General features: G+C 43.4%; 1 protein-coding gene across 1 annotated transcript; it reads right to left on the minus strand.

The window, feature by feature from the left end:
- Positions 1 to 4,855: 4,855 nt before the first annotated feature.
- TEK (TEK receptor tyrosine kinase) lies at positions 4,856 to 58,327 on the minus strand. The gene is made up of 23 exons (XM_054178366.1): positions 58,040 to 58,327; positions 42,067 to 42,378; positions 36,679 to 36,789; positions 32,414 to 32,566; positions 30,199 to 30,330; positions 27,027 to 27,167; positions 25,398 to 25,526; positions 24,288 to 24,442; positions 23,882 to 24,023; positions 22,979 to 23,140; positions 20,005 to 20,139; positions 18,929 to 19,222; positions 17,400 to 17,699; positions 16,621 to 16,778; positions 15,368 to 15,578; positions 14,358 to 14,468; positions 13,856 to 14,046; positions 12,457 to 12,570; positions 8,769 to 8,839; positions 8,105 to 8,145; positions 6,968 to 7,064; positions 6,406 to 6,505; positions 4,856 to 6,300 (listed from the first exon to the last, which is right to left on the minus strand). The coding sequence occupies exons 1-23, from the start codon at positions 58,089 to 58,091 to the stop codon at positions 6,226 to 6,228; spliced, it is 3,387 nt and encodes a 1,128-aa protein (XP_054034341.1). The 5' UTR covers positions 58,092 to 58,327; the 3' UTR covers positions 4,856 to 6,225.
- Positions 58,328 to 72,089: the final 13,762 nt, after the last annotated feature.

Below are 72,089 nucleotides of genomic sequence, written 5' to 3' on the forward strand. Positions count from 1 at the left end.
AGAACAAGAGGACACAGTCTCAAGCTGTACCAGAGGAAGTTTAGACTCGAGGTGAGGAGAAAGTTCTTCACTGAGAGAGTCATTTGCCATTGGAATGTGCTGCCCAGGGAGGTGGTGGAGTCACTATCCCTGGAGGTGTTCAAGAGGGGATTGGATGTGGCACTTGGTGCCATGGTCTAGTCATGAGGTCTGTAGTGACAGGTTGGACTCGATGATCTTTGACGTCTCTTCCAACCTTAGTGATACTGTGGTACTTTGGTATTGCCATCTAACCAGCTATTGGCACTGATCAAGCTGGTAACTGAGGTTCTATAGGCCATCTAAGAAACCTCCATTATCTGACTTGTCTTCTTCCTAACTTCTTGTAGCTGACAAGAATGGGTAAAATACCGTGCCCAAGAAGTTAAAATAATTTTACATAGTAACTTTTGTTTCGTAAAAATAGCAAAATATATTGATCTCCTGAGGCTGGGCTTAATGAAATTTCACACAAAGTGAAAGGTGATGTGAATGAAGGTGCCATTAACCATTGGAACAGTGACTTAACTCAGAGTCCTATCTCTGTCATACCTCTGCTGCTGTAAGCATACTATCTTTCTCAGGTGTATTTATCATATATTGCATATATTGCATAACCTGACTGAGCATCTTCAAGAGCTGGAGCCTTAGTTCATACTTTGGAGATTTGGAAGACTCCTGTGATCTGATTTGACCTTCACAGTGCACAGAAATACTTGCTAAAACTACTGGCTTCTCCTGTAGGAGTATCACTACATTTGTTGTATATTCTGCTGCTAAGAGAATATGTGAAAAAACTCTGAAGAGAAAGAACTCTGAAGGAGTTACAAGGCAACACTGTACTAGGTTTTCCAGGGATCAGCGTTGGGCACAATTGTGTTTAATGTCTTTATTGATGATCTGGACAAGGGGGTTGAGTCTGCCATTAGTAGGTTTGCAGGTGACACCAAGTTTGGAACAACTTCTGACCTGTTAGAGGATAGGAGGACTCTGCAGAGGGTCCTTGCCAGGCTGGACAGATGGGCAGAATCCAATGGCATGAGATTAAACAAGTCTAAGTGCTGGGTTCTACACTTTGTCTGCAACAACTCCATGCAGTGCTACAGGCTGGGGTCAGAGTGGCTGGAGAGCAGCCAGGCAGAAAGGGATCTGGGGGTACTGGTTGACAGACAGCTGAACGTGAGCCAGCAGTGTGCCCAGGTGGCCAAGAAGGCCAATGGCTTCCTAGCCTGTGTTGGGAATAGTGTGGCCAGGACCAGGGAAGTAATTCTGCCCCTGTACTCAGCACCGATTAGGCCACACCTTGAGTATTGTGTCCAGCTCTGGGCCACTCAATTTAAGATGACACCGAGTTAGGTGGAGTGTTGATCTGCATGAGGGTAGGGAGGCTCTACAGAGGGATTTGGGTAGATTGGGTCAATGGGCCAATGTTAGTGGCATGATCTTCAACAAGGCCAAGTGCCAAGTCCTGCATTTCGTCCACAACCACCCTGTGCAATGCTTCAGGCTTGGGGAAATGTGACTGGAAAGCTGTCTGGCAGAAAGGGACCTGGGGATTCTAATTGGCAGGAGGCTGAATGTGAGCCAGCAGTATACCCAGGTGGCCAAGAAAAACAGTGACATCCTGGCTAGTATTAGAAATGCTGTGTCCAGCAAGAGTAGGGAGGGGATTTTTTTCCCTATACTGGGCACTGCTGAGGCCACTCCTTGGGTATTGTGTCTAGTTTTGGGCACCTCAATACAAGAGAGGTGTTGAGGTGCTGGAGAGAGTGCAGAGAAGGGCAGTGATGCTGGTGAAGGGCCTGGAGAATAAATCTTATGAAGAGCAACTGAAGCAACTGGGGCTGTTTGAAAAAGAGGAGGCTGAGTGGAGTCTATAATTACCTGTGGAGAGGCTGGTGATGTCTCTTCTTATAGGTAATTAGTGATGGAACAAGAGAGAATGGACTCAAACTGCACCAGGGTAGGTTTAGACTGGAGGCCAGTGACAAGTGGAGCTCCTCAGGGATCAGTACTGGGACCAGTCTTGTATGACATGGGTGACATGGACAGTGGCATTGAGTGCACTCTCATCAGGTTTGCTAATGACACCAAGCTGTGTGGTGCAGCCGACGCACTGGAGGGAAAGGATCCATCCAGAGGCATCTGGAGAGCTGGGCCCATGACAACCTCATGAGGTTCAACAAGACCAAGTGTAAGGTCCTGTATCTGGGTTGGGGCAATACCAAGCACTGATATAGGCTGGGCAGCAACTGGCTTGAGAGCAGCTCTGAGAAAAAGGACTTGGGGGTGCTGGTGGATGAGAAGCTCAACATGAACCACCAGTGTGCATTTGCAGCCCAGAAAGCCAATCACATCCTGGGCTGCATCAAGAGAATCATAGCCAGCAGGTTGAGGGAGGTTGAGATGATCCTTGAAGTCCTTTACAACCCTAGCAATTCTATGATTCTATATGGTTTAGGGGTGAACTTTGTATGGTTATCAGTGGACTTGATGATCCCAAGGCTCTTTTCCAACCTGAATGATTCTGTGAGATACAGCCAGAAACAATTTGGCTTGCTTTGTTCCATCACCATTCCCCTGTGTCCAACCAGTTGCCTTGCATGTGGGAATGGCTGATAATGTGTGACTTGGGGAAAGGAAAAACAGTGTCCTGGATGCAGGGAATATTGTGTACCAGCACAGGGGGAGAACTGACAGTTATCTTGATGAGTTTAGAAGCAATCGTATGATTCTATGATTTAGCAACAAGAAGGAAAATTTATGTTTGACCATAGTCAAACCCATTATAATTCAGTTGCTCATGCTCTTAATCCGTGCCTCTGCTTATTTTCTGCATTTCCTTTCTCCTGTCTTGCAGACTGCACAGAACCACAGCATAGATGGAATAGGAAGCCATCTGGGAGATCAACTAGTGCCTTGCAGTGTCCAGTAAAGATTTCAGCTACCTCTGAAGGTTCTGCAGAGGTACCTGGGCAACTTTTTCCATGATTTGGTCACCCTTAATTGAGACTGGAATGGATTAGATTTCTGTTTATGCCCACTGCTTCTTATCTCATCAACTGAGACTGCTGGAAAGAGGCTACTTCCTTCTCCTTATTTCCTTCTCTCAGGTATTTTTGTGTTTTGCAAAGATGTATCTCACTGTCCACATTTTGTATTCTATTTTCAGCAAGTGCCTCACCATTATATTTTAGGTAATAAAGAGGGGCTGTTTGACTTTAAGGCTGTCAGGCAGACCCTGTCTGCAGAGAAGAAATAGCCCCAGCATTTCAGACCAGAAATGTGCTTCCTTTCAGGCTGCTGAGGTGCAGAAGTGCAGCCATCTTTTTGAATTAGCTGAATTCAGACCTCCCCAGGGGTAAATACACTTTACTTTTCAGCCAGCCTAATGAAAGTAAAGGTGCTTGTTTAGAGTTTTTCTTACTCCTTCCCTCACAATGAGTATCTATGAACCCTGCATTACGCTAGCTAGTGGTGTCTCCTCTCCTGATTTTTCTCTTGGTCTTAAGAGCAGTTTGACTGTAAGTAGCTACCTGCTGTTCTATGAGACATACTCCTCAAAGTGTGGCCATCTCCACTTGCCTGAAGCAATTCTTGCCTAACCCAAAACTTATACTATGAGCTTCCTAACTGTACATGAGAGGATAAGGGAGAACTACTGAAAAGCAACACAGGGAGTAGCTGGTGATACTGGTGCATATGCTTGTGCATAGGTGGTGGCAGCTGTAAACAGATGGAGGTCTATGAAGAATGTTAAGATGTGGGGTGTTTGGAATAATGGAAAACTGTTTCCACTGGTAACATTATGCTCTTGACAGGAAAGAAGCAAAGAGAAGACTCTTGGGAAAGAGGACATCTGAGGTCCAGGGAGGTCTTGTGTATCATGCAGTGGAAGGCAGAACACAGAACCTGATAATGATTAAGCTGAAAACCTTTCTGTGCAGCCTGATGCCATAGATTAAGCTTTGCAGTGCTGGATAACAGACAGTAAAATATAGCTTCTGCCCCTGGCATGCTCAGTGCACATTGCAAGTGTAAAAACATTTTTTCTCTCCGAGACTCTGATAGAATTTGTAGATCTTTCAGTTATTGTAGTTATGTAATGTACAGACTGAATAGGGACATCTCTGTGTTGGGGCTTTTGTTTCCTTATCTGTATCTTGCAAAATGGAAATTAGAACATTATTTTAAAAATAAAATAACATAATGACAGCAGATTATTGAATGAATACATTCCACGATGTCAAATGAAGATATGAAGAGTACTTGTAAGGACATTTAAATGCCCTTCAGCTAAATTTACAGTGAGACTTGATCACTTAAAACACAGGCAGTATCAAGACCTACTGGGTTAGTGGAAGACACTGATTCTTTCCCTATGTGGCATATTGGTCCCAGTTAAATTTTGCCAAAGAAGGGGTTGACATCAAGTAGCAGAATGGTCACTTGTGTCTGCTTGTTAGAGGTGCAGCAATCACTCAGCTGGTTTGGACTTGTGAAAAATTCTGTACATGAAGATGAGCACTTCTGGAGAAGCTGTTAGCTAGCTTTGCCTGGTAGCCAAGAAGACACCTGTGGAGGTCCATTTTTGTTTACCTCACTCACCTGTAGGAGCCTAGTTAGACTGCAAAGTGCAATGCCCGTGTTCAGAAGTGCCTATCCAAGGAGTCTCTTAAGAAAAATACCATAGAATTTGTGTTGGTTTTGGTTTTCCATTTTGGAGTTGCTTCAAGGTGCAGATAATCTGCACACTCTTCTCTCTGCTCTCATTGCAGCATTTGTAGCTACAGTGCAACTTCTGCCAATCTCTAAGCCATACAAGTGATCTCAGAACCCTTGTTTCTTGGTTTATTCTCTTTTAATGAGGCTCAAGTCTAGTGTGTACCAGTAACATTACCCTATACTCTGTTGTGACAGCTGAGTGATATTGAGTTGGAGCACATCTCCAAAAACAAAAGGCCCATCCAAAACTAAGTATCAGAAAGGGAAATATTTCTTTCTCTAGCATATTCTCCATGTCTTGAGGAGTGGCCTATTCCACCCAGGTAGAAAGTCACTCCGGTCTTATGGATCTCTGAGGTCTTTTCCAATCTTATTGATTCTGTGATTCTATGATTCAGAGTAAGCTGATCAGCTGGGGGGATGAAGGAAACGTGCAAAGCATGAGATCAGCTGATACGTGAAGTTTGAGTAGGGTAGGCCCACAGGATTCCACATGGTTGACTTAATACTGGAAGCTCATGCCAACTCTGCCTCTGTTTAACCTAAGGACTAGAAGATGCATCTGGCAGGCCAGATGTCACTGTCCTGAAGTGTTTCAATATAGTGTTTCTAGGAGGCCGTACCACACTGTAGACTGCATAAGGTATAGAATAAGCAAAAGTTAAGTAAGCCCTGCATGTGTGTAATGGGTAGTAATTACAATTACACAGTACAATCATTAAATGAAATACAAACTCAACAAGCCTCTTGTATATCCAAGCTAATTGTAGAAGTGTGTTTACAACATGTTGTGTGCTCCTCGATCCTGCACTTCGTGGTAATTTCTTCCTCTGATAGCATTAAACGCTTCAAAACATCTGTGTTTTTGCATATAGGCAAACACTGACTGTTAAACTGCACAATGAAAGAGCAATAGCATGCCTTTATCTTACAAGTGCCAACAGAATTTTTTTAACAGATCATTTCTATTAGCTCACCTTTACAGTCTTAATAAGTATGCTTGATGAGTGTACTAGAATGATTTCTGCTTGCAGTTCTCCTTGTTATACTGAGCTTAGCATTTTTGTTTGACTCGCAATAACACGTCTATGAACTACTGCTGTTAGACACTCACTCTGTTATCAGTAGCTCTCGGAAAGTATCAAAAAGATCTAAGATGGAGACACCTAAGGCATTACAATATGTGTGTATACAACATATCTACATAACTAGGAACAAAGAAAAAGAAAGCCCTGCGTATGAAACAGCAGATTTCAACACTTGTGTCTTTTCCTGCACTGAACAGTATGTACACTGGCCCAGCCTGCGGAGGCAGAAGTTACTGTGTGATATACACTCCTCTCTGTAGTAAAACAGTTATCACTGTATTATACACAGTTAGAGCTATCCCCAGTTCTACACAGCACATCACAGCTTTGGCTCCAGCAGACTGAGTTTGGGTTTTCTTCAGTACACCACTGATGAATGAAGATTTCTCCTGTCTCAAGCAGCTTCTTCAGCGGAGCAATCGATGCCTGCATAAGTAAACTTCTCATAGAGGGTCGTGTTCACATAGGTCTGGAAGGAAGTAAACAGCGTGAGATGCAAGGTGTTACCTCAGGAATCCTAAACTATGCTGAAATTCTTCATGGCCTAATTATTTTCTGGGAGGTTCATTCTTACCTTCCTTTCTTCTAGCATCCTGTTCAGTGACACCAGTATCTGAGCAAAGGATGGTCTTTCATATGGTTTCTCTCTCCAGCACTGTCTCATTAGGTCATACCTTTAAAAAGCAAACAGTTTAGATACATAGGTTAAAGCTACAAATTCACTTTCATTGGAAGATTGTGCACATCCCATTTTTTTTCCCCAAGGGAAATAGACACATATAGCTAGAGTTAATATTTTCCACAGCTGGTTGCTGTCTGTATATTTATATATTTATTTATATTTCTCTGCAGTAATTGAAAAGCTGTCTCTGAGCTAAAGCCCAGCCTTGTTGTTTAAAAGACTGGATACCTGGAGCAAAGAACTTGGGAAAGAGTTCATGGGCAAAAACCAGTGCATGCTGGATACTAAAGGACTGAAGTAATTATTACATTATTTTTTACATTATTTTTTAAAATGTCATTCTTATATTTTCCTGAAAAAATAAGGCTTTATTAGGTTCTTGTAGGTATCATATATTCCCTATGGCAGATGTTGTGTTACTTTGGTTTTTCTGTTTGCTGAGGCAGCTACTCACACTTCATCATCACAGTTGAGAGGCTTTTCTAGTCTGTACCCTTGAGGCAGTTTCTCATAGAGTTCTGCACATGTCATTCCACAATATGGTGTTCCACCTAAAGCAGAGTTTAAACATGGTTGTGAACACAAGGCGGGGGTTCTAGTAAAAGAAACCTTAATTTCATAGCAGACATTTAAAAGGATAACTGACTTATTAGCAGGTAAACTACCCCGACGTTAGGGAATACTTTGCAGCTACATTTTTGTTGTTAACGCTTCTGTACTGCTTGCTTCACGGTATTGAAGAAAATCAAAGTGAGCACGAGCTCTGAGATGTAGGGCTGGCCTGAATTTCTCTACAGCTCTGAGGGCATGCATCTCTTTGTCCCAGAGCTGTTTTCACAATACTCTGGATGGCAATAAGCGGGACAATCCTTCATTAGCATGATAATCAATAGATCAAGTATGAACCCCTGGGGCTATCACTGTCAGGACGAATTGGCCCTTTATTGCAGATGTTTGGTTGCTTAGACTCTTGGTTTCCACATAGCAGTGTGGCAGATCACATCCATATCGAATGGAAACACATTTAGTAAGGAAAGCTGGGAGTGAATTGTAAAGGAAGAGCTCATGCAGGCCATGCCCACCTCAGTCACTACTCATCTGGTGGCCAGCAGACCGTGGTTTCAGACCAGGTTGCAATAGAGGTGTGTGCAGTAGTGAATTCTAAATTTTATTAGAAGATTAATACTCAAAAATTTTATTCAAGAATACTTAGTGTGGGAGTTACACACACACACCCCTCAGGTAATTAAAATGTGGTTTGATTAGAACTCAAGAAGCCTGAGGAAAAGCCACCTGTCAAACTCAAAACATATCATATGATGGTTATGTATGATAATCTGGATTCCGTATTTAGATGTGGCTCAGGTTTTACAGTGCAATGACAAGGCGGTCGTTATGGTTTTCTTGTTTACTGCCTGAACTGAAAACATGACCATTACATTTCCAAGCATACTGAGGCTAAATAAAATTTAGGAGCACAGAAACATTAACAGATGATGCAAAGCAATGATTTTTTTTTCTAATGATGAGCAAATGAAGGTGGCTGATCTCAGATGGGTTTATTTGTGTAGGATAAAATTCAGATACTTACCTAAACTAACAATTTCCCATAACAAGACACCGTACGACCATCTGCAACAGAGGGATATTAGGGAGTGCAACAAGAATGCAACAACAGTTTTTATTTTACAGTGGTGGGTAGCTTTGTTAGTATTCTGAGCACACACAGTGATTCATTCTTTCATTATTATTTTTTATCCTTTTTATAAAATTGCTTTGTGTAATAGTAGAGTTTGAGAATTGGAAAGCAGGAGTGAGATCTTCATCAAAAATTAATTCCCTGTGAGGGCATCAGCCAGAAACCCTCACTAGATTGCAAGCTGTCAGCAAATAGTGCTGGTACAGAAGTGCTTTGCCAAATACCACTTCCAGTTTCCTGACTAAAATGCAAAACCTCTTGAGGTTTCTCAAGGGTTCATCAGGTTTCTGATTTCAAATGAGAATCATAGCTGAAGTAGTGGCCCAAATCCAATTACCTTTGGAACAGAGAACTTCTTCAGCCATTAATGATGAAATAAAAGTAACCATTTTGCAGTGGATTTCATTTTTGCTTCTGTTCCTCACTCATGCTGACCCAGCAACTGAGGTTGTTTTTTTTTCAGTTAAGAGTGGATTTCTCATCCTGGCTGTCAAACTTTCCTTATTATTGAAAAATACTTCCTTATTATAGAAAGGCCACCTGAAGACATACTTACACATCACTGTTTGTGGTGTAAACGCTGTAATTCAGGGATTCTATTGCCATCCATCGCACTGGAAGCCGTCCCTGGAAATGATGCCATGACAGTTGGTGTTGCTGCAGTTTATACCCCAACCACTGCTCTGTGTGTTACCTGAATGAAAACTCACTTCCTGTAAGTAAGCTTCAGCAAGTGAATACATCTGTTTCTTTCAGATGTGCCTTTACTTCCCAAAGTTCACACTAGAGCTGATAGAAAAGGTACCCAGCTAGCATCAAGAAGAAATAGAAATAAATCCTAAGTGATGACTTAAGATGTCTCTAACTAGTCCTGTTACACTGACTACTCGGTGTTACACCCTGTCTGTGATTACCTGACATTTGTTTACACATCTTGCTCTTTCAGATCTTCCAAACTGTTAGCTCTGGACAGCTGTTTATTCTGCACACAGCTTCTGACATGCTTTTGATGACCAACTGGATAACTTTGGCCTTCTTCAATAGAATTAGACACCTTGCCTCAGCTGGACAAATTCTAGTACAGAAATATTATTGCCATAGCTGTATGGATCCACCCACATGCACATATCTTCTTCATATGTCATATGTATGTTATGTGCTTCGTTACAATACATTTTTACCAAACTGCTTGTTTTACTGACACCATATTCTTATAAATATTCATAGGCTCACAGCATTGTTTCTGTTGGAAAAGACCTCTAAGATCATTGACTCTACCAAGTCTGGTGCTAAACCATGTTCCTTAGCACCACATCTCTGCATCTTCTGGGATGGAGATTCAGACACCTTCTTGAGGAGCCTGTTCCAGTGTTTGAGAACCCTTTCAGTGAAGAATTTTCTTCTAATATCCAACCTAAACCTCCCCTGATGCAACTTAAGGCCATATCTTCTCATACTGTCACTTGTTACTAGGGAGAAGAGTCTGATCTCCACTTTGTTACAACCTCCTTTCAGGTAGTTGTAGAGAGCAATAAGGTGTTCCCTCACCTCCTTTTCTCTGGACTAAACAATCCCAGTTCCCTTAGCTGCTCCTCACCAGCCCTGTTCTCCAGACCCTTCAGCAGTTTTGTTGCCATTCTTTGGACACACTTCAGAACCTTGATGTCTTTCTTGTAGTGAGAGCCCTACTGAGTACTGAAATCAGTACTCAAAAATGTGGACTCACCACTGTTGAGTACAGAGGGACAATCACTTCTTTGGTCCTGCTGGCTACGCTGTTGCTGATCCAGGCCAAGATGCTTTTGGCCTTCTTGGCCACCTGAGCACATTGCTGGCTTGTGTTCAGACATCTGGGAGCCAGTATTCCCAGGTCCTTTTCTGAAGGGCATCTTTACAGCCCCTTTGCCCCAACCCTTTAGAGTTGCATGGTGTTGTTGTGACCCGAGTGTGGGACCCAGCACATGGCCTTGTTAAACTTCATACAGTTGACCTTGGCCCATTGATCTCTTTGCAGAGCCTTACTATCCTTCAGCAGGTGAACACTCCCTCCTGGCTTAGTGTCATCTGCAAATTTACTGAGGGAGCACCCAATCCCCTCCATCCAGACCAGTAGAAAAGATAGTAAAGATAATCAGCCCCACTACTGAACCCTGACCGGCCACCAAGTGGAGTTAATTCAATTCACCACACCCTGGCTGGCATCACAAGCCCTTTAGCTCACTGTGATCAGCAACCTGTTTGCTGCACTCCCTGAGATTCTCCTTTTAAAGGTGTGAGATGGTTGCCTTTGCCCTGGCAATGCCCATGCTTCATCAGCCTGTCCTGTCAGACCTACTGGCTCCTGGTAAGTCTCTCTGCTCCTCTACAAAGGGAAACTCTGAGGAAACCCCTTGTACACCATGACCTACCTTTCTACTGCTGGCTGGACTTAGAATACATAGAATACATAGAATAAACCAGGTTGGAAGAGACCTTCAAGATCATCGCCTCCAACTCATCAACCAATCCAACACCGCCCAAGCAACTAACCCACAGCACCAAGCACCCCGTCAAGTCTTCTCCTAAAAACCTCCAGTGATGGCGACTCCACCACCTCCCCAGGCAGCCCATTCCAATGTGCAATCACTCTTTCTGTATAGAACTTTTTTCTAACATCCAGCCTGAATCTCCCCTGGCGCAGCCTGAGACTGTGTCCTCTTGTTCTGGTACTGCTTGCCTGGGAGAAGAGACCAACATCCGTCTGTCTACAACCTCCCTTCAGGTAGTTGTAGAGAGTAATAAGGTCACCCCTGAGTCTCCTCTTCTCCAGGCTAAGCAACCCCAGCTCCCTCAGCCTCTCCTCGTAGGGCTTATGTTCCAAACCCCTCACCAACTTTGTTGCTCTTCTCTGGACTCGTTCCAGCAAGTCAACATCCTTCCTAAACTGAGGGGCCCAGAACTGGACACAGTACTCGAGGTGCGGCCTAACCAGTGCAGTGTACAGGGGCAGAATGACCTCCCTGCTCCTGCTGGCCACACTGTTCCTGATGCAGGCCAGGATGCCATTGGCCCTCTTAGCTGCCTGGGCACACTGCAGGCTCATGTTCAGTCTACCGTCGACCAGCACCCCCAGGTCCCTCTCAGCCTGACTGCTCTCCAGGCACTCTGACCCCAGCCTGTAGCTCGGCATGGGGTTGCTGTGGCCAATGTGCAGAACCCGGCACTTGGATGTGTTCAATCTCATGCCATTGGACTCTGCCCATCTGCCCAGCCTGTCCAGGTCCCTCTGCAGAGCCTCTCTACCCTCCAGCAGATCAACTCCTGCGCCCAGCTTGGTGTCGTCAGCAAATTTACTGATGATGGACTCGATGCCCTCGTCCAGATCATCAATAAAGATGTTAAAGAGCATGGGGCCCAGTACTGATCCCTGGGGCACACCACTGGTGACTGGCTGCCAGCTGGATGTGGCACCATTCACTACCACTCTCTGGGCTCGGCCCTCCAGCCAGTTGTTACAAAGCAACTGCTCTTGGTGATAAATCTTCAGTTACACTGAGTATTACAAACATGGCACAGAACTGATTTGCAAATATGAACATTAATAAGCACAATACAAATATTTACACATCTTAATGATAGACTCATAGAATGGCTTAGGTTGGAAGGGACCTTAGCAATCATCTACTGCAATCTTCCTGCTATGGGCAGGGACATCTCTCAACTAGACTTGGTTTCCCAAGGCCTCATCCCACCTGGCCTTGGACACCTCCACAGAGGGGGCATCTACAGCCTATTTCAGAGTCTCACTACCCTTGTGCTGAAGAACTTATTCCTAAGACCCACTTTAAACCTACTCTCCCTCAGCTTCAAACCGTTCCCTCTTGTCCTATTGTTAGATACCCTTATGAAAAGTTCCTCTCCAGACTTTCTGCAGGATCACTTCAGGTATTGGAAGACAGTTTTAGGTCTTCCCAGAGTCTTCTCCAGACAGAACAACCCCAGCTCCCTCAGCCTATCCTCACAGCAGAAGTGCTCCAGCCCTTGGATCATCTTTGTGAACCTCCTCTGTATTTCCTCCAAAAGTTCCCTGTCCTTCTTACAATGGGGACAGCAGAACTGGACACAGTATTCAAGTGTTTAATATATTAAATCTAAACAGCCAGTTCTACAAGTCTGCATTTTTGTTCATGTGAAAATACAGTGTAAGAAACCAGAAAGCAAAAAATGGGGTGAAACAGACAATATTAACTTGTTTTGACCCTTACCATGGTCTTCTTAACATAAACCTCTTGACCTCTTGATAAGCCAAAGTCAGCTATTTTTGCAACATAATTTTCCCCAACCAAGATATTTCTTGCTGCCAGGTCCCGATGAATAAACTAGAAGAAAATAAAATATAACAATTAAAAAGAAATCACCACAGTACCTATGAGATTTACAGGTATTATTTCAGTGCTATATTGAAAAATGAAGATGCTCAGTATAAGAATAACCGCCCCCCCCCCCCCCAAAAAAAAAACCCAACCCCAACCCACAACCAAAAAAACAAAACAAAACAAAACTGAAAACCAAAATCAACCAAACAAAAAGTTTGATGTGTCACTACCAAGAACATTTTAAACTTTATATGAAGATGAAAGCAGTTAATTGCCATGTAGATTGTAAGTTTTAATTAATACCTGGTGAAGTAGTACTTGACAGGGCTGAGTGATCACACCCAAATAAAGCTCAGCCAGTGGGTGCCATAGAAGCCAAAATAGAAAACTTATTTTCACAGAATCACAGAATGTTAGGGGTTGGATGTGACCTCAAAATATCATCTAGTCCAACCCCTCTGCTAGAGCAGAATCACCTATACCAGATCACACTGGAACACATCCAGGCAGGTTTTGAATATCTCCAGAGAGGGAGACTCCACAACCCCCCTGGGCAGCCTGTTCCAGTGTTCTGTCACCCTCACAGGGAAAATATTATTCTTCCTGTTTCCATGGAACTTCCTGTGCCTCAACTTCCACCCACTGCCCGTTGTGCTATCTATGGGCATCATTGAGCAGAGCCTGTCTCCATCTTCTTGGCACTCACCCTTTACATATTGATAAACAAGAATGAGGTCACCCCTCAGTCTCCTCTTCTCCAAGCTAAAGTGCCCAAGCTCCCTCAGTCTGTGCTCATAAGGAAGATCTTCCACTCCCTCTCATTTTTGTGGCTCTGTGCTGGACTTTATCAAGCAGTTCCCTGAGGTCCTCCTTGAACTGAGGGGCCCAGAACTGGACACAGAATTCCAGATGCAGCCTCACCAGGGCAGAGTAGTGGGGAAGGAGAACCTCTCTTGACCTACTGACCACAGCCCTTCTAATACAACCCAGAATGGCAATGACCTTCTTGGCCATAAGAGCACATTGCTGGCTTATGGACATCCTTCCATCCAGTAGGAACTCCAGGTTCTTTTTCCCTTCACTGTTCTCCAGCAGGTCAGTCCCAAACCTATACTGACACATGGGGTTGCTCTTTCCCAGGTACAAAACTCTACGCTTGCCCTTGTTGAATTTAATTAAATTTCTCCCTCCCCAACTTTCCAGCCTGTCTGAGACTTGGTTCCTTAAAAGTCATAGTTCCTGGAAGTGAATTGCTGTGCCTTCAGTGGGCAGCTAGTTGAAGACTGACCTGTTTCTGGCTCAAGTAGTCCATGCCTCTAGCAACATCTGCTGCAAAATGCAGAAGCTGCTGCGAGGAAAGTGTGGATGCAGTGCTGTTGGCAATAGCAAATGCTGGGTCTGTCTCGAGCACTCTGCTTTTCCGAAGGAAGTCCAGTAAATTCCCGTGGGGGGCATACTCAATAGCAAGGTAAAGATACCCTAATAAAACATCAGCTAGTGAGCATATCATGAAGTAAGAGATGGTCATTAATAGCATTTGGACAGTTATGGTGCTTTCAGTGAAAAAGAAATAAAACTGAGCGGAGGGGAAATGCCAAAGAGAGTAATGACTAAGAGCATCATTTTGGGAGGATTAATGTAGAGCTAAAACCAGGTTTATCTGGCTTTTTATCAAACATTGCAGAAAGATCTATTTATCAGCTAATGTTTCTATGGATTGAATGGGTTCTTCTGCTTGTTGCTTTATTTTAAACTGATTTTTGAAGCACATGTATTCAAGAGTGTCTTACCCCGATGTTCACATGCTCCCAAAAGGTTTATGATGTTGGGATGATGACCAAGTTTACACAGAACTTCAAGTTCTCCAGCAAAGTCTCTGTGATCATCTTTGGAGGCATATTCTGAAAAGCAAATTAGCATGCACTTATGTTTTCCTTTGAACTGAATTGGTGATCATATAAGTTGTTAATTTTGAGGACTCTGTGCTGCTTGGGGCACTTCTGCTTCAGCACCAATAGAAAAAGGAAATCTCTAAGACATATTTACAAAAAAAAAAAAAAGGGGGAATTAATTTTTTTTAAATAAAAAAAGAAAAAAGAACCTAATGCTTGTAGCAGCCCTCTGGAGAGAAAGGAAGCATGTTACACATCATGTCACTTCTCTCATTATTTGAGAGTGTAAAATGTAGTATGAAATCTAGCTGCCTAAAAATCTTTCCATATGTGTGCTCCTGATTCTCTCCGCCTGCCTGCAGACCTCGGCCCTTTTGAAAATGAATGTCACATTCCAGAGTGACTCCCAACTTGTCTAAGTAACAATGTAGTGAATTGCAACATTCTCTCTGGAATGTGGCAATTGTGCCCAAGGAACACAAAGAAAATGAGTGCTCCTCAAAGTATGTAGATAGAGATGCATAGGTATCCACTGCTGCTGACTGGCTGAAGTACAGCAAGATGAGCAAATGGCATGCACCAGGGCTAGCCCTGGGCTCCTCTCTCTATTAAATGCATCCTTTAATGGCTCTCACTTAGATGAGCTCACACATGAAGTTCATACTGACCTACAAGTTGAGAAATTACACAACAGTTAACGATACTAACAGTTGAAGAGAAATATAAACCAGCCTGACCATGCAGAAACACAGTTTGTATCAGGGCACAAATCTTGGCCTAATGACAGCTGATTCAGTACCAACTTCAAATACTTATTTTATCTTTAGGAAAGGGCTACTAAGCATTTGTTGCAACAGAGCAAACCACCAGGGAAAGTGTTTAGTCTCAGAGTCTCCGATCTTTACTACCTTTCATCCTTTTAATCGCAGCGTCCATGCGTAAGCCATCTTTCTTAATGCGTGCTTTCAGGACTTGCCCAAAGTTACCTTCCCCAATCACATCTTGAAATTTTATGTCATTCCACTCAAGAACAGGATAGATAGTGGGATCTGGGCTGTTTTTGGCTTTCCTGCTCAGGGTGAGAGTACCTGAGTTAAACTGTACAGCTGGCTCTTCCCTCTGTAACAGAGTTAAGCAAATGACATTAACTGTGATTTCTACTTCAGTGAGCAATGCTCTGGTTACACTGCCCCAACACCTATGTGCTCACTCTAGGCCTCCTGGACAGTTGTATCATCATCTTGAAGATGAAGGAGATGGGCAAAAATAATTTGGCAAAACTTATCTCAAAACCAATTTTAACTCTCAGTTTTGAGACTTTTATTGTATTTCACCAAATCTTGTGCTTATCAGACTCAGCAGGAAGACTGAGGAAAGAAGAAGCAAGGAAACAAGAGAGGGAAAATTCTTGAGAAGACATCTCTACTTCAATTAACCTTTCCCTTGAAATACTTCTTTGGAAAAAGTTTCAGGGCAAGGAGCAGGAGCTCTTCTGTGTGGCCTGGGGACCGATCATCTTTCTGCTCACGAAACAACCTATGAAGCTCCATAGGGAGGAGCTCTTTCCCCAGCTTCATTCTGCTTCCTGCATTCCCCTCTGAAGTGAGAGAACAGCATCGGAAAGCACAGTACACGATACAAGTAAGTGGGAAGAGAGAGAGAGAGGGAAATTGCTACCTGATGTTACAATCTTCACTGATTTCCTCACAGCAAGAACTATGCTGTTGACATTGATCCCTGGTCTACTGCTCAAAGTTGAAAAATCATGATGGAACACTGGTGCTCCAAAGCAACATTGAAATACAGGGTTGCTTTCAAAATCAGATACAGCTTCATAGAGGGGGAGCAGAGCCCTCTGCTCTGCCTGGCTCAGTACTTGTGAACAGGTGTGACAAGGTAGAAAGGAGGGAAGGATAAATGGTGTGGAATTGTTTTCAAGTCAAGTTTTCTACCTCAGATACTATAACTGTGATTACTTTAGCTTTGGTCTCACTAGCAGAGAAACTTCACAACAACAGTACTAATTGCACATGAGGAGAAGATGGCACTTGGGAAGGCCTGGGAATTGCATACAAACAAACAAACAAACAAACAAAACAAACAGGGAAAAGGTGGGGCCAAAATTAATGATCACACTGACACAGGTAAATGGGAAACCCACCACCACATTTTGGAAAGCCTGAGCCATCCGGCGCTGGAAGTTGGCTCGCTTTAACTGCAGCATGATGAGAAAGGCCAGGAGAATTGTTACACAGGTCATCCCTGCAGAGCCAAGGATGGCAATAAGCAGCATTTTGCCTCCTTTTGATTCATATGCAGCTGTTGAGGAAGCATATAAAGAGTTCATCATTTCCAGCTTCTTCTGAAAAAGTAATGAATGACCTGCAGCTAGGTACTCCTGTCTTGTAAGCTGCATGAAGGTGCAGAGATACATCCCTTTGGTTTTTAGAAGTGTCACAAACATTGGGTGCTCTGATGTATAAACACCTGCAGGTCCTGCTGAATTCAGATAGAGTAGAACTGAGGTCACATTTAGTGACCTTATAGTCCTGTTATATGCAGCTCCTTTAATTTGTGAGCTGTTGGGCATTTTCTAATGGATACACACAAATATTGCATGCTGGTAACTTCATCAATGCTGTGCCGTGAACTGAAGGTGAAATTTTGGTGATAACATGTTGGTTTAGTTGATTAGATAGTGTTGGATGATAGGTAGGACTTGATGATCTCAAAGATCTTTTCCAACCTGGTTAATTCTATTCTATTCTATTCTATTCTAGTCTAGTCTAGTCTAGTCTATTCTACTCCTATTCTATTCTATTCTATTCCTATCCTATTCTAATAGTAAAAAAAAGTAATAATATTGTGATTTTTCCTCAGCTAACTAGTTTGTCCAACTGGCCCTGGTTTGTGCAAGTTCAGCATTCTGGAATAACCAACCTTTAGTTTCTGGAAGAGTCTTCAGTTCAAACGATGTGTTTGGATTGCTCAAGCCAATGTTGTTCTGAGCGTTAATCTGAACCTGGTACACAGTATTAGGCTCAAGGCCTTTGAGATGGTATTGAGTGATGCTGGTGTTCTTGATGATAATATCAATGTGGTTGTACTCAGCCTTGCCATAAATTTTGTAGCTGATGATGATGGAAGAGATGGAGTGACCCTCAGCAGTTGTCCAAGAGATGACTGAGGATGTGTCGGTGGTGTTAGAAAACCTGATGTTGTATGGTGCAGGGGGGATTCCTGGGAACAAGCACACACACAGAACATTGGAACATGCATCCAACCCTTTTTCCTTCCCACAGTGAGCCAAATGCTTTCCTCAGTGCTTCTGCTGTGCTAAACAAAAGCAGAGTTATGCTGATGAGCTATGGTAAGTAAAGGCAGTAGTTCACTTGATGTGCTGTCACCCTTATTGCAGTACTCCATACCTCCATCAGAGGCTGGAGTGGTGTTCAGTGTGCCTTGTCCTTGGATGAAGATACGAATTCTCTGAGCTCTATGCAAGGACAACATGATTGCTTTAAGAGTGTAGAAAAGGTTAATTTGCTTCTACACTGAGTCACCAGTCTCATGTGATTCCCAGGTCCTAAGCTTTCACTGCTTAGGGAGAATGTATGCTGCTAGAAAGAAAGAAACTGATGACAGCATTTGCACAAATTGAATCAGAAAACCACCAGCAGAGGTAAGTGCTAGAGACATGGACACACCCATGACTACTAAAGTAAACACCTCCTCCTAGAAAACAGTGCTCCTATGTTCTTCTTAGAGCAGTTTGGTATGGGAGCTCGGGGAACTGGAGTGTCTCATGACAGCTATTTATACTCCTGTTACTACACAGAGGAACTCAGTGAAGGCTTCCTCACTCTGCTTGTAAGGAGGAAGAAGCCACCTGTTCACTGTGCGATGTGGACACACATCAGCCATTCAGATCAGCATCTATTCAGGTGGTACTTTGTTCAGGTAGGGCAACATGCAAGGACACTACTTACTCAGGAAAAGCAAGGGCAGGCAGTGGTGTTCAATGTAGCACACCTAACCACTCTTTGACCATGGGTTTTACCTTGCATGATAAGTTTTCTTCCTTCTTTAACTGCTGTTTCTGTATTGACATGGCTGAATTGCAGGGTTTTTTTGAGTAACAAAAAGCTTGGACTAGTGAACTCTGTGGGTTCATCATTATGAGGAACAAGAAATGCTGTAAGTCTTAGAAGCATGAAATGCACTGAAATAATGATTTATCCCCCCCAACTTTAAAATTTATTATTAGTTCCTGATAATTTCCAGCATAAGAATTTCTTTGTACACTGAGCTATCTTTATAATAATAGTAAATCAACCACAAGTGACCATCAGGAACTGAGTAACAACAGAACAAAGGATTGCAATTAACATAATTGTGAAGTGACAATCAGTTTGATCACTGGGGAAAAGAGGAGGAATTAAACAGAAGGATGTGAATCAGTTACTTACTGTCACTGAAAGTCCATGCATACAGATAGTTGCTCCATTCTCCTTGGGACCTGGTGTTCACCCGTACCCTGCACATGTACTGCTGTCTAGGCTCAAGATCTTTAATGATCAGTGTGGACATATTTCCTGGCACTTGAGTGATAACACTGCTCTCGTCTCCATTGTCATTCACACTCTTCCTTTCCACTTCAACACGAATGTCATCCTCTGTCCTCAGTGTTAAAGGATGCCAAGACAAGTTCAGTGACGTCATACTTTTTGGAAAGAGAGTGAGACCTTCTGGTGGAGGAAGACCTTGGAAAAGCCACAATGAGACAGGGAACAACACTTCATGTCTGGTATGCAAACTAAAATAGGGGTACCAGTTATTCCCAACTACATGCCCTAGCTTGGTGTGTCAAAAATAATTCTCCTTGGCACCCCACTCAATACTGCACAAATTGCATCTAAGCATCAAAGTATCTTACCAACTGCTGTTTTCTCAACAAGAAGATCTCTCCACTGAGCTCCAGATGCATGAGAAGCCAGCTGTGTTGTTTTGTTAATCCCTGGTGCAACCCTTGCTTAATAATTATGTATTCAGTTTGGGCTGCATCTGTCCTCAGGAGACTAAAAGCTTGTTCAGATTTCTTAATAATTTGTAAACTGATCTGATGCTAAGAGGAATGACTGAGCTGGTATTAGGACGAAGGACTGGAGTGCAAAAGAGGTGATTTGTGCCACCAGCTCTGCTGCACAGACAGCCAAAATATGTACATTTTCCTTTCCAAGGTTCCCCATCTCTAAATCAGGGAGAATAGTAGTTCTGCCTTTTCCTGACTTTCTTCACCTCTGTTTTGGTTTTGTGTTTGGTTGTTGGTTGGGATTTTTTGTTTGCTTTGGTTTCATTTGGGGTTTTGGGGGTTGTTTTTATTTTGTTTTGCTTTGTTTTCTTTGAATGAGGTTATTTAGAAGGACTTCACATAGTTTTCAGGTCCAGCCTTCTTTGCTCAAATGAATGTGAGAGATCAGGGAACAAACCACAGAGAAAATCAGCTGAAACAGTCCTTTTGTGAAAAGCCAAGATGACAACTTACCAAGGGCAGCTGTTGTGAAGCTAGCCTGTGGTCCAGGATGGCCTTCCCCGCCTTCCCCTTGCCGACTCAGCTGGACACAGAACTGATATTCTGTTTTTGGTTCCAGATTGTCAAGTCTTTTAGTTGTGCCTTTTACTGACAACAGAAGGAGAGAGTAAAACTACAGCCCATGCTGAAAAGTTTTAGGGATGAAAAGGGTTGGAAAATATTCCTGAACCAGTGTTTACATGGAAAGTAATATACTCAGGCTCTTTTGTTTCTGATTCACTAAGATAAACTATTTAGAAGTACAAAATACTTATTTTTTAAGTTGGACTCCAGCCCAGTCCAAAGGATGTTTCCATCTGCCCTTCCTTCAGGATAGAACAGGATAGGTTGCTTAGGCAGTGTGCATTGTGTGTGCAGATCTTGAGTTATCTTGAATTAGTAACAGTTGTTTGTTGCTTGTTAAAGTTCATGTAATGTTTCCTATAACATTTTAGGTCTTGCATTAAACATTAAAACAGGGCTGGAAGAGGTCATCTAACACACAAGCAGGCTTCATTTTGATTTTACCATTCCTGATAAATAGTTAGGAAAGGTATTTGTCTCACCAGAGGGCACAATATACATGAAGGAAGATTGCAGATGCTCCAGGGCATTTCCATACTGCACACTACTTTTCAAAACCTGTCAGTTCATAGAATCATAGAATCCCATCTACTAGACTGGGTTTCTCCAAACCCTATCCAACCTGTTCTCCATCCACTCATCACCCAGGCCATATTTGTGCTTGGTATTGCCCAGATCCAGGTGCAGGACCTTGCACCTGGCCTCATTGAACTTTGTGAGATTTACATGATACCACTTCTCCAGCCTGTCGTGGTCACTCTGTATGGCATCCCTTCCCTTCAGTGTGTTGACCATGCCACACAGCTTGGTATTAGCAGCAAACTTGCCTCAAGCCCACTACTGTCCATGTTGCAAATCAAGATGTTAAACAGCACCAGTCCTAATACTGACTCCTAAGGGTCACCACTTGTTACTGGTCTCCATTTGGACGTCAAGCTGTTGGCCACAACTCTTCAAGCATCACTATCCAGCCAATTCCTTATCCACTGAATGATTCATCCAACATGGATTTACAAAGGGCAGGTCCTGCCTCTCCAACCTGATCTCCTTCTATGATCAGGTGACCCGTCTGGTGGATGTGGGGAGGCCTGTGGATGTGGTCTACCTGGACTTCAGCAAGGCCTTTGACAGCGTCCCCCACAGCAAACTGCTGGCTAAGCTGTCAGCTCGTGGCTTGGACAGCAACACTCTGTGCTGGGTTAGGAACTGGCTGGAGGGCCGAGCCCAGAGAGTGGTGGTGAATGGTGCCACATCCGGCTGGCGGCCAGTCACCAGTGGCGTCCCCCAGGGATCAGTGCTGGGCCCCATGCTCTTTAACATCTTCATTGATGATATGGATGAGGGGGTTGAGTCAGTCATCAGCAAGTTTGCAGATGACACCCAGTTGGGAACAGATGTTAGTCAGTTAGAGGGTAGAAAGGCTCTGCAGAGGGACCTCGACTGACTGGACAGATGGGCAGAGTCCAACAGGATGGCATTTAATAAGTCCAAGTGCCAGGTGCTGCACTTTGGCCATGGCAACCGCATGCAGAGCTACAGGCTGGGGTCAGAGTGGCTGGAGAGCTGCCAAACAGAGAGGGACCTGGGGGTGCTGATTGACACCCGCCTAAACATGAGCCAGCAGTGTGCCCAGGTGGCCAAGAGGGCCAATGGCATCCTGGCCTGTATTAGGAATAGTGTGGCCAGCAGGAGCAGGGAGGTCATTGTGCCCCTGTACTCTGCATTGGTTAGGCCACACCTTGAGTCCTGTGTCCAGTTCTGGGCCCCTCAATTTAGGAAGGACATTGAGACACTTGAACGTGTCCAGAGAAGGGCAACAAGGCTGGGGAGAGGCCTTGAGCACAAGCCCTATGGGGAGAGGCTGAGGGAGCTGGGATTGTTTAGCCTGCAGAAGAGAAGGATCAGGGGTGACCTCATTGCCCTCTACAACTACCTGAAAGGTGGTTGTAGACAGGAAGGGGTTGGTCTCTTCTCCCAGGCAACCAGCACCAGAGCAAGGGGACACAGTCTCAAGCTGTGCCAGGGGAGGTTTAGACTCGAGGTGAGGAGAAAGTTCTTCACTGAGTGAGTCATTCATCATTGGAATGGGCTGCCCAGGGAGGTGGTGGAGTCACCGTCCCTGGAGGTGTTCAAGGGGAGACTGGACGTGGCACGTGGTGCCATGGTCTAGTCGTGAGGTCTGTTGGGACAGGTTGGACTTGATGATCCTTGGGGTCTCTTCCAATCTTAGTTATACTGTGATACTGTGATTAAATCCATGCCTCTCCAATTTCGGACAAGGATACTATGTGAGACTGTTAAATGCTTCTCACAACATCAGTTGTTCTTCCGTTATCCACCAATGCTATAGCTACATCATAGAAGGCCACCAAATCTGTCAGGCACAATTTACATCTCCTATAATGTGACAGATCTTTCCTCTTATGACTGAAGACTGGTCAATTGGTTCTGCAAGGGCACCTCAGGCTCATCTTCCTGCAGGTCCTTGCCATTGCAAACCTCTATTTTTCTGCATTATCATCCACCTACCCTTCCATAGGTGTCCATGAATAAGATTTTGACTGTTTGACTGTGGACCCACTGCAGCCTGTGTCAGAAACTAGATATCTAACTCCTTACACAGACATTTTCAACAGCTGAGCCCAGCACTTGAGTACTGTTCATTTTAAGGAAGGAAATGGGAACCCTGTGGTTACTGAAATCTGAATGTACACTGGATGATCTTGGTGTACCACATTCACATTAAGATTCAGCTTTTATGTGTTGTAGAGTCTTTACAGTCTAGTCAAGAGCAGATACCACATTATGTTTCAGCATGCAACTCAAGTTTGTAACTAAAGGGAATTAAATACTCTCCTCTTACCTTCCACAGACATCCAGGACTGATAACGTTTTGCTGGCTTATAGAGGAGTTTTGTTGACACAACAGGTCCATCTCCAAGGTGTAACTCAGCATTGATGTCAATTATGAGAAAATTATGTCCACTGTCTGTTAGCCTTGGGGCATACTGTGGCACTGGAGGAACTGAGCAAGAATGCAAGTATTAAACCATCCACTTAATTTTTTATATCAGTAAAACTCTGGTATCTTCCTGGATCTGGACAGGCTGGGAGAGTTTGGATTGTTCATCAAGGAGAAGACAAGGCTCTGGGGAGGTCCTATAGTGGCAACATCTGAAGGGAACCTACAGAAAGGCTGGGAGGGATTATTTAGAAGGGCATGTAGTGATAGGATGAGGAGCAATGGTTTTAAACTAGAGCAGGGTAGATTTAGGTTGGACATTTGGAGAAAGTTCTTTACAGTGTAGGTAGTGAAATACTGGAACAGGTTGCCCAGAGAGGTGGTGGAGGCACCATTCCTGGAGACATTCAAGGTCAAGCTTGATGGGGCCCTGAGCAACCCTGTTTGCTGCAGGTCATTGGTCTAGATAACGTTTGAGTGTCCCTCCCAACAGGCTACTTTCTATGATCCTATGATCTACAGGGCAGTGGATGATATCCTTCAAACAGGAGTTTACATTCTAAAACTGACAGTTTAGGTATTTCCAAAACCTGGGTTTTCTTCTAATTCTTTCCATCTCATTTATTTTTTTCAATACACATAATGAGTATGTTGCTTATAAAGCGTTTCTGTTAATGTTCTGACTGCAGGCATTTATCCAGACATTTTTCCTGAGGTGCAGAGAACAGAAGGCTCTGCTGTGTTGTATAAACGTGCCTTTAAGAGTAGAGGGGCAAAGACATTGGAGGAGATTCATGCTTTTACCTTTGACTGTAACTTGAAATGGTTTCTCTGCCATTCCTGCTACTGTCTGCACACTGCAGACCCAGGTTCCAGTGTCACGGGGCTGGATTCGGTTAATGGTAAACATGGCTTCTGAGCGATTACTGGTAACTATGAGGGCAGGCTGAAATGACAGAAGACAAAGAGGGCTTGAAAAGTGTAGGCACGTAGGAATATTCTCATGGCACTTTCTCACAGTTTGGAACTCGTGTAGGGTTTAGTGATACCAACAGAAAAAGCTTGCAGTCATTTGATAAGGGCTCATGATTTCATGAGGTATCCCACACTACCCAAATTTCACATTATGCTTGAAAACTGTGTGCATTGAGTACAGATAAAGTCAATATAAACATCATAAATAACAGAAGGCAATTAATCAGGAGCCTACCCTTAGAACAGTTCCATCCTGCTTCAAGAGTTTAAATTCTTCAGATTTAGGAAGTGGCATCCCAGTTGCTATACAAAAAGGCTTGAACTCGACACCAGAATTAAGTTCTACAGGATCAAGTAAGTTTTCTATCTGAGGAGAAAGATTTGCTGAACCTACAGAAGATACATAGCATTTTAAGATTAGTCTTCCTCAGATCTTCAACAAGGCAGCACCAAACCAGACTAAGGTGTACAAAGAGCATAGGAATCATATGTGTGTGGTTCTCATTTCACTCGTGGGTATATGCAGGGATCATGCTTACCAAAGTCAGCACTGTTACATCCATGTAAATATCATCTGAGAAGGAAAAAGTCCTGCATTCAGACTTTCTTCTCCCCTCTCCCCTCTTTCTTGCTGATATTCTAAGCATAGCTGAGTCGTTATTTCTGCCTGTGGTGGGGAGGGGGTCTGCCCCAACCCATTACACTTAGCTATGGCAAAATCATGCACAGTTTTTGTGCTGAGTCTACAGTATCTATTTGCTCTCCATTTTGTCTGCTTGTAAGAGCAGTTAGTTCACAACAGTAGAGTTTGGCTGATTGGATCACAGCTTTTGGTTTTGAGCTTGAACGCTTTTGCAAGGTAACATTGGACTTTGCCCTTTATTTATCAAGCAGAAATAAGATAGATGCTGAATGCATCATATAAAATACTTTATGCAACCTTTGCATGAATTCAAAGAGTTTAACTCTCAGAGAGACAGCATTGTTTTAAACTCCAGGGTTGTCTTCGCATTGCAATAAATCAGCTTCAGATCATAAGGAACATGGTATAGCAGCATATGCAGATGGATAAGACGTAGGTGGTGGTAAAGTACCACAAGCTTATTCAAAAGCTCAAATGAAAGCAAGATCAGATTAGCACATCAGCCATCTAAACAGAGCATTTAGGGCAGAGGCTCAAAACCACAGTGTTGCAACAGAGGTGTACCGAGGCATTTGGACCTCTGGAATGTAACTGACAGAGCAAGGACACCAGCCTGGAGTGGTAATGCCGTAACAGCATGAAGATCTGTTTCAATTACACTGGTAAAAGCCATTTACTTACTACCTTGTTACCTTGCTTTACCTTCTTTTTCACATTGGAGACCATGCCATCCAACGGAGCAGATGCAGCCTTTAAATCTGTCACAGGTCCCTCGATTGTGACAATTACACTTCAGTTTGCAGTCCGACCCATAAAAGCCAGGTTTGCATTCTGCAAGTGCACGTGTTTCCAATTAGTGTGAAAGTATTAGAAAATGCCTTTCATTAGTTTTCAGTCTCATGAAACCATTTCTCTAGTAGAGTTTAACTCCCTCAGCTGACTTGAGTCTGGAACTATGTCATCATGGTAAGTATCCACAGAGCATCCTGAAAATGTACTAATGTCAAAAAACATAGAGCACATTTGTATCCATGCCTGTCATTTTTGCACTAAATGCCAGTGTGGAAGCTTCTACAAATTCCACTCTTTCTTCCACTTACACTGCGGTAGAGTCCAAAGGCTTCATCAGAGTTATGTCAGCATTGAACAGGAGAGCACATACTTGTAAAGGAAGATGTGCTTTGTGTCCCAAAGGGAGTGCAGTCTAACTGAAATGAGGAACTCTGGTTATGCTCAGTATTGCTGAGCAATGGATATAGGTTTGGCACCAAGTTTCTCAGCTTGGCTTTGTGGTAGTTTTAGGCTGTGCCTAGGAATTTTTCCACAAGTCTTGAACAGAAAGTGATAGAATGCAAATAAATCATCATTGGGTACAAATAAATAATGGTAAGGTCTAAATAGTCCCATTGGACTTATATAATATATAACTTAAAGTTAGTTTTGTAAACTAACTCTCTTTTCACTTCCTCTGCTCTGGCTGGTGCTTCTACTGGCTTCGCTGACCTTGGCTGTGTTCTTTGTTGTGGTGAAGTACTAACAGCAACTCTCTGCTCTTCTTCCTCTTGTCCCATGCACAGGGGCAAAGGGAGCAGGGAGGTGTTGTCCAGGGGGGCTTCTTGTGGTGTTTATAAACTGTAACTATATGTAATGCCTCAGTTGCTAACAGTGCTCTGAAACAAAACCCTCCCATAGCATATTTTGAGATGTAGAAGTGACACTGTATCATGACACAGCTGAAAGTTCTGAGCACGTCACAGTTCCCAACTTCACACTATTCACAAACTAGGATTCAAAAGGGGATTGGATGTGGCACTTGAAGCCATGGTTTAGTTGGTCATGAGGTGTTGGGTGATAGGTTGGACTTGATGATCTCTGAGGTCTTTTCCAACCTTGTTGATGCTACAATTCTATGATTCTAAATATTGTATACTGCATATTTTGTACATATTCATTGCATTGCATATTTCTAGGTTGTAGTTTTGTTTGTAAATACAGCTTCATTTGCTTTCAGCTGAGCTTGTCTGGCAATTTCATGTTGGGTGGCAATTTCAACCCACCACAGGTTTGTAGAAATACAGTAGGAATGTGGCTGTTCCAGGATTTTATAATGTCTCAGCAGAATGTCAACTCATTTTGCAGAATGATTTGAATAGTTTCCAACTTTACTATGTCCAGAATCTGACACAATCCTCTGAGACAGGTAAATATTATTATCACCCTTTTGCAGAATACCAGAAGTCCTATCTTTTATTCTCTTCTGTTAATTCCCTTCTGTGTTTCCTGTGTGCAGCACACTAAGGACTCCACCACTTCTCTTAATTTTTAGTGTACCTTTATCACATTCCAATCCCATCCATCCTGTAGCACAGGAGCAACCGTAGGGATCTGGTAGACAGAACATATAGTTTCTGCAGCCATAGTTTTCTTTACAGCTTTCTTCACATGTTTTGCCAAATGTATTGGCTCCACAAGCTGTTCAAGGGAGAGGGAAAGAATAAGACCAACAGCAGTAAGTCCACAAAAGAGCTAATGATTCTAATAATACAGTTTTAGACAACAGAAAACATGAATTAAAATCTTAAAATGTCATTTTTACCATTCAGATACCAGATATATTAATATCCATAAAAACTAAAGCCACACTTCTACCAGTGGTTATATTCAGGCAACAGATTGAGAGAGGCGATTCTGCCACTTTGCTCTGATGTGACCTCACCTGGAGTACTGCCTCCTGGTCTGGAGCCCTTAACAAAGGAAGGACATAGACCTGATGGAGAAGGTCCAGAGGAGTACCATGAATATGAAAGGGGGCTGGAGTACTTCTGCTACAAGCACAGGCTGAGAGAGCTGGGGTTGTTCAGCCTGGGGAAGAAGCTCTGAGAAGACCTAACAGCAGCCTTCCAGTACCTGAAAGGGGCTACAAGAAATCTGAAAAGGGAATGTTTGCAAAGGCCTGCAGTGGTAGGACAAGGGGCAACAGTTTGAAATTAGAGAAGAGGAGATTTAAACTGGATGTTAGGAACAAGGGTGGTGGAACATTGGAACAGGTTGCCCGGGGAGGTAGTTGAGGCCCCATCCCTGGAGATAATCGAGGTCAGGTTTGACAGGCCTCTGACCAATCTGATCTAGTTGAGGATGCCCCTGCAGAGAGGGTTGGACTAGATGACCTTTGTAGGCCCCTTCCAACCCAAACTATTCTACGATTCTATAGTTTTTTCCCCATGTGAGGATATATCAGCAAAACAACCATTGCTTTAGATACATGGGGACAGAGCTACAGCAACAAATCCTCTTTGTAAGCCTATTCAGTATAAATGGACAAACAGTGCCATGAAAGCCAAGTATTCTACTTAGAAGTTAGTGCATATGAAACTGCCAAGCTCAAGGTTTTGCTTTTGTGCTAAGATCTTAGCTACCTTAGAGTGGTTCAGATGCTACCTATTCCAATAGCTTCACTCCAGTATTCACAGCACTGCAAATCAGTCAGGATGTTAGGATTCATATTTAGCATTGAATACAAAAGTTGTTTGGAGAAATGTGATGTGATGCCTGCTGTCATTCCACCTGCTGTGATTCTACCTGAATCCAAACAAAGTGCCCCAGACACTGACTTGCACAAACAGACAAACACTGTTGATAAGCCCCTACAGAGACTCATCACCCTGTGAGCACCTTAGCAGCTCATTTGTAGTATCATAGTATCAGTCAGGGTTGGAAGGCACCACAAGGATCATCTAGTTCCAAACCCCCTGCCATGGGCAGGGACACCCCACACTAGATCAGGCTGGCCACAGCCTCATCCAGCCTGGTCTTAAACACCTCCAGGGATGGGGCCTCAACCACCTCCCTGGACAACCCATTCCAGGGCTTCACCACTCTCATGGTGAAGAACTTCCTCCTCACATCCAGCCTGAATCTCCCCACCTTCAGCTTCATTTCATTGCCCCTAGTCCTACCACTACCTGAGATCCGGAGAAGTCCCTCCCCAGCCTTCTTGTAGGCCCCCTTCAGATACTGGAAGGCCACAATTAGGTCACCTCGGAGCCTTCTCTTTTCCAGACTGAACAGCCCCAAGTCTCAGTCTGTCCTCATAGGAGAGGTGTTCCAGCCCTCTGATCATCCTTGTGGCCCTTCTCTGGACATGTTCCAGCACCTCCATATCCCTCTTGTAATAGGGGCTCCAGAACTGGACACAGTACTCCAGGTGGGGTCTCACCAGAGCTGAGTATAGAGGGAGAATCACCTCCCTTGACCTGTTGGCCATGCTTCTCTTGATGCAGCCCAAGATCTGATTGGCTTTCAGGGCTGCAAGTGCACACTGAGAGCTCATGTTGAGCTTCTCGACCACCACCACCCCCAAGTCTCTCTCCCCCAGGCTGCTTTCTCGCCAGTCATTGCCCAGGCTGTGTTTGTGCCTGGGATTGCCTTGACACAGATGCAGGACCCTGCACTTGGTCTTGTTGAACCTCATGAGGTTGGCTTGTGCCCACCTCTCCAGCCTGTCATCCCTTCCCTTCAGTGTGTCTGCTGCACCACACAGCTTGGTGTCATCAGCAAACTTGCTGAGGGTGCACTCAATGCCACTGTCCATGGCACCCACAAAGATGTTGAACAAGCCTGGTCCCAGTACTGATCCCTGAGGGGACTCCGCTTGTCACTGGCCTCCACTGGGACATGGAGCCATTGACAGCCACTCTTTGGGTGCAGCCATCAAGCCAGTTCTGTATCCATCCAGTGGTCCACCCATCAAACCCATGTGTCACCAGTTTGGAGACCAGGATATGGTGCGGGACAGTGTCGAAGGCTTTGCTCAGGTCCAGGTAAATGACATCAGTTGCTCGCCCCTCATCTATTAATGTTGTCACATGTTCATAGAAGGCCACCAGGTTGGTCAGGCAGGATTTGCCCTTGGTGAAGCCATGCTGACTGTTCCAAATCACCTCTTCACCATTCTGAGTCAGCAGTGTCTCCAGAAGGATCTGCTCTGTGATCTTTCAAGGCACAGAGGTGAGACTGACTCAGATGATTCAGAAGTGATTCAGAAGTAGCCAGGTAATCTCTAACACGGGTCTTCATTTCCCACTGCCAGTGTATCCTTTAGATCTGTGCTGCCATGCACTTTAACACTCTGTCAGTAGCTTTGAGTGTACTGACTTCAGGGAAGTCAGAACAGCCCAGGTTGGAATGGACCTCAGAAGATCATCTGGTCTAGCAGCCTAGAGGAGGATATCTAGCAAACTCTCCAAGTGCATACTGATCAGGAAGAGTTGGAAACATTCATCCCTGCTTAGTGTAGGGGGGTTTGGACTAGATGACCTTGAGATGTCCCTTCCAACCTGCATGAATCTATGTTTCCAACACTGTCTTGTCTCTAGCACCAGCTGTAACTGCTATAGCTGTAAAGAGTAGCACAAGACTACTCCATCTGATGCTTCACTCAATCTGCCAAACTCTGCTACCATGAATAAATTAGTAAGCACTCCATGAAATAATATTTGCTTACCTTTCTCACATGTTTTTCCCATAAAACCTGGAGGACAGATGCATTCTCCTGTATCTTCATGACAAATGCCATTGTTCGTGCAGGAAGGGCAGTGGGAGCTACAGGAAGGGCCCCATTTCTGAGCTTCACATCCTTTGTGGAAAAATATAATGGCACATGTGTTGTCTTCTTATTCAGTAACCAATCAAGTAGGTTTGGTGTGTTTTGTTCTGTTGTTCTTTTGTGTTGTTTTTTTTATTGAGGCAGTCAGTAAGAAATACAAAAATATGATCTGTATGAATTCCCTAAAAAGCCATCCAACTGACCTAATCTAAGGAATCACTTTTTTCATTGTAGTAGTGTCTCTATTTTCTGGATAAGAGCTGCTGCATAGCAGGCAGTAATGCTACATGACACCTTCAAGGAAGGAGCTGAAAAAGTCCACCTTTTGAGAAACTGGAGATAATATTTTTTAGTTTCTAAGGTGACAGACATGTTGTGTTTAAGATTTCTATTCATGTATCAGGAATAAAAGACCTGCAAAATGCCCAGGGTGCTAGCTGTACTGATAAGTAAGCCAGCAGAACCAAGCTTGGAATACACAGAATACATAGAATACATAGAATAAACCAGGTTGGAAGAGACCTTCAAGATCATCGCGTCCAACCCATCAACCAATCCAACCCCTGGCACCAAGCACCCCATCAAGTCTTCTCCTGAAAACCTCCAGTGATGGCGACTCCACCACCTCCCCAGGCAGCCCATTCCAATGGGCAATCACTCTCTCTGTATAGAACTTTTTCCTAACATCTAGCCTGAACCTCCTCTGGCGCAGCCTGAGACTGTGTCCTCTCGCTGGCATTGTACCAACATTTGGCATGTCATTAGGCAAATCTTAACCTATCCCTGAGAGATGCAAAATTCTTCAAGCTGCTTTTAATATTAGTGAGAGCTGAGAGGACTCAATGATTCTCAGGATTTGGTTTGTAACAATGATTCCTACTTCACAGAAAGGCAGACATCACATCATGCCCTCCTCCATTCTAAAGCTTGGGCTGAGAATGTAATGAACTGGAAGGTCCTGAAGCAGGTTTACTAAACTGAGTAATGGATCACCTTTTCCAGATTTCAGCAAGCATTTGGCGAATCAACATGGCACTTTTGTCTCCTTCTCACAGAATGGAATTCTTTACTAAAAATCATCATTCTGTGTCTGTATTGCTAGGTCAAAGAAAGACATGGCATGTGTTTGAGTAATCAGCCGTTCTCTTTATTGTTGGTGTGCTCCTTACCACTCTCCCAGACTATGCCCCAGGAGTTTTCCCAATGGCAGGATGGGCAAGACAAAAGCCTGTTTCAAGGCAGGGGGCAGAAATTATGGACAAATTTTCTGCTGTGCAGCTTGGCACTAGAGTGGAGAATAGATCTTGGACTATTTTATTCATTAGGCCTCAAAATGAATGCTCTGGGTATTTTTCTGATTCATTTGCTACTCTTGGAAGTAACCTGAGGGTGTCAGCAATTAAAATATATATTTTACCATCAGAAATATTCTCTCCACGATGTAAGATTTGAACAGCTTTTTATTTTCACATATCAGCTTTTTATTTCTATCCAAGTTAACAGAATATGGTTTTCTCTGTATCTGATGAAAATGGACATAGCAGCATGAGCTACAAGACAAGTAGGCTACTTAACAGAGAATAGCTGCTTGCATTGTAAACTGGTCCTGTCATCCTTTGGCAGATGAAATTAAAGAGACAACTAAGGCTGGGATAGTTAGTGAAATTACAGTAGTGTATGCAAAAGGTGATAAACCTTGGGATAAATGGGGTTTGGATACAGCCCACCATAGGGAACAGAGACATTTGAAATTTCCCATTTTGTGTTCAGACCTATGTCTTGTATTCGTGGAAGACTCAGGGACACTTTCTTTGGTCATGCTCAGCTGGTGTTTGAGGTGCTGAGAAAACCAAAAGTAAGCTGTCCTGACAACAGCTAAAATGAACTGAACCTAAGTCTGATGACTTTTTCTTTTTTTCCTCTCTCAGCTGCTTAAATCAAGTGTCAGCATGCATCAAAGACATCCTTGGGAAAAAACAATTACTCTGACATAATTTAATGGCAGCTTACGCCTAGAAAGATTTTGGCCCTTATTTGGGCACAATATGAGTTTAAGTTCAGATTCTTTATAGCTTGAAACAATTAACCATCAACACACATTAAAAGAACTTACGTCTTACAATGAGCCTTGTGTAAGCTGAAGTAAAGAGGTTTCCTCCTATATATCTGGCAGAGTAAACTCCTGCATCCTGTGGTTGAACTTGAGGATAGGAGACTTCCAACTCTCCTGGCACTTCATGCCTGGGCACAGAGTGGATGAAGGAGCCTGAGGAAGGAACACACAACAGTCATTCAGCCTCTGCAGACAGAAGTGAGTTTGCATTGGTTACAGAAGGAGGACAGCTGGGATAAGCTACTCAGGAGAATCTTTGTATTAGTTATGAATTTGCTGACAGCTTAGTAGTAGCTATAGTAGTTTCTGATAATTGGAGCATAAAGGAAGCCAAATCTTGAGAAGATTTAACAGGTGAGTGGGATAAGCAACTTCACACCCACTGCAGCTTTACAGGAATGTTGCTAAGAGTCCAGTGTTTAGAATTGTTCATTTTGTTTCTTGGCCTTTCCTGAAGTGAGAGGTGATGACCTGTAAGCGGTCTAGTAGGGTTGGAAGGAGTCAAATAACAAATGCCAGCCAGGTCTTACTTAATCTGAGCAGCACAAAGATTTACTTAGCAGACCAAAGCAGGAAGAACATAGCACAGGTTTATCTTTTCTTCCCAGACTTAACATGTTTCTGTCTCTTCTATTTTTTTTCACAGAGGGAACTTATCTTTGTTATTCTAGGTTTGCTGTAGTTGGTCATACATGCTTGCTAAGCAAAGCAATGGCACTTGGTCTCTCCCATCTCTCTGGATCGCTAAGCAACAAAGTGACTAGAAGTGTCAAAGAGAAGCTGCATCTAGTGGACCTCAGGACCCCTGGGATTCTTCCCATGCCAATCTGTTAAAGCCAGCTGCCAAGTCAGCTAATGACAGGTCCAGCCAGCTATCAGCAAAACAACATAGCATACACACTGTGCCAACAAAGCCAGCCACAGACAGACCCACACAGCAGGACTGTGCCTTTGGAGGTGCTGCATGTGCATGTTCACATACACATGAACAACCCAGACAGACCAATCCTAGCCTCACTTGCCAGCTACTCAGTCTTGCTGGCAGATCTTAAACACTCACACACCAAACACTGGGTCTTAGGTTGCCTGAGCTTACAGTCTAATAGCTGGCTGGTCATCCTGCTTTGAAGTTTGCTAGAGTCACGCAAGCATTGCAAATGTGTCCTTGACATACCTGGGCTTAGACAATCTGGTTGCTGGCCCCAAGCTTAGAAGCCCCTTTAAACCTTGGCATGTGTTTGCAGTTACTGAGTCAAACCTATTTGGCCTTCTAGTCTGGCTTAAAGGCTACTGGCAGATCATGCATATGCATACCAAGCAGAGAGAATACACGTTGAAGAATAATTAAGAATAGAGTTTAATGAAGTTGGATCAATTATATCGCAAAGCTTGGCCAGATCAGTGACACTTTTACCTGCCTTCCACCCTATTTACCCATATTTGTTTCTTTCCCATTGACTTTGGGCCCTCCACTTCTCCTATTTGACTCTAAATATCTCATTATTTCACACATGCTTACAGTCCCCCTCTATCATGCCATAAGTTTGCCTTTCCCCTGAGACCCGTGATAATCTTGCTCCCTGCACCTTATACCCACAAAGATCAGGCTGAAGCTATTCAGCTATTTGTGTTGTTCATTCAGTGGCTTTCAGAAGCTGGAGAGCTTTGCCCTTTGATGTTTTCTCTGTCATCTGCTACTCCTTAGGTCATGTGTGTCTATTTGTTCATTAATTCTCTTGTTTCTTGTTTTAGTCTTTTTTCCCGAATGACCATTAACAAGAATAGAATAGAATAGAATAGAATAGAATAGAATAGAATAGACCAGGTAGGAAGAGACATTCGAGATCATTGTGTCCAACCTATCATCCAACCCACCTAATGAACTAAACCATGCAACCAAGCAAAATATCAAGTCTCCTCCTAAACACCTCCAATGATGGTGACTCTATGACCTCCTCGGGCAGCCCATTCCAATGGGCAATCACTCTCTCTGTGTAGAATTTCTTCCTAACCTCCAGCCTAAACCTCCCCTGATGCAGCTTGAGACTGTGTCCTCTTGTTCTGGTGCTGGTTGCCTGGGAGAAGAGACCAGCCCTCACCTGGCTACAACCTCCTTTCAGGTAGTTGTAGAGAGCAAGAGGGTCTCCCCTGAGCCTCCTTCTTTCCAGGCTAGGTAAGCCCAGCTCCCTCAGTCTCTCCTCATAGGGCTTGTACTCCAAACCCCTCACCAACCTTGTTGCCCTTCTCTGGACACGTTCCAGCAAGTCAACATCCTTCTTAAACTGAGGGGCCCAGAACTGGACACAGTACTCAAGGTGTGGCCAGTCCTGGGCCCCTTAGTTTAGGAAGCATGTTGACAAGATTAACAAGATGCTACTCCCCCAAATCAAATGCCCTTACCTTCTACCTTCCCTTACTGATAACCAAACAACTTTTGTTCCAGTGCGCTGAGATCATCTAGATGGTAAAGAGCATCAGGCAGGGCCTTTACTGTCTGTGATCATATGTACTGTCAGACTATCAATTTGACTATAGTCAAATTTCAGGCAGCCTAGAAATGTAAACCTTTGCTGAGTTCATAATCAAAACAGGAAAAATGTGTTGGGTCAGTGTAGTTCATGACAACAAATAAGAGTTCTTCAAGAAAATAGGGCTGAAAAAAAAAAGCAGATAATGAAATGGATTAGTTCTGAAACTATTTGGCTTCTCCGCCCCCCTCCCCCCACCCCCATCTTTTGAGCTACAAGCTGCAAAACAAACTTGGCAGCAAAGTACTGAGTCTTATGCTCAGTCAGTGAGCAGTCAGTTTTTGTGGCATGTTTTCCAAAATGGTACAAGTCACGGCAATGTCTTAAAACAATCTTGTTTGGCAAAACAGTTTTCATGCTCCTGACAGGCTTTGTGAGGTCAGCAGGGGAAAGTCATACTTTGAATGACTGAAGTGGAAGACTGCAACAGTTAAATATGACAGGAGAAGTATTCTCTCTTCTTCGCCAGCTGCTGTGTCAGGAATCCTTTTGTAGTTGCAGTCTCAGGTGGACAACCTGACTTACCATCCAGAGCCAAGGTTAATTTGAGGCTTTTTGCCAGATTTGAAGTTGGAATCCCAGCTAAGACATGACTATGATGTAAGCACTCCTGCTCTTACATGTCAGCTGATTCTTGCATCAGAAAGTGCTGACAGATCAACAATTATCCTGGGAACTCTGAGAAGACAGGTGATGGGAAACATTTTCCACTGTACACTGCCATAACTGAATCTCTGAAGAGCAAAGAAACAGGTCTTTAAGAAACCCTGCTCTGCATATTGCCTTTTAAAAAGACACTTTATGGTTATTTTACTCTTCTAGCCTGTAAGGAAGTGCTCCAGGTATTCAGCAACTAGGTTGAGACTGACCCATATTTGCATGTGTTGCTATGCAGTGTGCTGACACTTCCTCACCTCATCCTGTTGTATTTACTCTCTCTATCCTGGTAGCTCACTGTAATCTGGACTATTGGTACACAAAGATGGACCAGGACATTACATATGCTCTCCATAACTATAATTTGTTGGAGTCTAATATTCTGATTGAGGCTGAGGGCACCGTGAGTTTTAGTGACCTGTATTTTACTAACTTCTACAGGACACAGAAAACAAACTGTGTATTTCCAAGTGTCAGGTGCTAGCAACACACAGCTGACAGTGTGTGATTTAGATATCATATTAGAGAAGTTGGTGTCATAACATTTACAGACTGATGAAATTTTTGTAATTGAATGAAAGAAGGTTTAGATTTTATTGACAGTTTTGCCTTTCTGAGGCCAGGTTACTTGTTCTTAATTTCATAGCCTGGAGGGCATCACAGAAGCTAAATAGACTCTAGAAGCCATTTGAAGAAGGAAAGGCAGTAGAAATTCAAAAGGAGATGCAGTAGTGAGGCCTTCACAGCCAACTAACCAAGCAAAAAACCTCACAATGTATCAAAATAAAAGCCCTTAAACCCATACTGGCAAACATATGAGGAGATATAGAATGAAGTCAGAAAAAGGAAAACGAGAAATAAAGCAAAGGTATTAACAGGATTTGGCATTCTGATGGAAGAGGTCAGGTCAATATACTGGGTGTGTCAAATGGATCTTTTAGGGAACATAAAATGCATGAGGAATTATGTCTGGTCCAGTTGCACAAAATAAGCATCACCAGCAATGACTTTAAAAGTTAGATGGTACTTGCCTAAGACAATGATAGGAAAAAAAATAAAAGATAAGAGAGGATTAATTACCATTTTTGTAGATCACTGCGTCTTCCTCTTTTGCTGCCATTCTGATGAAGGAAATATTCACATGCTCTCCCTTATTTGCTGTAACAGTTAGTGCCACTGGGTGGAATGAGGCTGAAAACAGAACAGGAAGAAGTATGGGATAAATAACAGCATTTATTGTCTCTATCTCTGGTCTGTGGGCCAAAAGCTGAAGGTGGTTTACAGCATGACCCTGACCTAGATTTTGACATTTAAATTTCTTCAGAGCACACACTGATATTTTTTTTTCTACCACCAGCAACCTCAACTCTTATGTTTTTGGCAAAGACAGAAGTCACCTATACCCTGAAACAAAAGACTGCCACTGGAGCCTGGAGTATGAAATAAAAACATAAATAAATTGTATTTTGGCTGTGTATTTACAAACTCTTCCTAACTAGGAGCTCCAACTGGCTATAAAACATTTTCCCAAGTTTCTTTGTCCCTTGAGATGTTTTTAAGGCAAATTGGATAAAATGCTAGAAAATTTATTGTAAGGGAGCAAGCTGTCATTGGCAAACAAAGAACCTGACTCACTCAGTTCTTTCTTTTTGTTTAAGTTTTACGATGCAGAACAGTCAAGATAGTTCAGGAGACCACAGTCATGGAGGGTCTCAGGGAGATGTAATAGGGTAGAACAGATCTGCCCTTTTGTTACTTCACCATGGTCTATTAAGTATGGAGAGTGCTGGCTTGCACTGAGAACAAAAGAAAAAAATGTAATTATACTCAGCTTGTACCAAAGTGTGGCTTCATTAAAATAAAAGTCATGTAGGAGAAACAGTCTAGATCAGTGGGGTCGTTTTTCAGTTCTTCCATATGGGAAATCGAAATTAATTTTCCTCTGTAAACAGAAAAGTACTTTTATACATTTTATTTTATAGTTCCTGATGTAAGTGAAAGAAGAAAGTAGGGATAGAAGGCTTTTCATGTAATTTTTACCTTTTCCTTACCATTTCTAGTGGGGAAAAAAAGATCAGAATATAATTGGGGAAGGCATAGAAAATTTGGAAGAAATAGTACTTTTTGAGATCAGTGAAATGATAATTTTAATTACAACATTATTTTTGAATCAATTAAGGATGCTTCCTTTCATGTGTCTGGAAAAATTCAGGGGCAAGCTGTGACATGTTGTGGGGACATATTCAGGTTTTCTGATCATTTTTAGCTCTGAGTTTTTATGTCATAATATCATTGTCATGGCATTGCTGTATGGCAGAAAAAATTACAAAAAACCTAAAAGTCGTCAAAGTTAACCTTCAGCTCCTTATTTACACAACTCTTCAGCTCTTTATCTGACAGACAGTGTTACAGCTTTGTCCTTTCTCTTTTGGAGTACCCTGGGGAGCGAGCCATTGGTTTTTACTATCCTCTTTTTCTGTTTCTTGAGGCTATTTGGCCATAGAGTTTCTCCTGTGCAAGTCCTTGGGTAGTCTGTCCTGTATCTTGTTCTGCAGCCTGGTTCTGCTGCCACTTATTTCCCAGCAATGTGAGTGGGATCTTTCCAAAAGAAAGACCCACCTAAGACTCAGCTGGAAGCAATCCTTGAAGACCTATTGAAACTCCTAGCTGAATCTGCACTTGCACAGGTTCCATTTCTACTAAAGTCACATTTGTTTCTTGGGGAGTATTTTGGTTAAGGTACACACACACACACACGTTAGTGTGAACAGCCGAACATAAAAATTAGCCATTTCTCTATAGCCATGCCTCTTTTATTCAGTTATTTTTCAGAAAGCTGTCCACAAAGTACACTTCAGTTCACACCAGTGGCTGCAGAAAACAGTTTCGGAATCTGTGGCTGGAGTCTGGTGGCAAAGAAACGCACAGGATCCGAAAGCAGAGGAGTAAAATGATGAACGAATTCTCTGTAAGATTATGTATTAAACAGGGCTGTATAAAATGGTCAAGCCAACGCTATATCAAAGTTTGTTGGAGTCTGAAACTGTGTTAGTGCCTCCACAATATTATTTTGTAAAATTTCTGGGTGAAAAAAGGGAGGAAATTGCCATTCTCACAATATTTGAGCAAAGAGCATTTCAATACTTTCATTTCAGAATGGCATCCTAGGTGAAAATCGAAATGTTTGTGTTATGCTACATGAAGTAAAAATAAAGAAAGAAAAACTGGGTAAAAATGGAGATGTTTCTACCAGTCAAAGACAAACTGTCTCCTAGAATTTTGTGTCCTTGAGGATTTTGACATGGTAATGTTCTATCTCGGATTGGAAATAAGAGAGCTGTTGAAAGCTCACAATTATTTGCAGAATGGAATTTCCATGCCCTGTGCTGGTCTAGTGTTCATGCTCTGAGACTCTGCCACACATTTTCACTCATTTGTAAGTGCTGTCGATATCAGCAGGACTCTTACTGCATGATACTTGGGAATCTCTTGAGCATATGCTGTGTTACCTAGGTATTGGTATCTGAACTTGGGTCTTGAGAAAGGGAGACTTCTAATGCAGAATAATGAAATATGATATTATCAGAAACAGGCGAACAAAAGCTGAAAGCACTCCCAGCTTACTGCCAGCCCCTGAGTTAGAAGTTATTTATGAATAACAAATGCATGTTGAATATCATGATCTATTTAGGAAAAGAAAATTCAACTGCTTTCCCAGAAGTGAACTGCTAGTTACAAATTATCCTCAGTGATTTAGTTGCAGTGGTTTCTGGATTAAATTTAGTGAGGCATTACTAACTGTTTTAACAAGATATTAAACTTTTGTATTCCCATTTTCTTTTCTTTGCATGCTGTTTAGCTTAACCACATCACTTTTTCTTCAGAGTATTGTTGCAATGGAAAGGAATGCACACTCCCTGGTGGGCTAAGTTCCAATGTATTTTTAGATTGTGACTTGTGTTTCATGATTTCACATCTTGAGTGTGCCAATTCCTTATAGAGACATAATGAACAAGTGCCATAATGCTCTGCTGCTGGCATTTCCATTATTGTCTCCTTGCCTGTTCTAGAGGGTTCCTGTGGGGGAAACTCGATTGTTTATATGAAAATATACAGTTATTGTATAAAGAAACTGCATAAATTGTGTTTCACTAGGTGCAGGAGATTCTACACGGTGTCCTATTCCAGGTATGTGTGCCATGAACACTACAAGTATTACTTTCCGTGTACAGACAAAGCATAATCTGTCCTCTCTCACTGCATGTATGCCTGTTGTATGTCTATCTGTAACACTACAGCGTAAAGAATTCAGGACAGTGGGCTTTCAGAAAGGCACAGGTGTCATGCAAAACAGGAAAATCAACATGCTATCTTTACCTGTTGTATAGCAAAACTCTTCACTGTACCTGCACGTCTGATAATAGGCACATTATCAGCAGATGACAGTTCCTGCTCAAGTCAGTGGGGCTACTCAAATGATTAATGTTTAGTGAGTGTTTCAACAGCTTCTTGCCCTTAGACAGCAAAACAGTGGCTGGTTTTTCAGAAGTGCTTGCTCCTTCCTGTGCCTTTTGTGTCCTCAATGGGAAACTGAACTCTTGCTCAAATTATGGTGTTGAAAAACACATTATGCCTTTAAAAATTATTCAGACATCAACAGTAAAGGGGAAAAGGGCCTATTTTCCAACAACAGATGCTGTGCCAAACCTCACAGTCCTTCACTGACCTCTTCTTCCTCTTTCTGTGCACTTTAATAGCTTTGAGAATTTCTGCAGCTCCTCTTTCTCACCCATCTAGCCTGATTAGATTATATGCTTTCACCAACCAGTTGCTAGCTCAAATTTTGTCAGTGAAGGCTTTTGCAGAGAAACTCTGAGTAATGAATTAAATCTTAGAAACGATCCAAACAAGCCTGCCTAATGCTGACACAAGTGTTGTGTTATTTCTGGTTAGAACAGCTTCTTTCACGTAGGAGCCATTCAAAGTTTGATAAATTCCCTACTCCAAGGTGCACAAATGCCAAGTGCAAAAAAAATGATTGATTCAGAGGACACTTACACCTGTGAAGGTTGTTTTACACAACAGCCAGAGATGTTCCCAGCTCACTGGCATTCTACCACAGGCAGGGTCACACTGACTTCCCACGGACTGTTATCTCCTCCTCATTGCAGCCTCCTTTGAAACAACAGAGTTGTCAGGCCACATCTGCAGAGCCTTCTTGGTGACCAACTCTTCAAACACCACATTTGGTCAGAGAAAATATATAAATGTTCTTGTCCTGCCCAAGTCTTGTCCTCTACTTGCTTCTAACATTCCCATATTGCAACACCAGCTGTAGATCAGACAGAAGAAAACTCTCTTTCTGAATTTGCTGTATAATTTCAAGAGATACAAATAATAAAAAATGCTCTTACTAAAACCTTATATAAAAAAACCTAAAAGTGTCCAGTTTCCTCACAGACTAGCTGCCATGATACAAAACATTAGGAATACAGTGAAATCTACAAAAAATTGCCTGAAGTTTTGAAAACTTGACTTGCTGCAGCAAATTACCCAAAATTTCTTCCACTTTTCTTCAGTTTATAGTGATTTCTGCTTTGGAAATTGTCCCTGAAATCTAACGAGGTCCAAAGACAAATGAAACTTTGCACATAGTAAAATATTTAGTGTTGAGAATGCTGGACCTTGGAAATTCCACCTTCTCACCCCACCATCTTCCTACCATATTTGTTTGGGGGTTTTGTGCCTGTGCATAGTCTTAAAACCAAAACCAAGCCAGTAGTGAAATCCATTGTGTATTTTTGTGAATAGCCTTCTCAGATACTGTGAAATTTCTCTGCTGTTTCTTTCCAGCATTGAAATGGATTGTTGGGGTGTTTTTGGTTTATTTGGTTGGTTGGTTGGTTTTCATACTGACACTGAGATTATGCAAATCCAATGTTGCTTATCTGCAGTTTTATTAAACCTTAGGCAAGGCAGTGGTTTTCTAGGCTCAGATGGACCTTTCATTTGGGATGGCGGGGGGGGAAGGGAGAAGCTAATGATGTTTAGCTGTATGCATCTCAGACCTGTCAAGACTTCAAAATGGAAGTGTGCTTAGAAATCAAGGGGCTTTGCTGTGGAAAACTCAGTGCAGGAATTACTGTAAGTGTTATTTCATGGGGTCACTGAGGCCAGGACTTACCTTATTTGCTGCCTTACTTTGTGTTCCTGGCAGTAGCCAGGCAGAGGCAGAATATCTACAGATGACTGACTAACTTCCACAAGGAAGTGACTAGCAGCTAGAAATTACCAGTTGTCTCTGTACTTTAGAAAAAACATATGGGCTTGAGCCAAGTCTGTTTTGGTTTATTCCAGGCTGCCTTGCCTGCTCTGGAGCCACGTTTGTGCTCGCTTGTGTCAGCCAGGGGTAGCCACCCCTCTGCAAACAGCCGCATGCAAAATTCAGACCTGACCACCATACCGTACCTCCCAGAGGCATCTTCATGGTGTGTATTCTTGTCACCTCATCCTTCAGTTTCCCTTCACAGTAATATGCTCCAATAGTTTCACTGGCCTGTTCCCTCTTCCACACCACTGTTTTGGCTGTTGCTCTCTTTGAATCTTCATTAACTTCCAGTGGTTCCCGGTGCTGGTTTGCCACATCCTCCTGGTCTCGGTCTATTGTGATAGACTCTCGGGAGCGCCATTTGGAAGTGATACAGATAAGTGACGTCTCAGAGTTGCCCACCAGAGGGAATGAATTGATCAATATGAGGTCCAGTGCTGCTTCCACTTTACCTAAAGGAAAAACCAGCAAGTGAAAAAAATGTTACTACAGAGTTTGAGGATGTGGATGATCAAATAAGTGGATAAGCTGTTTCACCCAGAACTCAGGGCTTCTCTGCTATTGTGGACAATAGGAATCACAGAATCACAGAATCACCAAGGTTGGAAGACACCTCAAAGATCATCGAGTCCAACCTGTCACCACAGACCTCATGACTAGACCATGGCACCAAGTGCTACATCCAGTCCCCTCTTGAACACCTCCAGGGATGGTGACTCCACCACCTCCCTGGGCAGCACATTCCAGTGATGAATGACTCTCTCAGTGAAGAACTTTCTCCTCACCTTGAGCCTAAACTTCCCCTGGTACAGCTTGAGACTGTGTCCTCTTGTTCTGGTGCTGGTTGCTTGAGAGAAGAGACCAACCCCCACCTGGCTACAACTCCCTTCAGGTAGTTGTAGACAGCAATGAGGTCTCCCCTGAGCCTCCTCTTCTCCAGGCTAAACAATCCCAGCTCCCTCAGCCTCTCCTCATAGGGCTTGTGCTCAAGGCATCTCCCCAGCCTTGTTGCCCTTCTCTGGACACATTCAAGTGTCTCAATGTCCTTCTTAAACTGAGGGGCCCAGAACTGGACACAGGACTCAAGGTGTGGCCTGACCAGTGCTGAGTACAGGGGCACAATGACTTCCCTGCTCCTGCTGGCCACACTATTCTTGATGCAGGCCAGGATGCTGTTGGCCTTCTTGGCCACCTGGGCACGCTGCTGGCTCATGTTTAGGTGGCTGTCAATCAGTACCCCCAGGTCCCTCTCTGACCCCAGCCTGTAGCTCTGCATGGGGTTGTTGTGGCCAAAGTGCAGCACCCGGAACTTGGATTTGTTGAATGCCATCCTGTTGGACTCTGCCCAACTGTCCAGCCACTCGAGGTCCCTCTGCAGAGCCCTCTTGCCCTCTAAGTGACCAACATCTGCTCCCAACTTGGTGTCATCTGCAAATTTGCTGATGACTGTCTCAATCCCTTCATCCAGACCATCAATGAAGATATTAAAGAGGATGGGTCACAGCACTGATCCCTGGGGGACACCACTAGTGACTGGTTGCCAGCTGGATGTGGCACCAGGAAGACTGTAAACTGGCTACTCTGTTACGCTGGCTTTAAGGATTTACTTTCAATGTCACGAACAGATGGAGTTTGTTCTTCTCAGAAGGAAAAACAACCCTCGCAGACTTGTGGCATTTCTTCCAAGAGCTGTCACAGAAGGCCAAAGAAAACTGTGGGTTGCAGGAGGAGGTAGATTCTTGGAAAGACATACACATAAATGTCCCAAGTAGGGTGCTTTGCTGGTAACAGAGTCAGTAGATCATAAAGTTGTCAGTTTAATAGTGTTTATTCCCTTCACGTGGATTTAACAAGTACGAATTGATGTAAAGCAGACACATCTTCCAGTTGCAGGAGAATTGGTGCTACTTTGAACACTTGGGGTATTTTTTTTTCAGCTATTTTAATAATTTGGATTAATGATTTCATAATTACTCACATTAACCATTCAGAGCCCTAGCAGACAGCTGCAAGAGCCATGGCACAAAGGAACTTTCTAAAAAAAAAACCAAAAAGCAAGTTGGTGGCATTACTAAAGCAAATTAATTTGTGAGGTTAGGATTAAATCAATCAAAATTACTCCCTTTGATTAATAGAACTGCCAGAAATACTTGGAGATGGAAGTCCTCTGAAAATTATAGATACAAGACTAATTAAAACAGGCTCTGGCAGAGTGCTGCCGATTTAGTTGTTCAAATGTGCATAGCAGGAGGGAAATACAGCTCCACTATAATCAACAGTTTGCAAATAACAGGCGTTTCCCTTTGCTTTTGAAATTGAGGGTAAGGAGAAGGGAAACAGTAACATTTTTTCCAGCTGAAACAGGAAGAATAATTGGTTTCTTTTATTCATCACCTCTATTCTCCTGCTTTGGTTACAAGTATATTTTGTATTTACACAGAGGGACCCAATATCCAGTGCTGCTCAGCTTCCAAATGTTCCTCTGATTGGAAGGAAGGGCTATAGTCTTAGATAAGGAAGGTCAGAAGGTCGTAGTGCTGACTGCAGTCTTTGCGTGTGTCTCTCTGATAGTCTGAGCCAAGGGAGGAGGTCCTCCTCTGCTTTCAGTGCCAGCAACCACTCTGGGGACAGAAGTATCTTGACAGCGCACTGACACTCACCACACCCATCCAGTCTGCTGTGGTTACCACCCTTTAATGTGCCCGCCCAGATAACTTGCAGTTACATAATGGAGAAATGAAACCTTCTGGAAAGGATGCAACAGCCATTAAAGTAAATAAGGCACAGAGGTGCAGCGCAGGGAAGTCAGTTCATCCTGCTGCAAGTTACAGAAACAGAGAAGTGTGTGACAGAAATGAGGCCAGACTAGTGCATTCAATTTACAGGGAATTCATAACAACGTTTTTCCTTTTATATGAGCAACATTTCTTCTGTTGCTGTTCTCTGATGCACCAGCTAAAAGCAAGCATAATTTAACAGTCATCAATATTGTAAGCAGAGGGCTTCAGTTTGTATCAGCAAGGAACTGCTGCCAGGTAAAGATATTCTTGACATCATCAACTGCAAGATCTTGATTTCTGCAAGCCAGAATCAAATCCCTATCCAAACTCTGTGGCTTGTTTTGATTATCTATGTTGAGGTCAGGTGGGATGCTGCAGATCAAGACTGCAATATGTTGACCTCCCTGCCTAGCTTCACAGAGCAGGGCACAGAGCTGCAACTGTCTTTCCAATACAGAGGCACAAGGGTCCTTCAGAGGATGGCTGCTCATCCAGGGCTCCAGTTAAGTTTCTCTGGTACTTCACTTTTCCTCCGGCTTCCAACACAGATTCCAAGGAGGCAATAATACCATTTTGTCTCCTTGAATCTAGAAGTTTTAATACACTGAGAAAAAGTAGCAGAAGAGTGAAATTTGAGGGTGAGTTTTCATGTTGCCTTTGATCCCTGCACAAGACAAAGCAAAGCAGTATCATGTCAGACTTGTGCCACCTGTTGCATAATTTTCTGTTTCTTTGTAGTGACACAAATCATGCAATCAAGGTGTAGAGCAGCCATTGCTTTGGTGTGCTGCTGTCTACACTTGTGATTGTTCCAGATGAATCGTGGGTGGATGGATAGTGTTCTGACTGATTGTCTAAATGTAGGTGGTTTTTCATCATACTAAACACTGCAGAGTAACCCAGACACCTGTGTGAGGCAGATGGAGCACAGATGGAGCTTCAAGTCCTCCTGCAGAAACACCCTTCTGCGTCTAAAAAGGAGTAGTATCTATGCATAAGTATGGAGTCAGATGCCAAGCACAACTTGGCAGCTGAGGTTTCACAGCTGGAATATATTGCAAGCATAAATTACAATATAGTCAAGTGAAAGTTTTACACTAAGATAAGCTGTGCTTTAGGTGCATTTTGGGAAAAAAAAAAATAAAAAGAGAAAAAGCACCCTAGCAGCACATTGACTTGAAGGCAACTCACTTGTTCAACTCAGAATTTGTCAGGACTGGCATTTTAAAATCAGCCAAAAGCCTCTGAGGTGATAGGAAGACTTTGGTTCACTCAACTGGGAGTTGCTGCCCTCAGACTGTGGGAAAAGAAAAATCAACTAAACAGAAAAATGTAAAATAAAAACATAGGTTTCATGCCTAGGAATTCCTACAGCATCTTTCTGGTAATGCAACTTAAACTAACCTAACTGTCCTTGCCAGAAAGAAATTTACCTAGTCTGGCAAAACTTAGTCAGATCCTGCCCTTGGCATTAGTGAAGACTCTGAGTATGTAAGGACCAAACAAGGACAACAGGATTTATCTCTCTGAGAAAAGCACAGAAGACAGACAGGAAATGGCCTGTCCCTGTACCAGCGACAACCCTGTGTGCTTCCTTGAAAAAATCCTTTGGCTCCTGCCCTGGTCCTTGAAGAACTGACCTTATCAGGAAGGCAATTTGCTGTGTGTGCAAATAGAGAGGTTTTGCAAAGGGAGAGCACTTGCAGGAGGCTAAAGCTGGAAATGGGAGATACCAGACCAAGAGGATTCACTGCCCAGTATTCATGATACGTGCTCACTCTGGCGCAGTGCTCTGAGCCCTTCCAGCACAGGGAAAATGGCATCCTCTAAACCAGCAAGTTTTATCTCTACACCGACTCATGGATGGTAGCCAATGCTCTATGGGGTTGGCTAAAGAACTGGAAAAAGAATGGCTGGCAGAGGAAAGGAAAACCCATCTGGGCAGCCGACCTGTGGCAAGACATTGCTGATCGAATCGAGAGAATTCCAGTGAAAGTGAGACACATTGATGCTCACATTCCCAAGAGCAAAGCTACTGAGGAACAGCAGCACAACCATCAGGCAGATCTAGCTGCAAGAGTTTCTCAAGTAGACAAGGACTCTGAACTTGATCTCGACTGGAAACACCGAGGTGAGATATTCTTAGCTCGGTGGGCTCACGATTCGTCAGGACATCAAGGCAGAGATGCAACATACCAATGGGCTCGTGACAGATCCATAGACATTTCCATGGATGCCATCACACAAGTCATCCATGACTGTGACATTTGTGCTGCTATTAAGCAGGCAAAGAGAATTAAGCCCTTGTGGTATGGTGACAGATGGTCCAAATACAGGTATGGTGAAGCTTGGCAGATTGACTACATCACTCTACCACGTTCTCGTTCTGGTAAGCAGTACGTGCTTACTATGGTAGAGGCAAACACTGGATGGCTGGAAACTTACGCAGTCCCACATGCAACTGCACGCAACACCATTCTCGGTCTGGAGAGACAGATCCTGTGGAGACACGGAACTCCAGAGAGGATTGAGTCAGACAACGGAACTCACTTCAAGAACAACCTTGTAAAGAGCTGGGCAAAAGAGCACGGTATTGAGTGGATTTTCCATATTCCTTACTATGCACCAGCTGCAGGGAAGATTGAACGCTACAACGGTTTGTTGAAGACCACTCTCAAAGCCATGGGAGGTGGATCTTTGAAAAACTGGGAGAAACATTTAGCACAAGCAACCTGGCTGGTGAACAGTAGAGGTTCAGTGAACCGAGCTGGACCTGCACATTCTGATCTGCTACAGAAAGTAGAAGGTGATAGAGTTCCTGTTGTTAGGGAAAAGAATCTGTTAGGTAAAACTGTTTGGGTATTTTCGCCCTCAGGAGAGGCTAAACCTGTCCGAGGGGTGGTTTCAGCAGAAGGTCCGGGTCACACTTATTGGGTAATGCAAGAGAATGGTGAAATTCAGTGTATTCCACAAAGAGATTTAACTTTAGCTGAGAGAGTTTAATTTCAGAATGTTGTACAGCTACAGCGCGTCCAAAGGAAAGAGTCCCTGAGGAATCTACGGTGCACGAACCCTGAGAACCCTGAGAGCCCTGAGTCAACTGAGAGTCCCTGAGTCCCTGTTTCCCTTTTTCTTCGCTTCGTCTGCGGAGAGACAAACTGTTTTCCATTTTCTTGATTTTGGATTTTCTTGGACTTCTGAATCATCTACATCTGAGTATAGCCGGAATGGACGATGAACTTAACTTACGAACTGTAAATATTGTTCTGGATTGGATGGACAGTACGAACAGCCAATGAAATTGTTTAGAAAGGGGTGGACTGTGGTCGTTTGAGGCTGTGCCTTTAAGAACAAACACTGCTGGAACACACTGGCTAATGTTTTTGGTACTAGAACCAAAACATTCTGATATTCTAAACGAATTTCATTGGTTGATAAACAAAAATTCAGCTTTAGATTGTGAAGCGGTTGGAAAATTTTTTCCTCAGTTCAGTTCGGTTTGGGAGTTGGGGGAGTTTGGTGTTTCAGCCTGTTCTCCCTGCCTGCTTCTTCTGCGAACTGCTGGACTTGGCCTTCAGATAAGCAAACACTAATCCTGCATGGGCTTTTGAAGCTTGCTAACAACTCTTTTCCTTAGTAACTTGCCTTTCTCTCTCTCTAACCCCTTTTTGGGGAAAAAGGGAGGTAAGGGGGGGAGAGAGGGGGTTCCAAAGAGGGGATCCCTCCCTGAGGGAGGGATTTTTGTTGTGTTATTTGTCTTTGCTGTGTATTTCTGTGTATATATTGTAAATACCTGTATATATTGTGTTATATATAACCTGCTTTCCATATATGCTTGTAAATATATAGCTTTTGCTCTTCGACTGAGTTAGCTGTGGTTTCTTACTCTGTGGAGGAGGGAGAGCTAAGCCCTCTCTCAACCTACCACAACAGCAAATAGCAAAATGAGTACAGGGAGACCTCTTTAGCCACTCTTAACTACAGGATTATGCTGTCTCTTGCTAGGTGATACCTGACTGTATCTTTCACAGGCTCTATAGCACCCATTTGCCTGGGGAAATTGTACTGAGCAGGGGATCAGTGTGTATCATGCTGTCTCTGCAGCCACTGTGTGTTCTTATTCCCTGCCAATATGCCATCCATCATGCTTTCTGTGCTGTGTTGCACCAGCAAAACTCAGCAAGGACCAGCTGGAAGAAGCAGCTCTCAGAAGTTCCCTGGAACAAATCCCAGGTACAGACCTAGTCAAGGAGCAAAAAAGTCTCTGATAACATTTAAAACACCACTTCCCTAAATTAGAATTGGTGCCAGACACTGGTTTGGGAGTAAAACAATACCCTGGTCTTGACCTGAGAGAATGTAATGTCATAGGTGAGCAAGACTTGTGACAATAGCAAACTGATACAATTTGTCACACAAAGAATCAGAATCACAGAATCACCAAGGTTGGAAGAGACCTCAAGATCCTTTCTAGGGCTTCCTAGAATAGAATAGAATAGAATAGAATAGAATAGATTAGAATATAATAGATTTAAGCAGGTTGGAAAAGACCTTCGAGATCATCAAGTCCAACCTATCACCCAACACCATCTAATCAACTAAACCATGTCACCAAGCACCCTATCAAGTCTCCTCTTAAACACCTCCAGTGATGGTGACTCCATCACCTCCCTGGGCAGCCCATTCCAATGGCCAGTTTCTCTTTCTGTGAAAAACTTCTTCCTAACATACAGCCAAAACCTCCCCTGGCACAGCTTGAGACTCTGTCCTCTTGTTCTGGTGCTGGTTGCCTGGGAGAAGAGACCAACCCCCACCTGGCTACAACTCCCTTCAGGTAGTTGTAGACAGCAATTAGGTCTCCTTTAAGCCTATTCTTCTCCAGGCTAAGCAATCCCAGCTCCCTCAGCCTCACAGGGCTTGTGCTCCCCTCCCCAGCTTTGTTGCCCTTCTCCGGACACCTTCCAGCAACTCAACATCTTTCCCAAACTGAGGGGCCCAGAACTGGACACAGGACTCAAGGTGTGGCCTGAGCAGTGCTGAGTACAGGGGCAGAATGATTTCCCTGCTCCTGCTGGCCACACTATTCCTGGTGCAGGCCAGGATGCCATTGACCGTCTTGGCCACCTGGGCACACTGCAGGCTCATGTTCAGCCTACTATCAACCAGTACCCCCAGGTCCCTCTCTGTTTGGCAGCTCTCCAGCCACTCTGACCCCAGCCTGGATCACTGCCACTGTTAAACCTTGGACTGGTCCCCAGGAAAACACAGAAATATTCAAGACAACTGCTACTTAATGTGGAGCCTTTGCAAAGTTGCCTGTTGACTGGAGAAGTGTTCAGTGCTGTGGAGTGGCTAACTCTGCCCTGCCACAGAAAGCACCTAGCTCCACTAAAGTAAAGGATAACCATACCCTGCTGTTCCAAACCATGTAGTTAGTCCTTAATCCCTGTTTTCAGGGTGTACTGAGGAGGCAAAGCTCTGAGTACATCTTTTAGCTATTGATTAATAACTAATAGTGGTAGGGGGAAAAAAAGAAATTGTTTAGACATTACACAATTTGTAGAGATTTATTATCAATTGCTTGAAGTGGCTATAGGCTGGAAGTCCTTCCTTTAACATTTGGAACATAACAGAGAGAAAACAAGATCTGTGGTAAGAGGTAAGTGGAAAAAAATAGTACTTTTAATGTATTTGTTATTTAAGAGAAGAAGGGAGGGCAGAAAATTCCAGTAAATTCCACTCCTTTTTTCCCATCAGATGAATCAAGGGTAATAAAAGGTGAGGTCATTTGAAATGCTTAGGTTGGGTGGGGGTTTTTTGTGTGTGTTCTGGGTTTGTTTGTTTGTTTACTGTTATTATTTGGAACACAAATTATTTCTGCTATTAGCTACCTAGGAATATGATTGTAAAATATACACATGCTATACTATTAAGGGAAAAGCAGAATCTGTGCTTAGTTTAGGGCTGGTGTTATGCTGTCAGTCACATGTGACACTCACTGCAGGATTTACAGTTTTGATCTGTTGGAAATGTATGTCCCAGACTGTCAAATCATCAGCCCTTCCTCCAAGTTTCTTGAACACTAAGCACTCCCTCTGCTTGAAAGAACAATGTTTTGATTTAGAACCAACACAGGTTGCTGTATGGCCTGCACCTCAGTATTTCTCATTGTCTTGTGTCATAGTTACAAGTTTAGCTGTACCCTTCTAGACTGTGTTTTTCTGTATAAAATTACACACCAGATTAAAATAATTTAACTAATCTAGTTAGGAATTCAAATGGGTAAGCATGTAAGCAGAGTACAAAAAATGCTGCTAAAAACAGTTTATAAATGATTAAAAAGTTGTTTTCCAGTACAGTGTTTCTTGTAGTCCATGTAAGGAATCTTACTGTTTGTGTTCTATAGGATGCTACTGAGCAGCTGTGAATACAATTCAAATACTGAGACCTTTTGCTGTTAGAGATAGGGCATTGTTTGTGAAGGAAAGGTGTTGTGAAACCACTAAGAGAGAAAAAATTAGACTAGACTAGACTAGACTAGACTAGAATAAACCAGGTTGGAAGAGACATTCGAGGTCAGCACATCCACAACCTATTATGCAACACCACCTAATCAACTAAACTATGGCACCAAGCACCCTATATCAAGTCTCCTCCTAAACACCTCCAATGGTGGTGACTCCACCACCTCCCCAGGCAGCCCATTCCAATGGGCAATCACTCCCTCTGTGTAGAACTTCTTCCTAACATCCAGCCTAAACCTCCCCTGGTGCAGCCTGAGACTGTGTCCTCTTGTTCTGGTGCTGGTTGCTTGAGAGAAGAGACCAACTCCCACCTGGCTACAACCTCCCTTCAGGGAGTTGTAGAGAGCAATAAGGTCTCCCCTGAGCCTCCTCTTCTCCAGGCTAAGCAACCCCAGCTCCCTCAGTCTATCTTCATAGGGCTTGTGTTCCAAATTAGTGGGAGAAAACTTTGCTGTTTAGTACTAGTGGAAGACCACAGCACAAGTATGAAAAGTAAAATAGTCTGTCAAAGCTACTAGGGATAATAGCTTCTTGTCAGCCTTTTGGTGTGCCTGGAGCAGCTGAAGTAGGTACAGCTGCCTTCTTGTAAAACAGAGCATAATTTTTATTCTTTTGCTCTACATTTAATTTGTTTCACAACCCATCAGAGCAATCTTTTAAGATGAAAAAGCTAGAAAAGAAACACCATTACAGCTTGGTTAGGAGGTTCCCAATGAGGGTGCCTCACTGTGTGGGTATAAGTAACCAAAATGAAGAAAGATGCTTTCTCATGAGTTCTCCATAGGCTTAGTTGACCATGATAAAGTACATAATAAACTACATGCTTTTAGATGTTACTTGCTCATCAACCAGCTGGCAGTGTGATAGGCAATGCTGAAAAAGTATGAGGGTTATGGGAAAGCTTGAGTAGGACAGGCTTGTAGTTCAACTGCATCTGACTGGATTTACAGCTATACAAATACAGGTACTACCATCCAGGAGGTACTTGCAGGTGATAAGAAGTATGTCCATAACAAGGATGGTCCTTGTAAGTTGCATTTTGAAGCTATGTACTACATATGTATACTGTATGTTGTTTGCATACTTCAAGGTCTAGTATACAAAATAGCATAGTCAATCAATTAGTTTCCATACACAGTGCATAAAACACACATGAAGTTAACTGCTGAGGGCATCTCTTATTTTCAGCTGCTGGATGGACATACTCTGATACTTCATTGCCTGTAAAACAATTTTGCCACTTACTGATCTTTGTTACTAGTGGGAGACGTTTCTGGTGCTGAGTACACTTTGTGGCTAACAAGGTCCCTGACCAGGTTTGGGGTGAACAGCTAGAAGACAATACAAGTGAAAAATCATCAGTTCTATCAGAAGTGCAGATGGAACTGTGTTGTCAGGAGAAACTTGTTACACTGCAAAGGGGAAACTAATGAAGCCACTCCATTAGACAGGCTGACACAAGGCAAAAAGTAAATGAAAAACCAGGCAAGCAAAATACCAGCCTTGAAGCAAGAAGCCTACATGTATCACCCTTTAATGCAGAAATGGCATTTGTGAACATGTCTTTCAAAAATCCTTTCAGAATGTGGTAAATGCCTAATGTCTTCACATCCTAACAGTGTTTGCAGTTCCTAGTGACAAATTACGAGATGAATTTTGATGGTGGGTTTTTTTTTGGGGTGGTTGGTTTTGTTGTGGTTTGTGGGTGGTGGTTTTTTGGTTTTGGTGGTTTTTTTTTTTGTTTGGTTTTAAACTTCTTTATGATGTGGCCCTTGTTTAGTGTTATTAGTGCATATTCTTGGTTTGGGTGTTAGCTGGAGAAGAGTTATGAAATCTATACTATAAAAAAAACAATCCTATTTTTAAACTCCTTGGAGGAAAATGCCCAGGCTGCAGTGGAACAGTATTCTAAATATGATCTTGCCACTAACACAGGGTAAACACTGTCTTTGGAGAACAGTGCTTCACTGCAATGTCTTTATGATTTCCCTCCCGCCAGTCCCAGGTAGATCTTGTGTCACAGTGGCAGCTGGCCTTGGAACTATCCATCTGTCTTATACAAGTGGTAGGTGCATTCATTTTTGGTTTATTTCTTCTGTGCCTACCCAACACCCTCCACACCACAATGACTTCTTGGTCTTCCACAGAAAGCTGAACAGGGGTTCTGTATCACAGAACCATAGAATGGTCTGGGCTGGAAGAGAGCTCCAAAGGTCATCTAGTCCAACCTCCTCTGCAGTAAGCAGGGGCATCCTCACCTGAACCATGTCTGCTAACACACCATGTATGTTAGTAGATGGGTCTAGGCCAAGCAGGCTCAAGTCAAGGTGACCAACACAGAGCAGGTTTTCAATGCAGGTAATTCTTGTGATGGACCAGCTCTGCAACTCCTCCATCCTAGAGGTATCTGCTCAGCTGCAGTCAATCTCTCTGACTGCTATGATCCCTTTTGGCCACCTAAGGCCTTCCAGATGAAATTCTTGTGTCAGTCCTTCTCCACAAAATGTTACAACTTCATTTTATTTCCCTAAAATGAAATTTCAGCCAAAAAGGAATCCAGCCAGCCAGCTTAATTATGAATAAATAGGCAAACATTCTAACACATAATGTGCATATACATATGAAATATGTATCTAAAACAATAGCATGTGTTAACACTTTTGGATGTAGCGTGCTTTCACTTCAGTCTTTTAGATATGATTCCTCTGGGTCTGATGCAATGCCTTTCACTGCTAACTATTCCCAGCTGCTGAAATGGCCTTTGGGGACACAGAATTCCTGAGAGCTACCCTACCTCCTACTATGTCCTAACCACGCACACACCAAAACCAAACTCTAAAGCTTAAAAATAAAAGAACTGGAGAGAATTGGCCCACTTTTGAATTTGAGCTTGGGTTAAGTGTACAGAGCTGCCTACATAGGATGAAGATGTTGGTTTTGGCTTCCAGCTGCAGTCAGGGAGTGATGAATTAGGTCACAGCTGGAACTTTTTCTTTGCAAATATATAGCCAACAATGTAACTAAAGAGAAACAGCTCCCTTTCATCCATAAGACAGATCCATTGATTTTGTAGTCATGATTGTCCTAACAGAAATACCAACATTAAGCAGGTCGAAGATACAGCCTGTGGCAGGCCCATCAATTCTGGACTAGATGAGTGCTGAGCTCTCAAGAGGAGTCTCAGTTCCATGAAAACTTCAGACACACAAAGAAAAGACACCAGGAAGCTGTTCCCTCTGGATGAATAACCAAGATGTGACAGGAGATGCAGTTACTGGATATCACAAATCACATACACTTCAGGAACCAAGTCTGAAATGTACTGTCAAATTTCTCTTGCAATTCACATTAGCACTTTGATAATTTAGGTGTCTGAAAAGATACGTGCCAGCATCATGTCTAGTCAGCATAATTTTTAAATACCTGAGATTAAAGTCTCAAACATGGTTTATGTCCACTGATTTAGCTGTGGGAAGCTCAAAACACCAACACTGCAGCTGCAGCTGCCGGACACACTGAAATTCAGATGCCATTATGGTCTGACAAGGGCATGCTTGAAGATACCTGCACATTCTGAGTCCCTTTAATTAGGGAAGAATGACATTCGTGTTTGCTGTCACTGGCATGTATTAACCAGAAGTTCATAGAGGTTTTCTTTAGGCTAAGTTAAGCTTCACAAGAGAAAAAAACACAAGACTTGAAACAGAGTTTTTAGAACTTTCCACTCTAAACTAAAAATTATCATTTCCTGTCATTTTGAAGAACCTGCAAGCGTTGTAATGGTGCTTGCATGGCTGCTAATGTATGTCCAAAGCTACTTAATTTTCTAAGCAGAAGAATTAGTCACATAATAGTGATAATATATACAAATTACAGGTTTGGGGTGTTTTTCATGAGAAAAAAAAAATCCCACAGCAATCAATGAGGATGACAGAGAGCTACCACTGAATGCTATTGCATTGTTAGCTCCACTATCACCCTTTCTTGAAAGGCTAATAAAACCTTTTGAGTCTTCTACCATATATGGGTCCAACAGCTAAATCACCAAAATCAAATCAAATCAAATAAACCCCAACAAATTACAAATTCAGTATTTTTAGAAACTCACTGGATCGAAGATTGTTGGTAGAGCAAAGCTATGGCTCAGAAGATTCTGCCTGTCTTGGAGAGCAGAGACATCTGACAATGTATTAAATTGCCAGAAATAGTCACAGAAGTCTGTTTGAAAGTGGTTTCAATTGTTGCTGGTTTGCACAAATCTCTCACTGATGGTGGCCATCTTGTTAAAGTAAGGCTCACGCATGGACATTTCTGTGAGCTAGCCCGCTGTGAGAAGCTGCAAGCAAATATGCAAACCATCTGATGATGTTGTTAAGAGGCAAAAGGCAAGTTCTGACACTCATTCCTTGCTTCGTTCTCTGCCTTTCCAGGGAATATGTGAAATGTGCAACTCTTCTTTGATGAGGACTTAGCAGATTGCACCTAGCCACAACTCTGGTGTTTGAATTGGGGTGATTCTACAAAATGTTGACTGGAGTAGAATCAACCAAAAAGAAAAGATGTGGTAATGCTTAGTTCAGTTTCAAGAAGCTCAATAGTATTAAAATTGACCCCTTGTTAATGTAATGAAACATTTGCTGTGGCGAGCAGTGACAAGTATATACAGAGCAAAAAGTGAGCATTTGCATGTATTTGGGGTGTGAGCATACAAATCAGATCATAATTCCATCTGAGAATGGAACAGTTATTAAAAACAAAAGAAAACAAAAGAAAAACAAACCCCAAATCAAACTAACAAAAATAAACAAAAAAACCCAAATGTAAACCAAACAAAACCAAAACTACACAACAAACAAAAACCAACCGACCAACCAACCAACCAAACAGGGGAAAAACCCCAAACGAAAACAGAAACCCCAAATAACAACAACAAACTAACATCAAATCAAAGGCCTTTTCTTGTAATGGGAGTCAAGCTGATGGTCTTCACCTTGGAAAAGGGTGGAGTGGATTTTGTGCCTACCCTGCAACACACCCACTGAAGCCCATGCTCCTCAGGGACGAGGTTAGACCAGCTCGCTGTCTGTGCTTTGTAAAGCCTCCCCTCTCAGGGACTGTCACTCCTGCTTTCCTGAACTCCGCCTGCAGTATCTAGAGGAAAGCGGGTTCGCATTGTCTTCCACCACTTGCCCCAGGAAACATGATATCATTCTCAAACAAAAGCGGGAAAGCTGACAGATCTATCGAGATGGGTGTGACTACAGTACACACCTCGCTGCTCAGCCCCTGTGGAAAAGGCAGCGACTGGTAGCTCTTCAGCACTAAGCTGTCTGCACTGTCCATGCTTATGGCTAGCCTCTGCAGCCAGCTTTTGTTTCTCCCATACTTGTGACATAATGAATGCTGACTGCTTTCTGTGTCATTTAGGTTTATGTTACTGTGTAAAGAAAGAGGACAGACAAGGAAAAAGAGTTGGACTAACTGGACTTTCTTTTCTTCTCCGTCCGTAATGCTTACAGCACCAGATACTTCCTTAAAACAGAAAGCTGAAAGGTTAGATAGCTTGAATCAGTGTGCAGCTAAACAGTCAAGAGACTCAAGCCACAAAAGAAGAACTGATAAACAATATACAGTCTGTTACAGCACTGGCTAGGTAACAACACTTCCAAACATACATTCAATAGATTTCAAGCACTTTTTTTTTTTACTCCCCTCCCTCCACCCTCCTCCCCCACCCCTCCCCGTGTATTTATCTCCAGCCTTTTACAGAAACCCAAAGTGACGGCTCAAACACATTTGTTTGTATTTTTTTCCTCACTAGTAGCACACTGCTAATCAAGAAGATCTGGAAATTGTAAAGCAAGTTACACAGCAAAGAGGACTTTTCATTGCAGCACAAGCTGTAGTTTTACAGCACATTACCTTTTACCCTGAGACAGACTGAAACAACTTATGCATATCTAAATGAAATGGTTAAGAACATGATGAGTAGAAGGTTATTATATGAGTTGTATTTCTCTTTTGCTTGCTACGTTACCCAGAAGATACTGTCTAGAAAATCAAAGGCCATATTGAATTGCTGAGCAACCAGGCATCTGAAGATGCAAAGCATCTCTTAATGTTAGTGCTTTGAATACTATACTTTTGCATCAGTATAATCTTATCGTATACCTTTGTGCAGGCATCTCATGACCAGCTTCTGACTTTTCTGAACTAATGACATTTTCTGATAACAGTGAATCATTCCTCAGCTGTACCTGAAGTGTTATTAATTGGTCTTAAATAACATGCAATTTTCTGCTCTTCTGGCCTGCTAACATTCACCTAGGTTTCATTTGTGAAATCTTACCTGAAAACTTACCTAAAATCAGACACTGGACTACCAAGAGACACCAGCATTTCCTACCACAGAATCAGTTCATCAAGTTAGTCATAGGAAAAAACATTTAATCTGTATTTACAGCAGATACTCTTGGGGACAGACATCGATGGTTTGAAAGTAATGAGCTTCATGGAAAAGTTAATACTGTTGGGCAGAAGAGAAACCCTGTAGCAATGCGTCTATATGTCAATAAACGACACAGTGGATTCTACATGTAACTAAATCCACACCAGCAGTTTGGCTATGATCCTGCCCTCAGTCTCGGTTAGAGAGCTGCACAGAGGTACGGGGACTCACTGGAACAAATACAGGTGCTTAAATCAATAAAGACAAGTGCTGGAGTAAGGAGTCAGGAGTTGTATTTTGTCTGCATATCACATGAGAAACAAGAAAGGCATGGCAGGTCGATATTAAAGCAAAGGCTTACCTGAAATCATCAGGCTGAATCCATAGAGAACTAGATGTGCTAAAGGGTCCATGCTTTCCAAAATATATCCATCCAGTTCTTAGAGCTGCTCATGGAGAATCCTTTGCTTGGGGTAGATGTTTACTGGTTACTCTTCTGCATGGTACGCTGTTTACAAGTCACAGGCAAGAAATCATAGCAGTGGCGTGGGCTGGAACAGTTTCATTGCTGTCTGAGTACAGGGAGTTTAAGTTCCTTTTTCCTGTTTCCTTTGTAGATTAGGATGGGATAGGCAGGATCTTAAAGGCATGTTTGTATCAGCAGGACTGCAGGGCAGTGCAAATCCCGTCCATCCAGCAATACATCAAAACAGTTATCTGGAGCTGCTGAGAAGCGGGAGACTGCTGTTGGTCACAGTCAGCAGAATAGGAACAATGATGGCATCCTCCAATAGGCGGGAGAGTGGAAGTAAAAAGTCCTCTCTCCACTTAGGTACAGTAGGTGGAAAGTGCCATTCCCTTCTCAAAGTGCAGATCTGCCAGTTCCTCGGGATGCTAACAGCTTTTCCCTTACTTATTTAATCCATGTGTAAGCTGCTGGCTCCATCACATCTCACCACACTAACAAAAATGTGGAGTAAAGAGTAACGAAACAACCAGACAAATCCAATGTAGACCAAAGCCAGCCACAATCCATCAAACTCCTCCATTAATTCATGTGCTTTACTGGAAACTATTTTTTCCTCTACATTTGACAATTGGAAACAGACTGAAAACTTGTTGCAATAATAAATTGCACACAGAGTTATTATGACCTCAGTGGGATCAAAATGCCACATCACTCAGGGGGGCCTCAAATCTCAGAAGCTAAAGTAAAGCATAAGGAAAAATATACAAAGTTCACCACACAGACACAGACACACACACACACCCCCCAAAAAAAGGAGAGGCAGCATTCAGCTACATAAACAGAACTGCAAATAAAGGACAATTTTATTTACCCCTAGACTAAATATAGCCCATGACAATGTACCATTTGAAAGTCCTGCAGTTCTGCCAAGATGTTAACACCCAGAATGACTTTTACAGAAAGTACAGAAAAGCCAGTGTTCAGCATCATTTGGGAAAGGAGGTATGGGTTGATCCTACTTTGATCTGATTTCCTTAGGAAGTCCTTTCAGCTTTTGATTGGTGTGGATTTCACAGAGGAAGTCCTTTACACCCAAGATCTGTTGCCACGTGGACACAGGGGTGTCACCTACAAGAGACTGCAGTGCTTTAGCCAAAAGCTGCCCTGCAGAAAACCAAGGGATTGAAACTGAAAATACTCCCTGCATGCAAGAACAGATTGTGAGGTTCAAACGCTACTAAAAATCCTTTTTGAGTCTTGAAGGAGGAAGAATGTAAGACAATTCTCTGGTCTGGCTCCAGACCAAAACATACACATGCATTTTGTCCCTCTTTGATTTTTGGGAACATTTTCTGCTGCTCTTAGACATGAAGAGGTAGTGGTTATCCATGTTCCAATTACATGTTAGCTTTTATAAGCCTGCTGGTATATGTCCCTCCAATATCAGAATACTGAGGATAATACTTACTATCAGGTAATGCACTAAGTCCTATCCAGTGGGTAACTCTGCTCTGTTGTTCATTTAACTGGTTCTAGCATGGCTTATCCTTATCCTGTTTTATTATATTACTTTTTTAAGTGTCTTTTTATTTACCTAGGTGGGGTGGGGTGCAGAACAACTTCATTCAAGGCTGTGGTTCTCAAGACTGTTATTGAGAGCTTAGCAGGGTTCTTACACTTCACTTAAAACTCACTCTTCAGGACTTAAACAGGTCACTGAGGAGAGAGATACTGTGCCTCCATTTTTAATGCACCTAAATGCAAAGCAAAGCAAAGCTTACAGACTGATGCCGATACTGATTTTGCAGCATGCACAATTGGTCAGGACAGCTATTCACTATACTTTCAAGAATCCACTTGTGCCTTCATCTGCCATGACAAGGTAGCTATCTCTAGAAGGAGAGTAGACAGCTTAAATGTGCAATACTTCATGAATACAAGAAGGTCACAAAGACTTACTGAAGCTAGAAGAGAGGAAATACTTAGCCAAGTCAGGATTTGGTTGGAACACCAGCCTCAGCAGGCTTATGTGTTTGTTTTGTGTTTCATCATATGATTCAATTTTTTTTTAAGAAGTAAAGAGTAACATCTATGATTCAGCAAATACTTAAGTACTTTTCAGTGTATAATTACGTGTTTAAGCTTAGGTATGCTTCCATGTGGAAGGCTTTTATGTGCCACAGTTTGACTATTGCTTCCACTGATAATCAGATGTTGGTCTCTTCTCCCAGGCAGCCAGCACCAGAACAAGAGGACACAGTCTCAGGCTGCACCAGGGGAAGTTTAGGTTGGATGTTAGGAAGAAGTTCTATACAGAGAGAGTGATTGCCCATTGGAATGGGCTGCCTGGGGAGGTGGTGGAGTCACCATCATTGGAGGTGTTCAGGAGATTTGATGGGGTGCTTGGTGCCATGGGTTAGTTGATTAGGTGGGTTGGACACGATAATCTTGAAGGTCTCTTCCAACCTGGTTTATTCTATTTGCTACTATTGTAAATTCACCAAAAGCAAATTTAACTCTAAAAAAAAAAAAAACTCTAAATATCTACAAACAAGAGGACACTAAATCTTAGCCTGCATTCATTATTTAAGAACAAGAGAACAGGGAAGAGCCTTGTGGTAAAACCAGGTTACCAGTGAAAGAAGCTGGGCTGTAAGTGAGGGTGGCAGGAAGTGTGAGGTATGATATACAGTTAATCTAGGGTTTAGAATCATCAAAATTTTTAACTGTTTTTGTTGGAAAAGACCTTTAAGATCATTGAGTCCAATCATTATCTAGCTACCAGGTCTGGTGCTAAGCCATACTCCTTACCAGCACATCTCTGTATCTTTCAAACACCTCCAGGAATGAGTATTCAGCCACATCCCTGGGGAGCCTGTTCCAGTGTTCGAGAAAACCTTTTGGTGAAGATGTTTCTTCTGATATTGAATTTAAATCTCCCCTGATGGAACTTGAGGCCATTTCCTCTTGTATCACTTGTCAGTAGAGAGAAGACTGACCCCCAACTTGCTACAAACTCCTTTCAGTAAGTTGTAGAGAGTGATAAGGATCGCTCCTTAGCCTACTTTTCTCCAGGCTAAACAACCCCTTAATCAGACCCTTCACCAGCTTCATTGCCCCCCTGTGGACCTGCTTCAGCACCTCAATGCCCTTTTTGTATTGAAGGACCCAAAAGTAAACCCAGTACTCAAGGAGTGGCCTCGCCAGTGATGACAATAGCTGACAAGTGATGACAAGGGGTTGATCGCTTTGCTACTGGCCACACTATTCCTGACACAGGCCAGGATGCCATTGGCCTTCCTTGCCACCTGGGCACACTGCTGGATCATGTTCAGCTGGCTGTCAATCAGCACCCCCAGGTTTTTCTCTGGGGCAACTCTCCAGCCAATCTGCCCTGAACCTGGAGCACTGCATGGGGTTTGTTGTGAGCCAAGTGCAGGACCCAGCACTTGGCCTTGTTGAATCTCATATGGTTGGCCTCGGCCCATTAATCCAGCCTGTCCAGGTCCATCTGTAGAGCTCTTCTACCCTCAGCTTAGTGTTATCTGCCTGCCAACCCTTCCCAGCTTAGTGTCATCTGCAAACTTACTGAGGATGCAATTGATCCTTTGATCCAGCTCATCAATAAAGATATTGAAGAGAACTGGTTCCAGTCTGGAGAACACCATCAGCGGCCAGCCACCAATGGGATTTCACACTGTTCACCACCACTTTGGGCCCAGCTATCCAGTCAGATTTTAACCCAGTGACACATCCACCCACCCAAGCCATGAGCAGACAGTTTCTCCATGAGAATGCTGTGAGAGACAATGTCAAAGGCTTTACTAAGTTCCAAGCAAACAATATCCACAGCCTTTGCTTCATCCACTAAGTGGGACACCTTGTTGTAAAAGGTTGCTCAAACAGAACCTGCCCTTCATGAAGCCATGCTGACTGGGCCTGATCAGATGCTTGCCCTGCACATGCAGCATAATGGCACTCAAGATGCCCTTGTTCTGCGACTTTCCTTTGCGCTGAAGTCAAGACTGACAGGGCTCTAGATCCCTGGATCCTCCTTCTGGCCCTTTAGTTGAGTATGGGCCTGAAGGGGGCTAATTGAGCAATGTGCCCTTGTGGCCAAGAAGGCCAGAGACATTCTGGGGCGGACAGAGAAAAGTGTGGCCAGCACACCAAGGGAGGTTCTCCTCCCCATCTACTCCACCCTGGTGAGGCTGCATTTGAAACATTTTGTCCAGTTTTTGGGCTCCCCAGCTTGAGAAAGATGGGAAAGTACTGGAGAGAGCCCAATGGAGGGCCATGAGGATGACTGGGGAACTGGAGACTCCGTCGTAGGAGGGGAGGCTGGGAGACCTGGGGCTATTTAGTTTGTACAAGAGGAGACTGAAAGGGGATCTTACCAATGCTTAGAAATGTCTAAAGGGTGGAGGTCATGAGGATGAGGCTGGGCTCTTTTCAGTGGAGGCCAGTGACAGAACAAGAGGCAGGGAGTACAAACCTGATCCCAGGAGGTTTCACTTGAACTGAAGGAGAAATTTCTTTCCCCTGAGGCTGACAGAGACTGGACCAGGCTGGTCAAAGAGGCTGTGGAATCTCCTTCTCTGGACACTTTCAAAACCTGCCTGGAGACATTCATGTGCAACCTGATCTAGGTGATCCTGTGTTAGCAAGGGGGTTAGACTAGATGATCTCCAGATGTCCCTTCCAACCTCTAACTTTCTCTGATTCTATGATTCTGTGATTGTATGATTTTACTGTCTGGCCAATGAGCATGCCCATGCCTCGTCCTCAGGCAGGTATGTAGCTGTATTTGGGCTCCACAGACCACACCCTTTGTCTTCTCCAAAGGTAGTCAGAAAGACTAGGAAAGGCTGTCAAATTCCTTGTGATTTTCCCAGTGCTCTGCTCAAGGAGCTTCAGTTTTGTTGGTGGTGAACTGTTGATTGATATGTATCAGCATTCACTTCTGAACACCCACCACAGCCTCTTCCCTGAGCTTTTTAATTGGTTCCAGCAGGGAAACAAACTGTGTTTCAACTTTGCAAATACAACTCTAACATTAAACATGTCTTTTCATAATGCTGTTTGCTGAAGGACAATTTTATGATATGTCAAGTGCCCTGAACTCCTGACACCAAGCTTTCCTCTTTAGATAAGCAGCACACTTGTCTCAAGGACAACCCATTCATACATGCTGCAGCACACGGAAAATGTGAGGAGGAAAAAGAAACAATGCCACTTCGTACTTCTTTAATCAGGTAGATGTGTGAGCAGAAAACATATCCTCTTGCAGTGTCTGGCTCTGTTATGCCTTTTGGAAACAAGCCATTACTTTGGCCTTGATGTGATGTTAATATGTGTTAGTAGGAGGCAGTAAAGGAACTTTAGGAAGTATTACTCACCACAGTCAGCTAATGTAAAGCAGAGGCTCATAAAGGAGAGTTTAAGGGTGGTTTTTTTGTTTGGTTGTTGTTGTTTTTCTTCAACAGATCTTGTTCTCCCCTACAGAATAACTTATGTCAGAGGCCAGCCACAGTGCCTAAACTATCTACTTGGAATCACCTGGAAGATAGCCAGCTAAGGGACATGTGCTGTTGCTGGTCTAAGCGATCAGGATGGAGACTACCCCTAAGTGTTGCAGTGGCAGTGTAGAAACTGAAGGAACATAAAGGTTTCAGTGGCACAGAGTTACAGGTAAGTCATCCATTGTGGAATGGACGGTGTGGAGGAGTGGTGATAGGTGGCTCTGAGAGATTTTTAGGGTGGGGCAGAGGAGGTAACAGTCTGGTTTTTGTTGCAGCTCATTCTCTTGACTTGGCAGACCATGCTGTGGAAATGCAGTTACTTCTTGCTTCTTCAGCTGTCTTTCCTGCATATGCATATGTGGTAGGTTGAGAGAGGGCTTAGCTCTCCCTCCTCCACAGAGTAAGAAACCACAGCTAACTCAGTCGAAGAGCAAAAGCTATATATTTACAAGCATATATGGAAAGCAGGTTATATATAACACAATATATACAGGTATTTACAATATATACACAGAAATACACAGCAAAGACAAATAACACAACAAAAATCCCTCCCTGAGGGAGGGATCCCCTCTTTGGAACCCCCTCTCTCCCCCCCTTACCTCCCTTTTTCCCCAAAAAGGGGTTAGAGAGAGAGAAAGGCAAGTTACTAAGGAAAAGAGTTGTTAGCAAGCTTCAAAAGCCCATGCAGGATTAGTGTTTGCTTATCTGAAGGCCAAGTCCAGCAGTTCGCAGAAGAAGCAGGCAGGGAGAACAGGCTGAAACACCCAACTCCCCCAACCCCCAAACCGAACTGAACTGAGGAAAAAAAATTTCCAACCGCTTCACAATCTAAAGCTGAATTTTTGTTTATCAACCAATGAAATTCGTTTAGAATATCAGAATGTTTTGGTTCTAGTACCAAAAACATTAGCCAGTGTGTTCCAGCAGTGTTTGTTCTTAAAGGCACAGCCTCAAACGACCACAGTCCACCCCTTTCTAAACAATTTCATTGGCTGTTCATACTGTCCATCCAATCCAGAACAATATTTACAGTTCGTAAGTTAAGTTCATCGTCCATTCCGGCTATACTCAGATGTAGATGATTCAGAAGTCCAAGAAAATCCAAAATCAAGAAAATGGAAAACAGTTTGTCTCTCCTCAGACGAAGCGAAGAAAAAGGGAAACAGGGACTCAGGGACTCTCAGTTGACTCAGGGCTCTCAGGGTTCTCAGGGTTCGTGCACCGTAGATTCCTCAGGGACTCTTTCCTTTGGACGCGCTGTAGCTGTACAACATTCTGAAATTAAACTCTCTCAGCTAAAGTTAAATCTCTTTGTGGAATACACTGAATTTCACCATTCTCTTGCATTACCCAATAAGTGTGACCCGGACCTTCTGCTGAAACCACCCCTCGGACAGGTTTAGCCTCTCCTGAGGGCGAAAATACCCAAACAGTTTTACCTAACAGATTCTTTTCCCTAACAACAGGAACTCTATCACCTTCTACTTTCTGTAGCAGATCAGAATGTGCAGGTCCAGCTCGGTTCACTGAACCTCTACTGTTCACCAGCCAGGTTGCTTGTGCTAAATGTTTCTCCCAGTTTTTCAAAGATCCACCTCCCATGGCTTTGAGAGTGGTCTTCAACAAACCGTTGTAGCGTTCAATCTTCCCTGCAGCTGGTGCATAGTAAGGAATATGGAAAATCCACTCAATACCGTGCTCTTTTGCCCAGCTCTTTACAAGGTTGTTCTTGAAGTGAGTTCCGTTGTCTGACTCAATCCTCTCTGGAGTTCCGTGTCTCCACAGGATCTGTCTCTCCAGACCGAGAATGGTGTTGCGTGCAGTTGCATGTGGGACTGCGTAAGTTTCCAGCCATCCAGTGTTTGCCTCTACCATAGTAAGCACGTACTGCTTACCAGAACGAGAACGTGGTAGAGTGATGTAGTCAATCTGCCAAGCTTCACCATACCTGTACTTGGACCATCTGTCACCATACCACAAGGGCTTAATTCTCTTTGCCTGCTTAATAGCAGCACAAATGTCACAGTCATGGATGACTTGTGTGATGGCATCCATGGAAATGTCTATGGATCTGTCACGAGCCCATTGGTATGTTGCATCTCTGCCTTGATGTCCTGACGAATCGTGAGCCCACCGAGCTAAGAATATCTCACCTCGGTGTTTCCAGTCGAGATCAAGATCAGAGTCCTTGTCTACTTGAGAAACTCTTGCAGCTAGATCTGCCTGATGGTTGTGCTGCTGTTCCTCAGTAGCTTTGCTCTTGGGAATGTGAGCATCAATGTGTCTCACTTTCACTGGAATTCTCTCGATTCGATCAGCAATGTCTTGCCACAGTTCAGCTGCCCAGATGGGTTTTCCTTTCCTCTGCCAGCCATTCTTTTTCCAGTTCTTTAGCCAACCCCATAGAGCATTGGCTACCATCCATGAGTCGGTGTAGAGATAAAGCTTTGGCCATCTCTCACGTTCAGCCACGTCGAGAGCTAGCTGGACAGCTTTTACCTCTGCAAACTGACTGGATTCTCCTTCTCCATCCTTCGCCTCTGCAACTCGGCGTGTTGGACTCCACACGGCAGACTTCCACCTTCGCTTGTTCCCGATGAGACAACAGGAACCGTCTGTGAACAAAGCATATTTCTTTTCATCATCAGAAAGGTCATTGTAAGGAGGAGCTTCCTCAGCACGAGTTACTCTCTCCTCTGGAGGTTTAGCACAGTTGGTATCTTCAGGCCAACTTGAGATCACCTCCACCAGACCAGGTCTTTCAAGATTTCCCATTCGAGCTCTCTGTGTTATCAGGGCCATCCACTTAGACCAGGTGGAATCTGTGGCATGATGTGGTGTGGAACCTTTGCCTTTGAACATCCAATTCAAAACTGGCAATCTGGGAGCTAAGAGAAGTTGTGACTCAGTTCCAATTACTTCAGAAGCTGCTTTCACTCCTTCATAGGCAGCTAGAATCTCTTTCTCTGTTGGAGTGTAATTAGCCTCTGAACCTCTGTAACCTCGACTCCAGAAACCAAGAGGTCGTCCACGTGTCTCACCTGGAGCTTTTTGCCACAAGCACCAGGTTGGACCATTGTCACCTGCAGCCGTGTACAAAATGTTCTTAATGTCTGGACCATCTCGCACAGGTCCCAGACCCACTGCTTGGACTACTTCTTGCTTTATCTGGTCAAAGGCTGCTTGTTGTTCAGGTCCCCAGTGGAAACTGTTCCTCTTTCGAGTCACATCATACAGAGGTTTCACAATCTGACTGTATCCAGGAATGTGTAGTCTCCAAAATCCCACTATCCCCAAGAAACGTAGAGTTTCTTGCTTGTTCGTGGGATTTGCCATGGTAGAGACTCTATTTACCACATCCACTGGAATGTGTCGGCGTCCATCCTGCCACTGCACTCCCAGAAACTGGATCTCTGTGGTAGGACCTTTCACTTTGTCTCTCTTGATGGCAAAACCTGCATTCAGGAGAATGTCCATGATTTTGTTACCTTTCTCGAAGACTTCCTCAGCAGTTTTACCCCAGACGATGATATCATCGATGAACTGGATGTGTTCTGGAGCACCACCTTCCTCCAGAGCATCATGGATTACTGCATGACAGATGCTGGAGCTGTGGATCCAGCCCATTGGCAGTCTGTTGAAAGTGTACTGGATTCCTCTCCAGGTGAAAGCAAACTGAGGCCTGCATTCCTCTGCTATGGGAATAGAGAAGAAGGCATTAGCAATGTCCATGGTAGCATACCATTTGGCCTCTTTGGATTCCAGCTCATACTGGAGTTCCATCATGTCTGGTACTGCTGCACTCATAGGCGGAGTTACTTCATTCAGGGCTCGGTAGTCCACTGTCAGACGCCAGTCTCCATTCGGCTTTCGCACAGGCCACACTGGACTGTTGAAAGGTGAATGAGTTTTGCTGATGACTTTCTGACTCTCCAACTGACGAATCAGATTCTGAATGGGCAACAAAGAGTCACGGTTGGTTCGGTATTGTCTGTGATGCACAGTCCGAGAAGCAACCGGCAATTTAATGTCCTGAATCTTGTGTTGTCCCACAACTGCAGATTCATCAGAAAGCTCAGGTCTAGCAGACAGCTTCAGTTTTTGTCCATCAATTTCTACAGAAGCTACTCCAAAAGCCCATTTGTAACCTTTAGGGTCTTTGAAACGCCCTTCTCTCAGAAAATCAATTCCCAAAATACAAGGTGCATCAGGTCCGGTCACAACTGTATGCTTTTTCCATTGTTTACCAGTTAAGCTTATATTAACCTCCACTTTACTTAACTCTTGAGATCCACCAGTGACTCCCAGAATAGTTATAGACTCCGATCCCTGATAATTTGATGGCAATATGGTGCACTGAGCTCCTGTGTCAACCAAGGCCCTGTACTTCTGAAAGTGTGAAGTGCCAGGCCACTGGATGTACACATCCCAATAGATTCTGTTATCTGTATTACCCCTCTCCTCCCCCTGGCGGGAGGCAGGGCACCCCTAGTTATGGGGAACATGTCCACAGGTGCAACGAGCACACTGTGCAGTGTTAGAACTGGAGCCACTGTTGGAGCTACTAGAGTTGTCCTGGGGAACTGTAGAAGTAACAGCTACCCTTCTGGTATTGCTACCTCGGGTTCTGCCACTTTGCAGTTCTCTCAGTCTCCTGAAAAGATTAGAAGTTGGTTGACCATCCCACCTGTTCATGTTCTCACCAAACTGATCACGCAGGGTAATCCAAATAGTCCTACGTGACTGCCTTGGTGGTCTGTTTTGGTTTGATCTGTTTTGGAATGACCTCCTTGGAGGATGTCTATTCCTCACAGATGAAACCTGTACCCACCTGGAGGAAGAATTGGAATCATCTCTTTGTGCCAATTGGGAGATGGTGTTTTTAAATTCATCCTTCAGCTCTTTCATGCAATTCTCCAGTTTTCCAGACAGAGTTTCAATGGCTGAAACCAAAGAAACACGTGTCATGCTATCATCCAATTGTCTCAATTGATCAGTGAATTGGCCAACCGTAAGAGGAGCTCCACCATAATTTCTTGCTACAATTCTGCTTGCCAGAATGTTTGCATAATTGGAAGGAGCAAGCTTGATGAGCTTTTTAGTAAGACCATTTCCTACAGGAACATCATCAGGATTCAGAGATTCATGTTCACCATAGAGTACCTCTCTAACAGCAAATTCTCTCAGACGCTTGATTCCCTCATCTATGGTAGTCCAGGGCTTAGGATTCCATGGAAGATCATCTCGGGAAGGGTATCTCATGAGAACCGCCATTAGAAGGCGTATCCACAGATTAACCTTACCGAGAGCCTTGCCTAGATGTCTATCTATTCCATTATCCTTTGAGAGAGTTCCTAGCTGGGCTGCTGACTTGTCTCCAACCATTAGAGCTGGAGCACCTGTATCATAGCATCTACCAAGCCAAGCGAGAACTGGCTCCTTATCTGCTCTGAGAAAGTCTTTTCTTACATTTCTAAGCTCCTCCCGGGGTGAAGAGCAGTCGGTTATGTCATCTTGTTCTTGCTCCTCTGCCTCCTGTTCCTCAACTTGTTGTCCAAACAACCTTTCTGTCACTCTCTCAAGGATCCCTTTAAGCTGAGAGGCACCACCACTAGCTGCTGTCCTACCAAGAGATGCATCTCGATCCTCTGATGATCTCAATAACTCAGCTATATTTTTAAGACAGATTTTCTCTTCCTCCCCAGCAGAAGAACCTTGCTGTGCATCCCCGTCAGCTCCTGAATCAGCTTTAGTCTTACCCTTCCTTGTTGTTAAAACTGCTACTTGCTTTACTGGAGCTGTGTTTGGGTTTCCAGCTGCCTTATTATCAGAAGCTGATAAGCTTTGAGACAGATTAGCTGCTTTGGAGGACGCTTCCGCTCCTGCCATGGAAGAAGGAGGAAATGACTTTGCCTCGTTAATGGTGGCTGCTGGGGACACAGGAGCCGCCATGTTTGGGGCTACTGTAGCCCCTGGCTGCTTGCCAGAATCATCACCATTGCTATTCAGAGCTGCCTTGCCGATTGACTTTTTAGCTTTATCTTTAACTGACACAGATTCTCCATTATCATCCTCACTGGATGTTCCTGAAACAGAGCTAGGGTGGCGTTTTCGTCTCTTAACCCTCCGTTTTATAACAAAACATGCCTTGGACACTTTTTTCTCCCGGTACAGTGCTACCAACAAATACACATTAATTATCATCATCAGCAGGACTACACACATCAAGAAAATCAGCTTTGGATCCCAGCCATCACTTAAAATTACCCTTTCACCGAGCGGAATCTTAAACTCTTTTATCTCAATAGGGAGTGTGCTAGATGTAACATTCCTGCACTTTTTAACATAAAAGAATTCCAGGCACCGATCATACAGAAGCCGAATCTTGTACTTAAACCACAAATATAATTTTTGCATTATATATTTACCTATCTTATCGATAATCATACCCAGGCAATACTTGTAGATCAATACACCAAAGACCGAGAAGAACAGACGCTCAAAAAGCCAAAACACCTTCATGTTTGCTCGTTCGACTTAAGCAAGCAATAAATCAAACTAATTTGTCAGCAAGCCCCCAGTTGGGCAGCCAATAAATGTGGTAGGTTGAGAGAGGGCTTAGCTCTCCCTCCTCCACAGAGTAAGAAACCACAGCTAACTCAGTCGAAGAGCAAAAGCTATATATTTACAAGCATATATGGAAAGCAGGTTATATATAACACAATATATACAGGTATTTACAATATATACACAGAAATACACAGCAAAGACAAATAACACAACAAAAATCCCTCCCTGAGGGAGGGATCCCCTCTTTGGAACCCCCTCTCTCCCCCCCTTACCTCCCTTTTTCCCCAAAAAGGGGTTAGAGAGAGAGAAAGGCAAGTTACTAAGGAAAAGAGTTGTTAGCAAGCGTCAAAAGCCCATGCAGGATTAGTGTTTGCTTATCTGAAGGCCAAGTCCAGCAGTTCGCAGAAGAAGCAGGCAGGGAGAACAGGCTGAAACACCCAACTCCCCCAACCCCCAAACCGAACTGAACTGAGGAAAAAAAATTTCCAACCGCTTCACAATCTAAAGCTGAATTTTTGTTTATCAACCAATGAAATTCGTTTAGAATATCAGAATGTTTTGGTTCTAGTACCAAAAACATTAGCCAGTGTGTTCCAGCAGTGTTTGTTCTTAAAGGCACAGCCTCAAACGACCACAGCATACTTAAAAGGTAACTCAGGATTGCAAACATAGCTGCAATCAGGGATTTTTTGCTCTGCATTTTTGTTTTCATCTAAAAAGAGCTCCTCTTGGATTTCCAGGACACCACAGATGAGACACTGGCCGAGAATTAAGCAGTCCACAGAACAGCCAGAGGCAGCTGTTGCATTTCTGTATTCCTTGCTAGTGAAATTAAAGGGGATTAAACATAAGATCTGGCATAAATCCCAGGTTTTTCTCAAGGGGAAAGCTCAGCTGATCACAGTATCACAGTCACAATATCACAGTATAACCAAGGTTGGAAGAGACCCCAAGGATCATCGAGTCCAACCTGTCTCCACAGACCTCATGACTAGACCATGGCACCAAGCGCCACTTCCAATCCCCTCTTGAACACCTCCAGGGACGGTGACTCCACCACCTCCCTGGGCAGCCCATTCCAATGACGAATGACTCGCTCAGTGAAGAACTTTCTCCTCACCTCGAGTCTAAACCTCCCCTGGCACAGCTTGAGACTGTGTCCCCTTGTTCTGGTGCTGGTTGCCTGGGAGAAGAGACCAACCCCTTCCTGTCTACAACCACCTTTCAGGTAGTTGTAGAGGGCAATGAGGTCACCCCTGATCCTTCTCTTCTCCAGGCTAAACAATCCCAGCTCCCTCAGCCTCTCCTTATAGGGCTTGTGCTCAAGGCCTCTCACCAGCCTTGTTGCCCTTAAAACAACACTGATGAAACAACACAGGAGTATTTTAGAGCCTCTGTATCAATAAAGACCATGTGAAGGACATCATTCTGTTTGACTAAGGTCTACGATCTGGAAAGTTTGTGAGTCACTTGTATTTTTCTGAAAACAGCTTGATGTAGATTTTGGAATGGACTGCTATCAGCAGAAGGACAAAAAAATACTATTTCCCCCCAGTTCTTAGCTAACAAAAGGGACAGAGACTGTTTTAAGAAATGCTTGGAGAAAGAATAAGTGAGATGGGAAGAACCAGCAATGGAAATGGCCACTGATGATGTCAAATGCATATACAAAGCCACGTGAGTGAGCAATAGGCAAGATACTGATATCCCACCTAGTTTGCACCCTTTCTATAATTTCTGAGCCTGTCATTTTCCTACATCTGCTCTGTTCCTTAAAAGACCTTCTAAAATGGGTGATAATCAAGATGTGGTAAATCTGTTTCTTTGCCAAAACTCTATTAGGTTCC

Source organism: Dryobates pubescens, chromosome Z, assembly GCF_014839835.1.
Source record: "Dryobates pubescens isolate bDryPub1 chromosome Z, bDryPub1.pri, whole genome shotgun sequence".
Classification (NCBI taxonomy): domain Eukaryota; kingdom Metazoa; phylum Chordata; class Aves; order Piciformes; family Picidae; genus Dryobates; species Dryobates pubescens.

Coding starts and splice junctions, on each gene's coding strand:
- TEK (XM_054178366.1), bottom strand. CDS start 58,091: ATGGACCCTTTAGCACATCTAGTTCTCTATGGATTCAGCCTGATGATT. Junction 24,443..25,397: donor TCTCCAATGTGAAAAAGAAG/GTAAAGCAAGGT, acceptor TATCTTCTGTAG/GTTCAGCAAATCTTTCTCCT. Junction 8,146..8,768: donor TACACCACAAACAGTGATGT/GTAAGTATGTCT, acceptor CCTCTGTTGCAG/ATGGTCGTACGGTGTCTTGT.